A 71405-nucleotide genomic window follows, 5' to 3' on the forward strand; every position below is an offset into this window, starting at 1 on the left:
GCCCATGAAAAAAATGAGCAACTACAAATGAAATGATACTCAACTCAAAAACCAAAAAAAGAAGAGAAAAGAAATGCAAAGCAAATTTAATCTCATAATAATAGATTACATAACCTTATTAACAACTTATTAAAAGAATCAAAATCATTGCTAAATTATATCTTTTCTCTTCATTAAAATTGTCAATAGCAACAATTTTTAGAAATCTATTTAGTTTTGTCATCCTTTGATTTCTCATATTGTTTAGTTGACATGAACTTAGTAAATGACAAACTTTTTTTTTTTTTGAAAAGGTGGATAAACCACTAATAATTAAAAGAAAGGAACCAAGAACAACATCTCACTACACGGTAGTGAGAACAAAGGTACAGACGAAAAAGAGGGAAATAGACCACAAGAAGTGGTTACAAAATGATTGAAGACCAAACAGAATGAAACAAAACATGAATAACTAGCGGGAGGACCACAAGAGCCTTCACAATCTCCCAGGCCGAGAAACGCAAACTAGCCCGTAGTAGACTCCGGAGTCCCCTCAGAAGGCAAAGCACCTCCTGGCTCTTCCACCCGTGGTCCTAAGAACTCCAGGCTGTGTCGAATGGTAGAAGCGGCCTCCTCCATCTTCCCTCTAGATCTTTCCTCCACTTAAGGGAACCAGGATAAAAGCAGGTGATCAATTTTAATCATAAGAGCGTAAGCAGACATGCAATTCGCATTAAAAATGCAATCATTCCTAGCAAGCCAAATGCACCACACAATTGCTTTCACAGCTATATCCCCTACAATTCTCCACGACGGTCTCACTGCCCTTCTCCAACCATCCCAAATAGCATGAATCGTACTAGGAGCGTCTGGGAGGTTAAGAAGGTGGACATATTAACTCCACACATATCTCGCAATCGAGCATTGAAAGAAAAGGTGATCAATCGTTTCAATAGCCGAGTGGCACAAGACACAAGTAGCTGTAGGGAGATGGTTACATCTTCTCCTTTCCAGGTTATCCAAAGTCAGGATCTTATTTTGCCAAGCAAGCCAATTAAAAATACTGATCTTCTTCGGGCACCCTTTGTGCCAAAAGAACTTAGCCATAGGGCAGCGCAAACCGCCATCATTAAGGAAGTCATAAAAAGATTTGACAGTAAAGAACCCATTCCAGTTAATCTCCACCCTTTAGAATCCCCATGTACCCTCCCAGTTGCCCTCGAACTATTTCTAAAAGAAATAACATCCACATTCTCCGCAAAAGGAGTCTCATATAACAGGAAACTTAGGTCGAAGATAGATCCATTAGGGCGCAAGGTTCTACTGAACTCCTCCTGCCAAATAAACATCGGTGCCCGCCTATTTAACCAGTTGTCTTTCCAAAAGAGTGTCTCCATTCCCGAGTTAATACCATGATTGACGCAATTTCTAAGAGCCGGTAGGCAGTTCAAAACCCCTTTCCAGAAGAAGGAGATTCTACTCGAATATCTAGGGTACAAGTTCCATCTAGACACCCCATAATTAAACTGCACGACATCCGCCCCACTCCAAGTTTGTTTATTCATTAATTTCCAGTACCATTTGCCCACCAACGGCTGGTTAAAAATGCCCAGGTCTAAAATACCCCAGCCCCCTTGGTCACGTGATCTACATAGGTTTTTCCACCTCACCAAACGACATTTGGGATTGTCGATGTCGGAACCTGACCAAAGAAAATCCCTTTTGAAACGATCGATCTCCTTGATGACCCAACAGGGTAGCCTAAATAAGGACATCCAGTATATAGGCAGCACAGAGAGAACCGAGTTGACCAACGTTAGTTTGCCTCCTAAAGATAAATGTTCCACCTTCCAAGAGGAAAGCTTCCTTCTAACTTTCAAGATGAGCCCCTCCCAATCTTGTCTTCTAGGCCTTCTTCCAGCAATAGGAATACTCAGGTAAGTAACTGGGAGCAACCCCCTCTCACAGTTAAGCGTCTCACTAGCAGCTGGGTCGGGTAAAATTCCCAAGGACGAAGAAAAAAGACGTGTTTTAGAGAAATTAGTCACGAGTCCCGTCAAGCCTTCGAACACATATAAGATGAGTTTCACGATACGCAAATCTTCAAGCCCACCTGTGGCCAACACTAACAAATCATCTGTATAGTGCAAATTACATCTGATACGATAATCCCATAGCAGCACCCCAACCAAGATTTTGGCGCACAACGCATTGGAAAACATCGAACAGAGCACATCAGTTACAAGCACAAATAATAAAAGGGATAACGGATCTCCTTGTCTTAATCCCCTTTGGTAGCGAACATAACTATCAGGCGAACCATTGATCAAAATAGAAGCTTTAGAGGAAGACAAAATACATATGATCCACCCAATCCAGCGCTCCCCAAAACCCCTGGCTTTTAGTAAATCAAAGAGAAACTCTCAATCCACAAGATCAAAAGCTTTTGAGAAATCAACTTTCAGAATGTGACCCAGTAACCTACGTTTGCGCATGCTGAAATGACGAACTATTTCATCTATAACAGTTTCAATCCATTTCCCATAAAATAATTAAATATCCATCATAGCATGAGATTGACAAACTCTGATTAAATAACTTTTTACAGTGCCAACTATTTGCATAAAAATAAATTTTTTTTTAATAGCTATAATTAGTTTTTAAAAGTGTAATGGAACACTTAATGTAAAAACAAATAAATACGCTTAAACCTTTTACATTATTAATACCACATTTAATGTAAAACAAAACTTAAATACAAATTTTAATCAAAAAAATTATTGGAAAATTTAAATTTGTTCCTTGAGCCTTTCTAAGAACATATTATACTACTACTTTAGTAATATATATATATATATATATATATTCTCAATAAACTGTAATAATATATACATAAAATTTTATCATAACATAACATAACTTCATAGACAAAATGAAGGGCAATCAAATTACTCCACAGACTTCCATGAATATCATACAAGTAAAAGACATTATTCACTGATCACAGGCAAGTTACTTTGATACAGACCATCCAAACACAGTTTGTGGACTAATGAGTGTTCATTTTTCAACATCATACAACGCCAAGAGCATTTGAAGTTTCCAATGATGGTGTATTGAAATGTTCTTCAAAATGCTGCTATTATAACCAGTGCCTGTTTCTTTCGCCAACTTGAATTCATCATCAGAGAGGAGAAATCCCCATTTGTCATTTCAAGTTTACAACTCTGCACGAGATTCATCATCCTTGTGTTGATGCTTATAAGAGGTAAAGGTTTTGACGATCGACTCAAAAACCTCAATGCCTTTCAAGTATTCATCTTGTTTCAAGAACTGTGTTGATGTAAAAATACGAAGCTCAGATATACAAAATTCTACCTCTGTTGTACAGAAAGGCAAACAGAGTAGAGAGCAGGTACCTCATTATGGTCATGGAGCAAAACAGGAGTGTTCGCCATTGGTGAGAATCCAAATGCCGGTAATCCGAGCTCTCGGAAAAAGCGGGCATCAGTAGAGGCAGGGAATATCTCCGGTTTACTGAGTTTGCCATTGGCTTTCTTCACAGCTTCCTCTAAAAGTGTCCACCATGGATTTGAACTATCAGCAACCGTAAGCATTGGCTTTCCATGCTTGTCTACAACAGAAGCCTTCTGCTTAAACTGCCCAGACTCGTGATATTAGAAATATAGGACAGAGAAAAGATTATCGCAAAAGTCGCCATACAATATGATTTGCTATTGAACCACTACGCACATATAGTTTCACATTTTTCCTTATGAGAAAAAAGATTGGCAAATTACTTTAATCTCTGTGCCTGTTTAGGGCTTGTTGATGAAGAATTAATATCCTCCAGTGAGGTCTTATTTCATCATAAATTAATTGGTGAAAGTGCACTTTTGATCTCTAAACTACACACCTTTATATTCACTTTGATCCCTAAATCCAAAACATGGCCAATTTGGTACTTCAACCAAGAATAAAATGCAGGAATAAACCCTTAACTATGAAAAAGGTGAGAGGCCTTGATCCTTAATCAAAAAAGTGGAATTATACATTTATACCTAGACTAATAATCTAATTTCGAGACCAAAAGCGCAATCATACCTAAACACATAATATTCCAAAAAGCTTCTTAATTAATCATAGATAACAGCTTGAGGCTCACTATAGAATTTTAGGTCAGGCCCATAAGTACTTTATTTCTTAGCCCTCATTCCCTGCAGTATTATATAATGATGCACATGAACAAAAGAAAGGCCAGGTATATAAAGATGCATAACTTTATTGATTTTTGAAACACAAGGTTATATAACCAGAACTATCCAACAGATAATCAAACAAAAGTAATGACCCCTTGCCTGAAAGTATTAGGAGTGTTGCTTGCATATCAAAGAAAGAATTAGTGATGTATCTAGCATACTATGAGCTAAACAGCAAGAATGTGCTGAAACTTTATTTGGTGTGAGCTGATGAAAACTATTTTCTTAGATGAAAAATTAAACAAAACTAAAATTGCAACAAAAAAAAAAAGGTTATACAGGAATGAAATTAGAATCAGACAGTGTTATTGGGAGATGGATACAGGTTTTGAGTAGCCAAACATTGGACAGCATCCAACACTTGAATTTAATGAAAACTAATGAAAACTAGAATATATATATATATATATATATATATATATATATACAACACTTGTCTGTAAATATGTAGGCTTGTGAATCACATTGGGTTTTAGTATAATAAAAAAAAATGTAATTTATAAAGAGAAGAAGATTCAAAAAAATATAGAAGATTTAGATTTAAAATTATAAGCAAAAAACTAAGATGGGAAGGAAATGGAAAGGAGACAAGAAAAACCAAAACTCTTTTTTCAAATAAATAATATATAATAAGATCAATTGAGGAACAAATGATTCAAACCTATCCCCAACTTATCACACTAATCTAAAGAAAAGATGCATATCCTAGTGTGGATACATAATTTTTTCTTGAATATGCAGTTTCCAGGTAACACTAGAACTAAAATGATTTCAAAATCTTGAAACTCAAGCATGCATATTATAAAGTAAGAAGAAGCATGGTGCTTGGAAGAGCAAATTCAATCAATAAATGCTAGCCCATACCATAAATGTCATGTTGCGAGAAGACGGTGCCCATTCTTCAGCAACACGTCTTTCCAATGCTTCAATATCAACATTGGGAGGAACCCGAATATCCAAACCTACTTCTGCTTCAGATGGTTGCAGATTCATAACAAAGCCCTGCAAGGAGAAAATTCTTGAAGCAGCCATGACAGGAAACCAAATTACAGACTTTTTGCCTCGCATGAAAATAAAATTTCAAAACAACACTGGTTTGAAATCTTCTATGTTCTGAACCACTTGAACTATATAACAGATTTATATATTCAGATAAATGATTTCACTCCATAGCAAACAGTTAAAAGCAACACAAAATAACTAAAAGAATCAGCAATATTTTTTTCCACCTACTAGATTACTATAGCAGTAATATTGTGCGAAACTTACAGTGGGCGTTGGCGTGCCAGCCTTCAGAAATGCAAAATTTACAGAGACCACCTCCCCCTCAGCCTTCTCCCCAGATTTTAGCATATCAAACTGCGCAGCTCTAAATCTCCTTATAGTCTCCACACTCTTCATCAAATTCTCCATTGCACTTCCATCATATAGCTTTGCCCCATGCCCCGGTGCCCCTTGTGCCTTTATCACAAGCCAGCGTGGCACCCTCTCCGCATAGAACACCCTACATTGTCTCAACTTTTATTATTCCTAAGTGAAGCGTAACACACACACACACACACACACACACAAGGAATATATATATATATATATATATAATAAAAATCCGAACTTTCCAACTGACCATAACTCATCATCAATGGCTTCACCATTGATCGTGGAAGTATGTATATTGTTGGCAAAGATTATGGCTAAGTACGAGATTGTTTTTATTGACATAAATGCAAATTCAGGAGCTCTCTTTGGAAAGATGAAAATTTTCAAACAATTACCTGTATTCTTCACCAGGAGAGGCGAGCCCCTCATCAAGAACAACGCCAACCCGCATCTCGCGGAACTTCTCCGACGCAGCGAGCGCCCCCGCACCGTCTTTCCCTCCAATCTCCTCATCCGGGGCGAAGACAAAGTAGACCGTGCGATCAGGGGTGAACCCCGCGGCGGAGAGGCGACGGGCAGCCTCGAGGTGCTGCATAGAGATGCACTTCATGTCCTGTGACCCACGGGCGAAGATCTCGCCGTCAGCGCCGATGGCGGCGGAGAAGGGATGGTGTGACCACTTGGAGGGTTCAGCGGGGACGACGTCGGTGTGGGAGTAGAGGAGGACGGCGGTGAGGGAAGGATCGCGCCCCGGCCATGTGAGCAGTAGTAAGGGTTTTCCGGGAACGAACTCAAGTGTCTCCGAGCGGATGCCGGCGATGGATGAGGCAACGGATTCGAGAAAGCGAACGGCAGAGGGATAATCCGGTGAAGGATGGGCGGTGTTGATCTGGAGGTATTGCTGGAACCTGGAGATAGCGCCGGCGTCGATGACCTCCGCCGCCGCTCCGGCGAGGAAGAGGGTAAAAAAGAGAACTTTGATTCCCTTCATTGTTTCCTCTTTTCGATGGAATCAGTGGAAGTGAATCAAGTGATGAAACTCGAGAATTCAGAGATGACTATCAAATCCAGTGCCTCGGGATCAGCGTCCAAGTCTTATCTCGAGGAATGAGTGGTGTTTTTCCATACGAGTCCCTCAAAAGTTGAGAATTCCACATCAATTACTAAATCCACCCAACTTAAATAAAAAATTTATACTCCCTCCCCCGTAATTTTTTACTTGTAATGTTTTGGAACTCTTCTTTGTTTTTTTATTTGCTCACATTAAAAATATTATGCAGAATTAAATAATATTTTTTAAAATTTATTTTAATTTAATATAATTGTGCAATTTTCAATAAATCACAATCAACTAAACTTTAATGGTAGTTTTGGAAACTAATGAATCTTTTTATAAAATATAGATAACTTCCATTAATATTTTTTGTGTGAATTAGATAAATATGACAAGTAAAAAAGAATGGAAGGAGTAAAAGCTTACATTTCTAACTAATTTAAAATATTTAAAATAATTTATATAAATAATGATTTTTTTTCCTGATTAGAATGTGATTTACTTTAACATATTAATAAATAATGTAAGGCGGTTCGTTAGATAGAAGTATAAAAAGATATAGACATGATAGATTTATATCATTGTATTTGGTGCACACCATTATCATTTTATAAGTTTCAATTATATAAATTTACAAAATTAACTTCTTTATGATATAGTTCATGTTTTATAAAAAAAATTTAACTCTCTCGTTATTGAGAGGCTTCTAATCCATCCAAGTCTAGAGTATGACTGGTAAAAAAAAAAAAACAAATGTAATGAAACCCTAGTTGAGAGGCTTTTCATACAAGCTTAGAGTGTGATATAAAAACCTTTGATGAGGGAGAGAAACTATAGTAAAATGATAAAAAAATAATAAATTAATTTTGTATATCTCTAGGTGATGGGCAAAATAATAAAGTGGGTCAATTGATAAGATTATTATATCTATTGGCGTATTAAATAAAAAAAATAAAAATAAGAGATTATCTTGTTCATCAAACAAACCGTATATTAGTTTATCCACCTTTTAAAAAAAACTGTATATTAAAAGAAATAAAGGCAAATATATCGGTAAATTGATAACAAGAAATAAATAAATTAATTAATTTAATTTTAAAGAGGTAAAAGTTGCATTTATTCACTTTTAAATTTAATTAATCAATAGAATTTCAATAATAATACATTTAAAATTTAAATTTTTGAAACACATCAAAGGACTCAATTAATGTTCAAAGTCAGGGCCACGGCAATAAATAAATTGTAACATCTTACAAGCATCACATCACATGAGAGTTTAGAATCTCTAGGGAACATTTGATGTTTAATAATTTGATCCTGCCATGATAGTCAGTGTTAATTGTTAAATAAATATATGTTGAATTAATGTTCACTAGTTCATCTCATCATGAGATTTGAAAAACTTTTTAACTGTTCACATATATATATATATATGTGTGTGTGTGTGTGTGTGTGTTTTGGAGTTATATGGTTTAGTAATTGGTACAATATTAAATTGCAATATTTATCAATTCAAAATAAATACCATAAAACTTTTTTTTTTTTACATATATGCTACTCTCAAATTTTGAAAATTTTTATATAACCAATATAATTTCTTCATACATGCATATAGCAATGAAAATTGATGAAATAATTTTTTTATAAACATGTTACAGAGTTGGGTTATAAATGTTTGTTTAGTTATATTTACTTATAATTTCAATAGAGATATTTACAAGGAAAAAAATAAAGATATCTAATTTCATGATGAAATCTTTTATTCTACCTATAATGTTTGTGTTTTTAATAATTAAACAGATTTTAATCTCACCTCAAGGTAAAGACACAGTGAGCTAAGGTATTAGCTCTTCATTTATACTCAAAGACATGTGTGGTCAATATTTAAAAAAAAAATCTATTTTTTTTTTGGAAAAAATCTTTATAAGATTTATGGTAAAACAAAAGTAATTTTCAACTTTTTTTTTATAGGTATATATACATAAAACTAAAACAAATAGAGACAATTATTAGCAAGGGGTATATATACACACACTTATTAAAACATGAAATTACACATATATCCTCATAAAATTTCCTCTTTAATACATAGAAAAAAAAAATCAAGATTTTACATATATATTGAAGATATAAATTTATTCTATAATTAATTACAGTTCAAAATATAATAAACATAATATAAAAAAAAACATGTAAATTAAGGAGAGAGAGACATTAAATTATAAAAGAGACATTTCACCATAAGAATCACAAAATTTAAAAATACAAGCAAAAATAAATAAACAAACAAATAAATAAATAAATAAATAAAAGGCCCAAAGATATCAAATCAACTTGTAAATTTCAAACCAAATTTGGAAACGTGAATGGCAGTGACCGTAAATTCTTGAAACTCAGAGCCTCAAATAATAACAAAGCGTAAGAAAGGCAACGAGGCTGAAACCCACTCATTCTTTCCCTCCCGAATGCCCCAAAAACCCAAAACCCCCAAAACTCCAAATCGAGGAAGAAGATCAACGAGAGAGAGATAGAGATCGCCGGAGAAGCGATCCGAGGGAGGCCGTGGCGACGATGGTGGCGGTGGAGGACCTTGCGCGTAAGCTCACACTATGGGACACTCGGAGGTTTCGGCCGATCATGACGCACGACGACCTGGAACCGATCATGGAGACTGCTGGATTTGTTCCGATCCCAGCGTCGCTGACGCCGACCAACGGGAAGGTTATTTGGAGAGAGTATGTGTATCGTGGTGGCGTCGTCACAAGGCCGGCTGGGCGGCAGCAGGCGGCGATGGACACGGTTGTGCCGAGGCCGAGGCTGCCGTTTCCGAGGCTGGATGGGCTTCATCTGTATGCGTACAAGGCGTTCTTCGTTGCGTTTGGTTTCTACGTCGGTGCCGATCGTGTTGCCGATTACTTCCACGTTAGGTGCGGCTTGCTTGGCGTCTTGCTCTTGCCCTTTTCTTTTTCGATCTTGCTAGGTTTACGTTTTTGTCCTCTTGGTTTGGGGTTTTTCCATGGAGGTGATTGGTCTTGGGATCGGTTTCGGAACCAGATCTCGAGATTCTCAATTCTTTGGTGATTTATTGAAAAAAAAAAATTCTTTCTTTTTTTTTTGGTAGTATCATTTTTGTGCTTTTTTTCCCTTTAATTTTGTTTTCCATTGATCGAATTAATCGCTTTTTTTTTCATATGTTTGAGTTTTTTCTTTGGTTTCTTGAAAGTGAGAGGTGGCTGATGATTGTTTCATACTTTTCAAAGGGAGTAATAAATAAAAACTATATATATATATATAAATATAAAGATGTTATTTTTCGTTTTATTTATCTATTTTTTAAATGGTAATTAAGGATAAATGCTGGTTTGTTTTATGGATTGGAAGAGAAGGGAAACGGCTGAAATGAATCGCCTTTTTCCCCGCTATTTGAGGCGGGTTTTACATTATCTTTTTTATTTCAATGCTGTCATGTGTCAGGGAATGCCCTTGATTGTTGAATTAATTAATTTAGTGCCACTGCTTTTTACCATTTTTTTCCCTGATTGTTTCCGGTTTATTTTCTTAATTTACAGGCTGTTCTCAGCTTAAATGAGCTAGCTTGAAGTTGTAAATTTTCATTTAATTTGTTTGTTATTTGAGGAAATTGTATGTGAATTGTTTTTATTCTGCAAAATTTGATTTTGAGACTTATAATTCACATAGATTATATATATGTGTGTTTTCTAGAAATTGTTTAGGACTTTGGGAGGGGAAATGGGACAAGTTATACTTTTGTTGTTACTCGGAAGTACACTTGCGTCGTCTGCTGGTGTTTGGAAAAGTCAGCCTCTAGTAGTTTTAAAAAAATTGTTTTTGTTGTCATTTATTAAAAGATTATTAATAATATTAGTAGTTCAGTTACCAATTTAGAGACTTGGATGATCATAGCTCTGACACCTGTGACTATAGAGGTGTTGTGGACTAGCCATTTCTGTTGACTTGTGAATTGGCTGGCATTTGGGAGACAGATGAAGCGTTTCTTGGACGTAGGACTACTGTAAGAATGGGCTAGAGTACCTTATGCTTTATATTTTATTAGTATTTAAGTCAAATCTAGTGAAGATGTATGCCTTCGGGTATAATCCAAGACAACTGGTCCTCAGTTTTCTTTATCACAGTTAAAGTCATATTATTTTCATAGTATATTCTTTAAGGATAAGCTGTGGACTTTGGGATTAGAAGAACTGGACTCTCTCTTAGAAAGGTGATGTTTTTAATACCAGAAGTGATGTCCAACCCTGGGGTGTTTAAAACAATAATTTATTTATTTGTTTTGAATTCTTTTGTGAATGACTAAGATAGGAAGTATTTTTTCTTGTTGACAAAGTCCCTTCGTTCTATAAAACTTTTTCACATTCAATGTACTTGTAGAAGTGAACTAGAGAACCTACTGTCTCTTACTGTTAGTTATGCTCCAAGGGAAATGGCCCTCCAATTGCTTAATTTACTTTTAGTGATATTTTCAGAAGTTATTTCAAGGACAAGATACAACTCTGCCCTGTGGAATTAAAACACTGGACTCTCTTAAACAGATGATTTGTTTACCACCACGACTGCCAAATTGGAACTAATGTCTCATCCAAATTGGAACTAATGTCTCATTCAATGAAACTCCTCCCTTTCCATTCTTTCACATTTCTTTCATTGAGAAGTAAATATTTTCGCCATGAATGATGAAACCAGTGAAGAGACTAAGATCACCCAAGAAATTTCAAGCGATTACTCTGGAAATGGCTTCAAGGAATTGAAGTGATGAGGGCTTTTACTGAATTTATTCACAGACTTTAATTCGACGGATTGCGCTATGTAGGATGTGTATAGGTTGTCCTAATTTGATATCTATTATTTTAGAAAGGACAAAGATGGACGTTAATTTTTCCATTTGCCTTCTGTTTTGTGGCTTGACCAATAATCTCATATTCCACTTTGAAGCTGAAAGTGTGGTCTTAGCTATCTTTGCAATTAGCCATTGCAGAATTGTTATTACTGATCACCATGTTTGCAGTAGATTCACATAAAGGTTGTCTCAAGTTAGATCTGGTTGGTTGTGTTCTCTTGAAAACCCTTGTTTTGTATCTGTTGAACCCTTTTGAGAATCAGATCAGATAGACTGATTTCATGGGCATTGTGTGACAATGTATGATATAATTGGCCATCTCAGAAATTCAGTTTTGTGGTATTGGGCATGTGGAGTGGAGTATACATTTTCGGATTTGATCTCCATACAGTTTATTGGGTTCTCAATTCTGCCTATGCCCTCAATTCTGTATATCTCTCATCAGAACTTATAATTTTAATTGGTTGCTTATCTGCACAAACACATACACAAACATATACTATAATTTTCAATTAATGGCATGCCACAGAATGAGAAGGGGACTGTTTCTCATTATACATCAAAATGTAACCTAGTGCACAAATATTGTTGGCTTGAGGATGGGTTAAGTACTTCAATGTTTCAAAGCATGACTCTTGCACCTAGAGAGGGTATTTCCTTAGTTTGAACTTAGATGCTTGTGTCACAAGCAAGCTAACTTGTGAATGTTTTAACCATTTCATTTATTACTTGGTTGTAATGTTTTAACCATTTCATTTATTACTTGGTTGTAACTTGGTGTGATTTATTTTACTCCAGGGCCATGTCACTCAGTCGGGCTAATGATCGGGCATTTGATAGAGACTATCGTCCAATGAAAGATTCAGAGATGGATGATGAAGGGATCATTTTATACCGAGAAAGCACCCGGGACCAAACCGCTGAGTCATTATCCAGCTATGACATCAACAATACCAGTGATACTGATTATGAGAATTGCAACAATGGCAACTCTGATGGCAACAAGCATAATGAAAGCATCATTAGCGACAAAAACTCGACCAACTCAATTTCCATAGTCCAATTGAAAGAAATCCTCCCTCAGAAATATGGCTAGCTGTTGATGATGAAGCTTAGATCGAGGGCAGCATTGTCACCATCAAGGAACAAACAGACACTGCTACTCAGCAATCACCCCCTGAAATTTTGATGTTAAACCATGATTGATTTTTTCATTTTTTTTTTTTTTGTTTTTTGTTTTTCTAGGAAGCTATTTTTCTGTTCTCATTATACAGAAAATCAATAGGACCAACCTAAAGGGATTTGTGAATATGCTTGTTTCTGAGTTAAATGACATTACTATCTTTCCTTGCCATTTATTCTATGAATATGCATTCAGTTATTCTATGAATATGCATTTGCTATGGCCATGGGCAGGGAAGCTGACGCCACTGTGCATCTCTGTTACATTCCAGTTTTCTCTCTTCTTGAGCTGATACTTGTTTTGTGTGTCTATTTTTTTTATAGATCCCTGAAGTTCAGATACAAAGTACAAGCTTTGAATGAAGAGCCAAGTGACAGAATAAGGACAAGAGGAGGACCCATTAAGGTATGTCTTTCTCATGCTTATGCTCATTAGAAGAATACCAAACTTGCATCTTGGTCTATTTGTTTCATGTTTCACCTCTCTTCTTTTCCTTTATCTCCTTTCCCTTTCCCTTTCTTTTATATAACCAGCTTGCTACCAGAATTCCAATCCCCTCCCAAAGATCCCAAAAGCTCTCTTGGACCCGTCAACCGGTGCTTCCTTTCCTCAGGGATATGGCCTTGAACTGTGAGCTCTATACCACCTCATCATCAACACCAACACTCTTCCTTGTATCTTGTTATCACTTCCTTTATGAAAGCAAGCAAAAGAAGATCATGCCCTCATTCTATTCCATACATCATAGACCCACTTTGTTTTTTTCTCTCTCTCTCTCTATATGTCATCCTTTCTCTTCTTTTTTGCCATTTGCTTCCTCTGCTTTTATATATACTTGCTGTATACCTTCTCATTCATTCTCTTCCAAGTCCTATGCTTTCTTCTTCTCCATGGAGGTATGCATTCATTTCTGTTATTTTAATATATAATGTTCATGAAGTTTTATCATCAAAACTTAATATTTCATGCAGAGTGTTGAGCTGAGGGTTGAAATGGTGGCAATACATGAGAAAAGACTAAGAAAATGCTTGTCCAAAATAAGAGGTATGAGTTTTAAAGTTCTTTTTATCTTTATTATTACCAAGTTTTTCTTCATTGAGTTCTTATGGTGTTGTTAAATATTATTAGGAATTGAGAAGGTTGAAGTGGAGGCTAGCATTCAAAAGGTGGTGGTCACTGGATATGCACACAAGAGCAAGATCTTAAAGGCATTGAGAAGGGTTGGACTTAGAGCTGAGTTTTGGTCTGCCCAAAATGAGATCCTCCATGCTTATGCCAGTGGAAGTTTCAGAATCAATAACTTCAGCTTCTTTTGACTAAATAAAACATCAACCAAAAAAAAAAAAATCTCCTATATATTGTTTTTATATGTTTGTTTCTTTGTTCTTTTGTTCCTTTTTCTTTTATGTGTTTAACTGTTTTTCTTTGTGTTTAAGAACAAGCATAAACCTGTAAGTGAATATGGAAGTCTTTTTCTTTTATTTTTGTGAGTGGGTTATTGTGAAAAATCAATTAAAATCAAAAGAAATCGGGCTTGGCCAATGAGAATGTGCCACGTTAATGGGTATATGTATCTAGTGTTGCTGTCCGACTGAATACAGCGGATTAGAAGTGGAACTCGATTCTGAGAGTTTTAAGACCAAGAACGACGCGAGAGAATCAGCAGCGGGAGTTGCTTTGAGCCGTTTGTCGCCCGTGAGAGCTGATCACGAGCAGAAGGAACGGTTGAGATCGAGAGAGATGCATCTCAGTGAGAACGAAGGGATCGATGGGAAGCGCTTCGTGGTGACGGGAGGGCTAGGGTTTGTGGGTTCTTCTCTGTGCCTCGAGCTCGTCCGGCGCGGCGCCGGCGAGGTTCGCTCTTTGGATCCCCGAATCTCTTCGCCTTGGTCCTCTGATCTCCTCAGTAGTGGCGTCGTTTGCATCCAAGGTCTCTCGATCTTTCCTCTTCTTTAGCCTAGTCTTGAGTTTTCCTCTTTTTGGGGGTGAAATCCATTCGGTTTTCACCGGTTGTAAGTATGGATTTTCTGTTTGATTGCATTGGATTTGTTTGGTAAATCAATTGGAAGATGAGAAATTTTGAATTTTTTTTTTTTTGGGAGCAATTTAGTATGATTGTGGCGTAAAAGTGGATGATTTTGGTGGTGTGGTTAATTTAAACTATTTTTTCTTCATGTTTGAGTAGTGATCTCAGGAAAAAAGGATGGTTTTTTTTTCCGTGGTGTAGAAAAATTTCATTTATACTTTGGAGACCAATTTTAGAGTGTAATGGATTTCACATCATGTGAGATGTCGGCCATGATTGTTACTAAAGATGGATAGATCCTCATTATTTGAAATGCTGCAGGGGATGTGACCAAGAAGAAGGATGTTGAGAAAGCTTTGCGAGGTGTGGATTGTGTTTTTCATCTTGCTTCCTATGGCATGTCAGGGAAGGAGATGCTCCAATCCGGCCGTGTTGATGAAGTTAACATTAATGGAACATGCAACATATTGGAAGTCTGCCATGAGTTTGGAGTCAGAAGACTTGTGTATGTGAGTACATACAATGTGGTATTTGGGGGAAAAGAGATTGTTAATGGGAATGAATCACTGAAGTATTTTCCGATTGATGACCACGTTGATGCATATGGGCGCAGCAAATCAATTGCAGAACAACTGGTTCTTAAGAATAATGGCCGCCCCTCGAAGTAAGCAGCCTTGCCATCTTAATTCTGAAGTATCAACCCGCACATTCTTATTTCTTTCAGGTTTTTTGGGTCTTTATTTTTTGTTGCATCAAAAAGAGAAATAGAATTAACTCATTATGCAAACGATTTGCCATTCAGAAGTCATCTGTAATTTGTTTTTCTTTTTATGATTGGTTCCATTTCTTTTAGGAAGTTCTTTATCAATAATAGAAAGATGCCTAATATTTCTAATTACTACAGAACATGACATGATTCTTTTGTTGTTGCTTTCTTTAAGGAAAAATAACGATGCTCATCTGTATACTTGTGCGATACGCCCAGCTGCTATTTATGGACCAGGAGAAGAGAGGCATCTCCCAAGAATACTCTCTCTTGCCAAGATGGGTCTGGTATTCTTCAAAGTTGGTGACCCAAGTGTGAAGACAGATTGGGTCCATGTAGACAACCTAGTGCTTGCTCTTATCTTAGCAAGTATGGGGCTTTTAGATGATATACCTGGTAGAGAAGGACATCCTGTTGCAGCTGGGCAACCATATTTCATATGTGATGGTACGATTACAATTGATATTTATCTCTGTTATCAATTAAAATACTTTTTTCTAGATTGTGTGCACCTCTTTCTCTCTTATTTGTTTCATTTGCATGTAAATTTTATAACTAATGCAGTCTGCTTAAAACTTTAATTTTAGATAAAGTTTCGAAACATGCTTTAGATTGCTTTGCCTTGATGTTAGAAAAGGATAGTATACCTTTTGGTCTGCTTGTTCTATTCAAGGTTTGCATCCCGTCTGGTCCAAAAACTTTGTGGACCATCAAAAACAGTGAAACAAAGCATCTTTATTTAGGTAGCTTTGATACAGAAAATGTTTTTCGGTCAATCACAGAAACTATAATAACATATAAGTAATTGGAGATGATCATTCACTAAAACCCTTGGGGTTTCCTGCAAGCATGTTATCACTATAAATAGAGGTTCTCCTTGTTTAACTGGCAACTATTTCTATTATGCATATTATTGGAGTTAGCAGCCTGTTAATATGTTAAATTTTTATTTTATTTTATTTTATCAAAAAAATTTAGTTAAGGGAGGAAGATTTAAGGATGATGAAACTGATACAATTGTAGAAAATTTTTTACCGTGAGTACTAATTACCAACAAATATTGAAATGACACTCCATTACGAATGAGCTCATGTATCTTATATTTTGTGAGTTCTCTTTCTTACCAAATAAATTCTTTAGCCTGAACTTTGCAAAAGAAGACTATGAACCTAAATGTATATTTCATATGAACAGTATTCTCTTATGCCCTTGAAATATTAAATTCACTTGTTTGGCCCAAAGGGGAGAAAACATCATAATTACATAAAGCTTCCTGTCATCTATCTTGCATTGCATCAGCTTTTGCTCCCTATCATGTTCTATACTAATTTCTCAAATTACAGCAATGTGTTATCTGTATACTCATTTGCTGAAAAGGTACGGATTCTTTTGCTTGCAGGAGCTCCTGTCAATAGTTTTGAATCCATTGTTAGCCCTATTCTGCAGAGCTTAGGATACAAGGTGCCAAAGATAACAATTGACGTAAAACACGCATTGTTTATGTCCAGAATTTTCTTGGTCATATATACTATGTTGTATCCATGGCTTAATCGCTGGTGGCTTCCCCAGCCTCTTCTTCTTCCTGCTGAAGTTTACAAGGTTAGTTTACTCATGCCATCATCTTACATTCAAACTTTGTTCAACAGTCAGTCCACTTTTACACTCAAGGGCAAATAAATTAACTTTCACCGGGTTGAACTTTATATGTTTATTACACATCAACCCTCATGTCATATGATACACTTCTGAGTAATCCAGTTGTAATTATATCAATTATATTTCTGTTAAGTTCTTAATCTTAATAGGCTCTTTGTGCAGATTGGTGTGACACATTACTTCTCCATTCTAAAAGCGAGGGAGGAACTTGGCTTTGTACCTATGGTGAGTCCTCGAGATGGTCTGGCTGCAACGATTGCATACTGGCAAGAGAGAAAGAGGAGGGAGTTAGATGGGCCAACCATCTTCGCATGGCTGTTTGTGATCATTGGAATGTCTGCTGTGTTCTGTGCAGCTTATTTGCCCCCTATTGGACCATTGAAGTGGGTACACGCCCTCAATCTTTTTGTGTTCCGTTCCTATTCAGTTATCAGATTCGTCTTCCTTGTGTCGGTAGTCTTTCATTTCGGAGAGGGTGCGTATGCATGGTATCTATCAAGAAGAGTTGATCCGAAAAACTCGAAAGGGTGGTTTTGGCAGACTTTTGCCCTAGGAATCTTCTCTCTCAGGTATCTCCTCAAAAGGGCTAGAGATTGAGATGAGCTTGCTGCTAAACTGGTAACTCTTGTGTTCTTATGTGTACCTTTTGTATTTGGTGGGTGAGAATAATATTATACTATTTACCATCATAAGTGCAATGACATTTGAAAAATGAGCTTAGTCTCATCATCTGAAAGTGGTGTTACAATGAATGATTTGCTCTTTATCTGCCATGAGTCACCTCCCTGAAATCTTCAGGTTTTCATAGTTACTGCAAAAATCTGTCTAATTAGATTTATAACTCATGGTTAATCATTTGTTTGGTTTAACTGAAAGTGTGAAATATTTATTCTTAAATAAAGAGTTAAAAAATAAAGGGAAAAGAAGAAAGAAACAGTTTTATGATATGAAGGCTTCACAATATATGTTCTATGTGTTATGTTCTATGGATGGTAGATAAATTGTTGGATTTTTACTCTTAAACAAAGAGAGTAGTTGAAGTAAAATAACAACCTTTTGTTTTATTGGCATATAAATGTTGACTCTTAAATCAAGAAAGAAGTAAAATGGAAAAAGAATAAACAATGAGGGAATTTTTGAAAAAGAATTCTAAGTACATGACAAACATTTCAGGGAATTATATAATTGTAAATGAGTCAAGGAATTTTCTGTGAATCATCTAAAATTCTCAAAGAGGTAAATTTGAAACATCCCTTTTGTTTTTCCATGTTCTTTTTTTTTTTTAAAATTTATTTTTAAACTAAAATAGCAATGGCATTAAGACTAAACTAAAGTTAGATCATGAACATAGTTTGATAGGAACTGAAGAGCCTCCCTTCCAATTAGGACTAGCATAGGACCTTGCCATTCTTGCCAAGCAATGAGAAGCAACGTTGGCTTGTTTTTTAACAAACACAATTGAAGCACTAGTAAGTTGACAAAGAAGAACTTTGCAGGCAAAGTCTTCAATAAGCAAACCAAATTCATTGACATTTGTAGTGGGATTCTGGAGAGCGTTCACAACATCTTTAGCATCCAATTCAAAAATTAACACCGAGAGAGTCCAAGAAGAATAGATAGTTTAACAACTTACCTTAAACCAATAGCTCCAGCTTCTTTGGAGCAAAAAATCCAAGGCATAGTACTGGTAGCATAGACCACAACACTACCATTAGCATCCCTAATAATCATTCCAAAACCTGTGATTTTGGAATTAGTATAACACGCAACATCCATATTACACTTTACAAAATCAGTGGAGGTGTTGTCCACATCAAATCTTTATTCTTCACAGTAATCTTTAGTTGTAAACACTTATATTATTACTATTTCATAGCTTTGAATTTCTTTCCCGCCAAATATATGAGAATTATACGCACCTTCCTCCTAAGGCCTTGATCTTTACTGTTTAGAATGGTAAACAACCAATCCTTTAAATCTTCTCTGCCATCAACAGGAACATCTATGCCCTCTCTAGACCAACAACATCTAACAAAGCTACAGTTCAAGAATACATGATTAGTAATCTGTCTTGTCTATCTTCGCTGCACCGAAGAGACTTCAAGAATCTTAACATCTCATTTACATAAGTTATCTTTTGTTGGAAGGCAATTTTTACAGGCTCTCCAACCGTAGGTAGACCTTGTGCTTTGAGGATACTAAAAAAACCATAATTTGCTCCAATCTCCATCAATCTGAAACTGCTGCAAAGAACAAAAGATGATCGATAGCCACACGGTATCCTAACTTAACCGTATACAGCCCATTTTTACAATGATGCCAAACATATTGATCTTGATCTCCCATCCTACTCAAAGCTATGTCACAAATAGCTTTTGCATCTGTCCCCAAACATCTCATTAATGAGCTCCACATCCAGGAATAAACAAATCTTGTCCAACCAAATTCTCTAGTTGTTTTTACATGTTCGTTAGTTGTTGCAAATTACAAGAAAACAGAAATAATTTAGATGATTTGCAGATAAACCGGTGTCATTTTTCCTTGTTGAATGCCAGAATAAAATCCAGAAACACAAGGGAAAACCAACGCATTCTGATGATATCTCTAATACATCGAACATCAGCATACAATATCTTCCAGAAATAACGACACATTACACTGATAACTAATACAAGCTCGACATCAGCATACACCACCTCACCAACATAACATCCTCACAATCTAAAGGAAAAGAAAAAAGACCAAATGAAAAACTACATGCTTCTACCTCTAATCTCACACATGATGATGGTACAACACTGGTGTGCTTCGATACATCAGTAGATGGGGATGGTCAGAAACTCAAACTTGTCCCAAATGCGCTTCAGAGCTAAGCTACATCTAGTTTTACAGAGGGATGACTAAATGGTTATCATTTCCATGGCATGCTCGGCAAGCCTTGTTGATTGTTGTTATTGCACGTTCCCGTGCTCTGGTTCAGAGGGCTTCCAGGGCCACCGGAGGATTCACTCTGTGTGCCCCGGGAAAGGGGGCTACTTGGCCCTGCCATGCCAATAGGAGCAATCTTCCCTGGGGCTGACGCAGGATCAGAAAAATTGGTCGACTTGGGCTCTTTTCGCCTATCAGCAAGAAAACTTCCCACAACCACCTGCAAGAACCAATAACAGGATTTTAGAATTTGAAACTAATAATCTAACATCTAAGACAACATGGCGGAATATTCTAAGGTGTTGTGTGGCATATATTTAGCCCAATTAGGACTAACCTGCACAGGGGAAGCTGCAGTTAGAAGCCCTGCAACTCCACCACCTAGAACACGTCCATCTGGACCAGCAAGAGATACGCTAAGCCCACCAGTACGACTACGCTGACCACCACTCTCAGATAGAAGATATGAGCCAGATAGTGACAAAATCTCAAACCGGCCCTACATGTGGAATGCACGTTATTCTCAAGAACCATGAGTTCGAACAAGGGCAAAAATTCACAAAAACATTAAATCATAAATTTTCCATATTCATGATTCACAGACCATAGATCACACCGTTCAACAACTTAATAAAGGATGTGCCATTAGTTATGTGATTATACATACCTCATAAGTAACTGTTCCACCAGATGTAGCTGCCTGACGAAGAGTGACATTGGAAATAGCACCATTTGCAGAAAGAATGCAAACAGCACGAGGTCCATGCTGAGAAAATGACATGATCTTCGAAGATACATCCTGAAATATCAACAATATAGTAGTTATAAGTTGCATGCCTTTTGTAATACTATTTGGCAAGATCCTAAAAACATTGTTAATAGAATATTCAATATAATTTCATGTTAATCAGATGGATAAAAATATAGCAGAGATTATTGGATTTCAAAGGAATATAAAAAATTGCATGGTTGCTCTACCATGTACTGATACTTTGGCAACAATTTTACTTCACTACTAATCATGAAACTTACACAGTAATGTAAATCGGTAGTTCATAATTAATAATTGACAAGAAAATCATAGACATGGAAAAAAATAATTCATCATGAAGAATTAACGAAGGTAAGTAATACTTCATAAGGCAAACAATAGATAAAAAGTACAATATACACATATATATATATATATATATATCTGTATAAAAACAAATTTAAAGGCAAAAGATCAGGACAGAGATAAAGAGCACAGGTGAAAGATCATCAGAAATGGTCCCCATATCAAATGGTGATCATATATGCAGCAAGAATAAAAAGATACTCGCATGTTTATAAAGCAGTGATTAAGTTACGATAGAGGTGGCATCAAACATCCAACTTGTCGTTGCATTTTTTTCTCAATATAATAAAATGTGACAAATTCCAATTATTAGCTTTATTATGTCTAATCTCAGCAACAAAATGAACAAACACAGGGCATCCATAAAGAAAATCATTTTTCAAAAGGAGCATCGGCCAATAACTTGCCCACCTAAAAAAGGCCTTCAAAAGGTAGGCAAATTCCAAGTTTAGCATTAACTAAAATAAATATATATTGTGTACAAAAATGTTAGGTTCACAATACATTCCAAATAACTGAAAAAGAGAAAAGCACAGTTGTCCAAAAGACGGATACCTCTCCAGCTTTCACAGTAATAATATGTGGAGTAAATCCAATTCCGGCGGATCCTGCAAGTATTTATCACTGTTAGGATAAATTGGTTAAAAACTTGAGTCTAAATCCTATATCAATAATTAAAGAACTAATATGAACAGAACAACTAAAATAAAACACCGTTGCCAAATTTTACTGCACCATAAAACAGATTTTCTGTTTATCCCAGTTAAACTCTCCTTTATTTACTTCGACAATGTTGCATATATTTTTTTTTCTTTAAAACAAAATTTTAGAATATCATGTGTGATCTAGTCTAGAAAAAAAAAACCTATAATACTTTGCATTTATTGAAAACATTCGAATGATACTCACAACAAGAAGCGAAGGTTTAAAAAAAGCAAAATTGAAACTAAAACCAAGGTTCACAAAATTTCCCCCACATTTTCTTTATCTATTCCCGAATTAAAACTCAACAAACAAACAAAAAAAAAATTATTTCAGAATTTTCCAAAGACGAATAATCAACAAAAAATAATTCCAGGGCATAAAGGTAATATCTCCCACCCTACTCCAATCCCCTCATGTCAGATCTACCAAAACAAAAATTCAAGGCTTTCTCAGCAGAACCACACACCATTTCTTTACCATTTGACAGAGAAATCTCTCACCCTCAAGTCTCAACACTCCCTATCATTCCAGGACAACCCACAGTTTTCAATGAGAAGCCAAACAAGTAAAAAACCTACATAATAAAAAGCATTTAAAATACCCAACAAGACCATATCTATCAAACATTCCATGACAATTCAATAGCAACATATATAATATAACACCAAGACTACAACATCAACAAATGAGAGAATTGAGGTTTTACCAAGGGCAGCCATTTGCTGCTTCTTGCCCGAACCAGGTGGCCGGCCCCTCGACTTCTTCAAGGAGTCTCCGGGACTTCCAGACCGGATCGAAGATACCGAGAAGCCACCAGAACCAGCACCGGGGGACACAGGGGTCAAGGAAAGAGCCATGGTGCCATCAGGCCCATATTTCCTTGGCCGCCCACGCTTTCGCTTCATCGGTTCCCCCATGCTTATGTTAAGGCCATGAGTTGATGCCACCGGAGCTGGTGGTACTCCTTCACCACCTGCTGCTCCTCCTCCTCCACCTCCACCTCCACCTCCACCTCCACCACCGCCGCCGCCGCCGGCGGTAACTCCTTGATAAGGAGGAGAACTATTAATTGGCTTGTAAATGGCTGTGCCATCAGCAGTGAAAGCCAAGCGCATGTTTTGCATTGAGGGTGGTGACTGAACTGGACTTTTCTGCAAACCAACATTGAATGGCTCCCTACTGGAGATCATTCCAGTCTCGGATCTCACCTCCATGATTCCAAGCTTCAAACTTTTTTGCAGAGCTAAGACTCAACAGCGCTTGTGCAAATCTAAAACTAGAAAGAATACAAACTGCTACGCAACTAAGATCACAGTAGTTTCACAATCTAGCCTGATTTGGAGGGAAAAAGGTGCGGTTTTTGGAAGATTTAGACACTAAAAGAACACAACTTTGAGCTCAGTTTCCGCGAACACTGACAACAAACGCGAGGGAAAACCACCAAGATGTGATTTTTACACCATAAACTCACTCAAATCAACTTAGAAACCCTAGAAAGAAAAAGCAATTTGAAACGCTAATTTTTACGCAGAATTACAACAAAATAAATTACAGTAGAAGTACAACAGAAAAATAAAATGAAAAACCTAAAACTAAAACCCTAACTTAAAGACTAAAAATAAATATATTTTTTTAAAAAAAAGATAAAACAAAAAAAACCTAAATTCCAACCAAGATCAAGCGAAAAACTCAGAGAAATTAGAGATCCCAAACCCCGGACCACCTGAAAAATCTCCCATTTTTCTCAAAATTCCTCCACAAAAATTCACAAAATCAGCGGTAAATCAGGCGAAAACCGAGATAAAACCCAAAAAAAAAAAGCTGCGATTTTGAGAGGAAAAAAAAAACCCTAGCCACAGAAGATCAAGAGGCCTCGGACTGCGGTTGCTAATTTAGGGCTTCCTTTGGATTTATTTTTTTGGGGGCTTTTTAATTTCCCGTGCACTCCTCTTTCAATTAAATAAAATAAAATAAAATAAAATAAAAGCAGGTAATAAAGTAACCGAAATTGCTTTCGTACAAAATAATTAAAAATTATGGGCCTAATTGCATAAATCCCTCCTTCCCATATATCCCTCGCATCTATTAATTATTACAATCCAGTCCCTCTTTAAATTTTTTTACTAAAAATTATTTCTATTCAAAAAATAAATAAATAGCAATAAACAAATTTTCTTTTTGTCAAATCTATCCAGTACCTCCTTAAATTTATTACTAAAAATTAATTATATTAAAAAAAATAAATAACAATAAATAAAATTTCTTTTTTCAAATCTATCCAGTACCTCCTTAAATTTTTTACTAAAAATTATTTATATTAAAAAAAAACAAATTCTCTTTTTTCAAATCTATCCTGTACCTCCTTAAGTTCTTTTTACTAAAAATTATTTATATTCAAAAAAATAAAATAAAATAAACAAAATTTCTTTTTTCAAATCTATCCAATACCTCGTTAAATTTTTTTTACTAAAATTTATTTATATTAAAAAAAATAAATAATTAAATTAAATAAACAAATTTTCTTTTTTCAAATCTATCCAGGACCTCGTTAAGTTTATTTTACTAAAATTTATTTATATTAAAAAAATAAATAAATAAAATAAACAAACTTTCTGTTTTTTTTCCAAATCTATGGATTAAGACAACCAAGAAATCAAGTTGTAATTTTAAATAAAATTTTATCCAGTTCCCAAAGACCAAATTGAAATGTAAGACATTTAATATATTTAATATTTAAGCATTTAATATATTTATTATTTAAGTCAGTAATTCATAAGTTTTGTTTAATTTAAATCTGACTTTTTTGGCGTGGGATTATATTAATGTTTTCAAGCTTATCTTGTGAATATAAAAAATTACATAATTTTTCTTTTAAATATTAGCTTAGAAGGAAACATTTGAAAGCAATTTTGCAGATAAGGACCTCACTTGTTATAAATAAAAAAAAAATATAGCCTGGTTTTCAGAGAAAGGAATCTTTTTCAATGAATAAATGTAGAGATGAGACATTGAGACCTAATGGGCGGTGCCACAAAAATATTATAATATAAATTTTTATATATATTAATTTAATGTTAACAAGTAGGTGGCATTCAAATTTTAAATAAATGAGTTTTAATTATTTTTTGACTTATTTTTTGTCACAAGGTGCTCGGTTGGAGAATATTAACTGAATTAATTTTACAATGTAGATAATAAATAAAATTAATTATTTATTAAAAAAATAAAAAAGAGGAAATGACTCATCAAATATCAAATAAGTTTGAAAAAGGGATGTTACTTTATTTAATATGAAATAAATAAGTTTGTATATGGTTGGTGATTGGGAGTAAAAAGGGTCATATAAAGAGAAATAATTTTAGTTTAGTAGTAGTTATCACTATGTAATAAATTAATTTATTTTTTTTGGGAAACTTCCTTTTTTTCTGAATTAATTTATTTAAAATAATAAAATTTTTATGATGCAATATGAAAATGAATCATCATTTTATAAAAGAAAATAAAGTCATCATGTAAGAACAAGAGAAGAAAATAATTTATGAGAAACATTATAAATACAAACTCACCAATATGTATACTTTTCTTTGAAGGAAATAACAAAAAATAATTAATAGAAAAATCAAAGAATAACACATAGATTTCTGTGGGAACTTAAAATTGAAAAAAAAAACTATGGGTAGTAGAGAAGAAGATGATTCTCATTTTTTTTTTTTTGGGTCAATTTTTTTATATTATGATAAAATTTTAAAATATATTTAAATATGTTTTACTTCGATTACAAGTCAAATTGAGTTGAATTCAATCTGTTGTAAACTAATCACCTAAATATTGCCTGATTTTAATCCCACAATCCCAATAGTGGTGGGCTATTATAAGATCAAGTTCCTATCTCCATAAAATTTTGAAATTTTTATATAATTTAATAAACACATAAATCAGGAGTATTTACAAATGAGGTCAAACTAACAAATTCTAACAGTTTTTATTAGGAAGTTTATAGTTTATCCTCATTTTTTTTTCATAAATATCTCATAGTATTTTTATATTATTTTTTTAAAGTGTTTTTACTTGGAATAAATTGTTTTACTGTGATACCCACCCTCTTTCTCCAAAGGGTAGGTGTGAAAGGAAGAAAAATAGGGGCTTTTATGATATTTCCTTTTTTGTATTAAATGTAAGACTGAATAATACATTAATATTGTATTAAATTACATTTATTAATTAACTTATTTATTTTTGAGAAAAAGGTGAGCACCTGTGTTGTTAGGTATAAAGGAAAAAAAAAGAAATAGATTGAGTAGAAAAGCAAGGTGGATAGTTTCTTTATGTGAAGGGAAAAAGACAAAGCCCCATGTGACCCTCTCATCTTCTTCTCATCTTCAAAATTTTTTTATTTTATTAATATTAATATTAATATTATTATTGTTATTATTATTATTATTATTATTATTATTATTTTACATTGTTTCTCTCTCTTAACTCTTGTGGTTTGTGACCAAATGTATTAAAAAGTGAAGGCCACACCAATAACTCACCATCAATGCCAATTTGAAATAAAGAGGTTGGAACAAGTGTTATTGCTACTCTTTTGTTTGCTTAAAATGTATATTATATTATTTCTTTTTCTAGATGAAATTATGATTTTATTATTTTATTAAAAGATAGGAATTTTTTTGTTCACATACACACTCAAAAATGTATTGACACCAAACCAAAAACAATAAAGTTTGGCACAAGTGTTATTCCTACTATTTTATTTGTTTGAAAATTTATTATATTATTTCTTTTTTCTTAAATGTAATTATGATTTTTATTATTTTATTAAAAAGATAAGATTTTTGTTCACACGTATACACCAAACCAAGACCTACTCAAAATTGCTCTTTAACAAATGTCACATTAATTAATTTTAAAATTCTTGTCTTGTATTTCTAAGTATAATTGACTAGTTATCATTATTTAATAACTGATGAAAGTAAATAAAATATATTTAATATATTTTTTTTATATAAGTCCCTAAACATTTGATTTTCTTTATGTAAGCATGTCAGGTTTATATATTTATTTTTTTAAACATTCTTTTTCTTGAAATTTTGAGGTGTAGAAATTTATATTTATTTATATAATTATCATATTTATATGGCTAACATAAAAAACTTCAGAGGATGAAAAAAATACAAATATTAAATTTAATGGAGCTAAAAAAAATCTATTGATTTCATGCAATAAACTATAGTTAACTATATATATAATGGTTACAATTTTTCATGAATACATATAAAAAGGGAAAAAAAAAATTGGATAGATGTAAATTGTGGAGTTACTGTTACGATCATGATCGGATAATTCGTAGGAAACAGAGCCTCATACACACACATATATATATATATATATATATATATATATATATATATATATATATATATAATTTATGCACTCTTAAAAAAATATGCAAAGTTTTTATGGTGTAATTAAAACCTAGTGGTATAATAAATTTGAGAGCAAGTCCTCTTAGCTCTTGAAGAGCATTGAGAATCAGAGCATCAGGCCAGCTAAGCTTTTTCTACTAAATACTTCAAAGATTAAAAATTACAGCTATTTAATTGAGAGGGTAAACTTTTTTTTAAAAAAAAATAAAATAATGCAACAATATATGTTTAGTACAAACATCATAATTTCAATTTTCATGAGTACATATAAAAAGCAAAAAAATTTATAAAGATATATAAGTAATTTTTAAGTTTTGCAGGCGTGTATATATAAATATAAAATGTAAAGTGTAATTAAGAGATACAGGCAAAAAGCAAGACCTAGTGGTATTAGTTTGAGAGCCAAGTCTTCTTAGCTCTTAAAGAGCATTGAGAATAAGAGCATTAGCTCATCTTAGCTTTTTTATTTTTATTTTTTAATGGTTTGGTACAAGTCATTTCACAAGGATTTTTGATGACTTGGTCTCCCCATTTAGGGGCAAAAACACTTAATTGGCAATTTCTGGTGCTCTAAAAGTTAGCTCCAAGACATACATGCAATAAGTTTCCACAAGACCTTTTTAGTATTTTGAAAGAGACATCAAGGAATCCATTCTTTGAATCCAATCATTTCAATTGGTTTCATACATATTCATAATATTTTGTAATTGCATTCAAAGGACTTCAGAAAAAGTTTGATTGGGAGAGACATTGTCCACAAGTGAAAAAGAAATGTGTACTGTTGAATTCTTTTGGCTCAATAAGAAGTTCAAAGGATACAAACACAAAGACAACATAAAACACATTCACATATGATTCACAGAATAGGAAAAAACTACATGTTTTGTCTACTACTAAGAAGTAGCCGAAACTTATAACGTTTTTTTCATGAAGGTTGTAGACCCATAATATTATGTTTCTTGCAGGCGGTAAATGGTGATTTCTTGCTGTTTGAAATACCGGCGATCTTCTTCGTCCAAGAGAACAAGATTGAGGAAATACTTCACACTGAATTTGTTGTTGGTATTTCGGTATGTCGGTGTCAATTCATATGGGCTCAGAAAGAGTCTAATTGGAATTGATTCACCTGTAAAGAAAACACATAAATATTAAAAAAAAATGAAAATATACTTTCATTTGTGCCTTACAAACATAGGTGAGTGTTTCAAGTTTCAGCAAATACGCACTGTATCGATCTAAATCTATTTGTGGTATAAAAATATGAGATGTGAATGACCATCCAAACAAAAATGACATTGCGCGCCAAATAAAATACAATGCCTACCTCTGACAGGAGCACCGTCCATCAATTCAAATTTTGCGAGGGTCTCTGTCTCCACGTATGTATTAGGCCCCGATCCAGTGGATTCTCTACGTCTAATCTCAAGCTCCATATTTTTAATTTTGATTCTTACCAGAAGAAAGTATATTTTCCCCAAGATAACATCTTTCAGATGGTACCTGAATTAGATCAGTTCTTATTAGTGAAGGCGCAGGTGTTGTTAGTTTATCAAAATTTCAGCAAACCCTAAAGCCATTTATAATGGAAAAGTAAGACATAACACAGAGACAAAAACTCACTTGCTTTTGTTGTACTCAAACTCAATGTGTAAGCAATCTTCTATTCCAACTTCCATCTGCAAAGTTAATTACTGTCAGTAAGTTTTGCAGCAATGTAGTAAGCTAATAAGCAAACTCGTTCACATAGTGCAATACTTGAGTTTCTATAGTGGAGAATCAAACTTATTGGAATATGCAAGCCTAGGGAGAAAAAGAACTTGATTTACAGATTAATTTTATTGGCTCAGCCTTGAATTTTTTACTCTTTGATCTTAAAAAAATAACCAGCAAGGTTTTGAATACCAGAACAGCAGATTATAGCAGCTAAGGAGCAGGAACATTGAGTCATGTATACATATATCATGCATACATCAATGGGATTTTATTTTATTTTATTTTTTAAGAACCCACATTACAATATTCTTACTTTATCATATCACCCAAAATCTATTCTAGGCAGCAGGTCTATTCATTATCCCCAGGAAAAAAAAAATAAAAAATAAAATAAAATAAAAGAAGGGAGGAAGCATTATAGATGGTATCATACCATTAACAATATTATTTTGCTGTTAGACCATTATAATGATCAAACAATGGCAATCACAATGACAATGTTATGACTCCATGGCATAATTTTCCAGATAACAAATCCATGTAGATTAAGCATAAACACAATCTATATAATGGACGCACCTTGATGCTGTTGTTGATAGTTGGAGGTGGAGAATAGTTGCGAACCTAACACAGAAATCCAAGTCATGAAACAGAAAGCACATCAGACAGTAATCAATATTGTTTGGTAAGTCATGAGGTCCAGTCTAATACCCAATTTTCCCGGCGTAAATCAGACAAAATTAAGAATTCTGCATAATATGCTTACCAGGAAATCCTGATACTCCACAATGTTGCTGACATAGTTACGACTAATTGTTACTTTCAAGATGTACCTGAGAACTTGTAGAAATACCCATTTCAGAAACAAGTCATGATCTAACAATAAAGACAATCTAGAATTACTAATAATTAGATACTCCATTTCATGAAAGCACCAGAAAACTGATCCTCAGCTTATCTAGTACATATTTAGTGCCAATGCATCTTTAACACCCATGCTCTGATATGGCAGCCAAATACATTATGCCTAGCTAGATTCAACTAAAGCTTGCTAATAAAAAGAAGGCCTTCTCAGTTGTCTGCTAATCTCCAGCAGAACCAGATAACGAAAGGAATTAGGAAAAGATTAAAGATGTTAAATAACTACAAATGCACAAAGTATGAAGATCTTATTCAAACAAAAGCATGATAAGGTAAAACTATGATATGAGATTTCCTCAAATAGTCACAACAAATGGAACAATTTTACCAGGCAAAAATCCAAGATCAAATGACAACCTACCTCAATCTAACGTTCACCCCACTATATGACTCGTATGGCATCTCAACAGTAGAAAACTCAAATGGATATGTTTTCCTTTCATATAAGTCACCAGGAACATCTAATTCACGAACTGCAAAATATTACCATAATCAGGGACTTGAAGCTGTTCAGCCAAACAGAGGAAAAAAAACATGCTTGAAGCCCGCTATGATGCTAATAATATTCATAGTAACAACAATGACGATGATGACAACAACAACAACAATAAATGCAAATTACAGCAAATGGCAACACATTGTCACAATCTAGAAGAATCTGATACAGATTACATAGAACAAATCTTAATTGCCTTTAACTAAATGATACCCAATTCTGACAATTTATTGCTATGGTGTCTAGAGCATGAATGATTCAATTAACAGGTTTAGTTCAGCATAAACAATAACTTATTATTAAAGACAATATAGCCATTGGAATAATTCTCCGTAATGAATGAAAAAAAAATAATTAGATTGCCATTATGTCCACAGCACTGTGAGTTATTGAAAAGATAAATATAGGCATGAATATTGCAACAAGAAATATTTATCTTCATAATTTCCTTGTGTCAGCAACATTACAAAAGCATGAAAACAAATATTATTTTGATTGTGGGCCAGTGCTTAGTAAGGTTATGAGCCTGATCCTAACAAGGTTAGATTGTCTTAAGGAAAGTCTGAAAATAAAAAAAATTATGGTCAATGTCCAGACTCCAAACTTCATAACAAGAAGGTTTTCATTCTAATGGAGAACTTTTATCTCAAAATTCCCCAAGCTAACTTAGTTAATGCTAAAAAAAATAAATATTTTGCAATATATTTATATTTCTTGATTGTTTATTATCAGTAAAAAAGAAATATTAATTATTTATTATATATTAAACTAATTATATTATGTAAAAAAAAAAATTATTGCTATTCAAAGTTATTTTAGAGGAGTGTTTAGTTGGAGAGGTCAAAATAAATTAGAATCCATTAATTAATTCCAACTAATCCCAACCAAACAGACAAAAATCTATCATTGCAGTGACCATTTAGGTCATTCCTTCTTTTGGGTTCTTGATATTCCAACAAAATTTAGGATATGTTCTAGCTTGCATATTCACTCTAAATTCATCACGCATGGCTACATTTCAATGGTTTCAAATAATGCACAAATTATACACAAAGGAGACTTGTCTCAAAGTGAAGCAACTGAGGCAAACATGATCATTAAGCTCGTATGCACTACTCTAAAAGCATAAGTGAACCACACAACAAAGACTTTTGCATTTAGTGAAGCACATTGTAAGATTAGTGAAGTAACAAAAGCTACACAACACAGTAGAAAGTTCTTATCTCACCTAAAGAGGTGAAGTCGTAAAAATTCCCTCGGTCAAAATAAAGCTCTGCAAGATAACAAGAATGGCAAAAATCAAGAACTTTTGAAAAACCAAACATGTGTAAATTAAAATCACACACATATATCGACCACAGATATTCAATGTCAGATAGCAGATTAAAGTTAACAGTGTAAAAAGATCATTCAAAACACAACGCTACTATCATGAACATAACAACAAGAAAAATCTCAAAAAGAAATAGTCAACAATCTATCAAGACAATAATAAGTCGAGGTTCTTATCAGAGTTCAATAATGCAAGCTATTCTAATGAGTGGGTAAATTGTTAATATTCGTAAAAATTTTAATACTTGTTTTTGAGTAGTCAAGTACCTATCTGCCCAAGAAGCTCAATTTTGACACCATTGTGTTCAACCTTTTTCCCATGAAGGGGTTCTATAATCACCTGCGCAATACAAGTATAAGCATGACTAAAAAGTCTGCGGTCATGATCAAGCACATGAAATACTTAAAACCTGTTACCTCCCCAGCTATATTTTCCTGGCTTTGAAAAAGTGGGACCATCACAGTCTGACCATTCTCCTTCTTCATGGAAGCCTACACAAATAGTTGGAGAAGAAAGTTTCAGATAACAGTTCATAAATACACTCTAAATCTAAAAAAGAGAGAACTCCTTCATAGCTACAAACACTTCTCTGTTAACCAAATAGAATATAGTAATAACGAAATATTGATTCTGAATTTATCTGGCCTATATTAATACAGAAAATGCATGGATGATTTGTTTAGCATGCAAGAGGCACACACACACACACACAAATAAAATAAAAATAAAAAGCAAAATGGTTCCACTGACATCAGAACCTGATGCAGAAACTTCTGCAACAGATCTGAAATCAGGTCAGATTTCATCAAAGCTCTGATAATGATGAAAATAAGGGTCATACCAGGATGCCCTTGAATGATTGTAACAACCACTTACAATAGAAACTAGTTAAAAGCAGCTTCTGATGTGATCATTGAACATAAACAATACATTTATGGTGAGTAGATCTCTCAGAAATTGGCAAGAACAGAGGAAGCAAAAATTATCTTAGTTTTGAGAAATGAGAATAACCATAAGTAATATCACAACATAAAAAAAGTGTTAAACTACCGGATACGTCAAAAATTTTCAGTTCTAAGAAATGACAATCTTGTGCAATTTGAGCAAAGCCACACATAGAACATTTGATGCTTACCTTCTTTCGAGTTTTGCCATCAGAAAATATGATTGAAATGTCACAATGTCGCTTGAATGCACCAATCAGGTAGTTCTGAGAAACATATAGTAAGCATATAGATATAACAGGCGGTTACTAAATGTGCATACATACATAAAATCAAGGTCAAAGTCATTGATGCATGAACAAAGATAAGAAATTGAATGCCAGTTGAAGTAAGAAAGATTGGCATAGACATAGATCATAAAACTCCTAGAATTTCATCTAAAAAAAAAAACAAATTTCATCTAAAAAACCAATGAAACCTAACCAAGTTATGTAGGCATAATAGTTATCTACTCAATACAAATATAAAGGTTGAATTTCATGAGATCTCGCATCCATAGCCATGAAAATGGTTCAGAACTCGAAAATTAAAGGAATTTCAAGAAGAAAAACAACAATTTGGCATAAAATCGTTCAAAATCTCAAACCGAGAAAAATAATCTCTACATGCTGCTTCCACAATTAAAGATCACTAAAAGAACACAAAAAATACCATGATTCTGATCCACCAACTGAAACCGAGAAACCCTAAGCGAAGAAGACCCTGCACCAATTCAAGCAATCAAGAGAGCCAAAATACAACAAAATTTAGATCCTTTCAACGAGGATCAACTAATCAAACAATACAACAAGGGAAGACGAAGACCTCGTGATTCCAATCGACTCTTCGCAGGCGATCTCACCGGATTTCCTCGCAGCCACCGTCCCGGCGTTCGTCTTGGTTACCTCCGAGAGAGAGAGAGAGAGATTGTGAAGAACTATGACGAAGGCCCAATCAAATATGGGCTGGGCCACATTTTTTTTTTTGCGAATAAACCCAATTAAACCTTATTATCTCGTGTTAGTTCCTGAAAATTTTTGTATTAAATGAGCCATGTGCATGGCACGAGAAAAGGGAAAAAAAAACCAAAATGTCATATGCGAACAGCATTGACTCCACTACATAAAACATTGGTGAAATCCATAATTATAAGTATAGGTTTATGGTCAAAACTCTATATTAATATCTTAATATACATATGTTCTTATTTTACATGAGCTTTGATATTCGATTTCAAATTCTCATTGAAATAAACGGCTTATGCAAGAAATCTAGTGACAATAGACCAAAATGCAAACTATTAGTGATTATATAAGTTTACCCTAGACTAATTTATGATTTTTTTTTTCTTAATTTCAAAGCTTTTTCATTAGCCAATCCAATTAAGGTTTAAGACAATGAATGGTGATTTATATTTCATATTGGTTAATTTTTTAGTATTTGTGTTCGTGTACTTAATTGTGTACCAATGATCTCCTCAGAAAAAAAAAAATCATCACTATTTATGAGTTTTCCAAACAACAAATATTTTTTAAGTATTTTATTTGATTAGTGTTATTTTTTAAATTATTAAAATTTTCAATAAATATTTACTTTTATTTGGAAATAAAATCTTATGTCTATATAACCTGTGCAAAACCTTTGTTAGTTTTAGAGATACTAGAGTTACACCGGTGTGAGAGACATAATCTCAATAAATTATCTTGATAATAATGCTTGAGAGTTAAGTGTAATTAAATCAAGTATTAAAACAACAAATAAACAATGTTCTTCCATAATTTGTTATTCAAACTTTCAAAAACAACGAACCTAATGCAAATTAGGCATTCTCCCCTGCTTTGAATAAGAGTTTTTTATAAATAAATAAGTGTAATTAAAGTTTTTTTAATTATTAATATCATAAGTAATTTAAATAAAACTTAAATGTAATAAAAAAAACTAAAATTTGTTCTTTGAACATTTTTACAAAAATAATATAATTAAACAACTCATACAATGAAAACTGTTGTATCCTTTGGATTTTATGAAGATTTATTGCATAAATAAATAAGTGCAATTAAAGCTTTTCTATTATTAATATCATAAGTAATACAAATAAAAACTTAAATAAAACTAATAAAATAATGAAAAAATATAAAATTTGAATAAAAATATATTATAAACAAATTAATCATCTCTATCCTTGCAATTTAAAAACTTATAATTACAATATTGCTAATTTTACGGCATAGTTTTTTTTTTGTTTGGTTTTGTTTGGTTTTATTTTCTTATTATTATTATTTTTTAACAAATTAGCTTATCAAACTAAGTTTGAAGATAGGTATTGAGAAATGAATATATTTAAAGATAGGTATTGAGAAATGAATATATTTAAAGACTACAAATTAAAATATATAATACAAATAAATCAGAAGAAACTTTTAATAAACTTCTAATAATTTTATAATAAAAACATTAAATTAACCTTTAAAGTGTTCATTATTTTTAAAATATAATATTAAATAAGATAAAAAATAATTTATACATGAAATAGAAATAATTAAGAATTACAGTAAAATACAAAATATTTTTAATTTATTATTTTTAGTTTTACAAAGATAGTTGAGATAATTTATATTAAATTAAAGAAAATTAAATATCTTAATTGATTATAATTAATAAATAGCATAATATATATTTACTTTAATAGTATGTATAGATAATTTGAAAAAATATATTTAAAAACTTTTGGCAAAACACTTACTTGGCTTTCCACTTCCTGCAAATTAATCCAAATAAGAATATATCAGACAATTGTAATATCTGCAATGAAAATGACATAACCAAACAACAAATGATTGAACAATTGAATTAAAAAAAATAACAAAACTTTGATAAACTAAATAGTAACATTATTGGTAGTTCCGTTGGTAACAAATCAAACATAAAGGAGACACAAGAAATTGGTAGCTCAGTTCGGCATCAACTCGCCTACATCTGGGAGACCAAGCCCGCAGATAAACAACCCACTATAAGTACAAACACTTTGTCACTCACCTCACAAATAAAGATAACTACCCTCTCTAGATTGTCTAGTGCACACACTCTCTCTAGCTCCAGTTGCACATCATAATCATAGAGCAAGATAGCTTATATAGACACCTCAACGTCCCAAATATAGCCCATACCTCTTTTAGAATCTCTGTGGTTACTAACTTTAAAACCTTCCAAAATTAGTTGTTGTAACTTCTGTTGTAACTGAACTTGCAACATGGCCCTGATTGCTGACTTGACTGACTTCTGGTTCCGTTGCGAAGTGACCTCAAGACCCATCATCCTCCTGGTCATGCTTAGTCCAAGTTGATGCAACCAGATCTCCCTATCCCGACTACCAGCAACTAGTCTATCTCCTCAGTTCCTCACCATGTAGTCCACTTGCAAGGAGCGCACGACTTTGTGCGTCTTCACGAAACTTTCCAAACTTAATCTTCAATTCATCCAAGTTTGGTCTTCAAAGGTTTTCCAAACTTGATCTTCAATTCACCCAAGTTTGGTCTTCAAATCTTCTCAAAAATAGATCTTCAATCAATCATACCAATCATACCAACAATAGGTATCTCTCAAACTTAGTATGTCTTCAATTATACCTTTAATAGTCTTCAATCATAATATTAGGGTTCTTCAAATCATACATTCAATCGATGTTAAAATCATACCAACAATAGGTTTGTCTTCAATTAAGTAACTCTCCAATCATACCATTGATAGGTATTTCTTCAATTAGCTTCCTTCCATATTTAGTCTTCAATCAAATCTCCTAAATATGGTCTTGATAAGATCTTGCCTTCAAGTTTTAACACAAACCAAAAATAGCTCCACAAAGATCTTCTAAGATATTTCCCTCCAATCCAAGACTCCGTGCCATGTCACCATGCTTCCCATGTCATCATTTATGCCACGTTATAATGGTTGCCACGTCACCTTGACTTGGTGTCAAATCCAATGTTGTCAGACCCGGACCTGCCCGGCCGGTTCAATCGGAAAAACCGGGAACCGGCTATGTGACCAGCCCGGGTATACCCCATTGACTCGGGTATTAAAAAACCCGGTGTTAACCCGGTGACCCGGGCGGTTCAACCGGGAACCGGTTGACCCGTACGGTCAATCGGGTCATAATGTTTAATTTTTTACAATATTTAATAATTTATTATTATTTTCTCATTAAAAAAACCACAAAAATCGTGTATATTTATTAATATTAATTTATAATTTATAATCAATAAATAGAATTACAATATATATATATATACCAACAAAAATTAACATTTAAAAAAATAAAAATATATTAATGTATTATGTAAATACTTTCTAAAAAAATTTAATTTATTAAGAAAAATAAAAACAATAAATGAGTGTAATTTTTATTATAAAAAAATATAAAAATTACAAGATTCTAATTAAATAAAAAAATATAAGAAAATTTAAAAACAAAAATAAAAAAACTCAATTGAGATATAAGAATTAGTGAATTAAATTTCTTATTTATTTTAACAAAATCAACCAATAAACAAATAAATAAATAAATAACACCGAGAGAAGTTCGATAATTATATATTAATATATTAAATTTGTAAATATTTAAAAATTGTAAAAATAAATGATAAAATTAGAAAACTATACTGAATATAAGGTCATTTATCAATTTAAATATCAAATTCAAGTTGGTTTTTATAATATAATTATGGATTTAATATTATATTTGCTTATTATTAATTATTATAATATTTTTTTATATTTAATTATTGACCCCGGTTCAACCCCGGTTCGATCCGGTTGAACCCATTGACCCCTGACCCCTGGGCTTAGCCGGGTCATTGCCAGGGATGGGTCTAACAACCTTGGTCAAATCATGCTACTTAAAGTGTTTTTGCACTAACAATCTCCTCCTTTGGCATAATTTGACACAATTGCTTCTGCTCCCAGACTGACTCTTGTTACAACCTTTAGCTACAACATCAACTGGGACACAGACTAAACTGACACTATTACAATAACTAGTTGCTTACAGAGTACTAAATTTTTTTTTTACATATTACAACTAGTGAGATAAGTATGATTAAGTATAAATTACTGACGGAAATAAAATTTGTCCAAACTAATAAATGACTCAAACAGACATAGATAAAAAGTCAGTTTAGAGCTATGCAAGTTTCTCCCCCTTTGTGATAGATGATGCCAAAGTCTTCACAGGTTGTTGCAAGTCATGTAGTAACTGCTTCTGTAACTCCCCCTGTCTTCATAACTCTTGGACATCAGCTCTCCTTGTCATCTTCTTGAGAGTGTCGAGGCAAGATAGAATGTTCTACTTTTTTCTGGCAATGATGAATAATTGTGCAGAAAGTGATCGTTACCTCCTCCAAGTTTTGAGCTACTCCTTCAAGAACTTCTTATATTCTTCTTCAATGTTGAGGCTTTTTGTATACCATGTTGCAACAGGAACTAAGATATTACCACTATATTCTAAAATATGAATTTTTCTAGGTCGAATTTCTTTCCATCGAGTGCTTCAGAATCTTTGCCAAGTTTCTTCTTCTTTCCCTTACGTGGGGTAAATGCCTTTTCCTTTCCCTTCTTTACTGACTTCTTGCTCTTCTTCATTGGCCTTGGACTAGGTGATTATTCTTCATATCCAACTTTATGATCCGAGAATGATTTTCTTGTAGCCTTTTTCACTATCTTCTTCGTTTGGCTCCTGAATGTTGGTGCAATCTTCCTTTTCTTCAAAATTTGTTGGACTCTTGCTTGCAAAGGAATATTGTCTAAACTACGTGAATTCTCATGTGTTGCATCTAGTGTTACAACTAGTGTTGCAACATAGTCTGAATTTTTTTTTTTGTTTCTCTAGCATTCTTTAACTCTTCAATAGCTTTTCTGATAACTCCTCAAGATTCTCTTTACTTCTTGAACACCTACTTTCAGATGTCCCCTCAGACTCTTTCTTTTCTTTTTCAACCATTGGACTCTTCCCTTTACCATCCTTTTTCTCTCCAGACTGCATTTTCTTTTTTTCTTGAATATCTTCAGAAACTTGCTTCTGTTTGCATTGATTTGCTTCAGTTTCTATTTCGATTGCAGCTATTGATCCATCCTTCTTACTAGGTTCTGGGTTGATCTTGAAAGGTCCTTCTCTATGATATTCCATCTTCTTCTTCTTCTTCTTCTTCTTCTTCTTCTTCTTCTTCTTCTCTCCTTTCTTAAAGATTTTGGAAACGCATCAGAGATCCATGCATATGGAATACCTTGAATTATCTTTTCATTCAATTTGATTCTTTAGCCTTTCTTTCTTCTTTGAACAACTCCGGTAGATGTTTGGAAAGCCATACCATGGTATCTCTTCGCTCTTCTATAGTTGGTGTTAGAGCTTCTTCTCAGAAAGGTGTTAGAGCCACGGTTGAAACAATAGGCATGGATAAAACTTCTGATGCTTCAATAGGAGAAGAGCTTTTTTCAGCATTCATGATATGTGATGATTCGCCATCCTTTTCTTACTTCTTTAGAACTCTATAAGCTACCTTTTTCACATTCATCTTCATTTCCTTTCTTTCTTCTTTTCTTCTGAGGTTTGGGATTTGAAAAATAGATACAATTACGTCCTTGTAATTTACACTTGCCCATCTATACCGCGGACTAGAATGACCCAACTCAACTAAATATTATAATGACTAAAAGGGCAGAAAGTACACAATTATAGGGACTTGTACAACAATTAAACCTTTATTTTTGGGAAGTTGTAACCACACCGATGCCTCTTCACATGATTCTATAATTATCAAAAAGGAAACTTGCCTTCTTTTATTATTATTTTTTTATAATATTTCCTTTTATCTTTTTTTTTTATATATTTTCTTTTCCTTTTCCTTTTTGCTTCTTTTTTTTATATTTCCTTTTTCTTTTTCTTTGTCTCTTTTTTTTTAAATAATTATGATGGTTCAAAGCCTTTCACCCGTTGAGGTGTTTTACCTATTGATTTACCAGGTCCTCAGTCAACACATTGCTAGTTGTAACATGGTGTTGCAACCTTCTGATTTATCATCACTTCTGTCATCTTCTGATTTGAATTGGAGCACTCCGCATCTTTTCTTGGCACTTTATCTTTTCGGATCCACAGCTTCTTGATTACAATAGTCTTTCTTCTGACTTTCCTTTTGATGTTGCATATTCATGTCCAACCACTCTTCCACTCTTCAAGTCTTTTTTCAATTTGTTGCGCTTGGGTCTTATGTGGCCGGTCTCTCCACAAGGAAAGCATGTGGGTACTTCTCTTATGCATTTTTTCCCTTGTTTTGACTTGCTTCTCTTCATTGTTTTGTTGAGCAATTGACTTAACAAAAACAACTCTTGAATTTTTTATCTTGACACTTGAAGTTTCACCAACATACCCAATAACTTGTTGGGCTTTGCTTGGTCTCCCAATTGATAAGATCTCGTCAAGCGTGGCTTTACCTTTGTTCATGGAGTCTAAGGTCTTTTCAGCATGGCTTGACTTTCCTTTACATTGATCTAACTTTTCCTCAAAGCGTTTGTTTTGCAGGATTATCTCATTAAATTTAGTCAGCATAAATTTATAACCCATAAGATGATTTTTTTCACTTACCTCATCATATTCACTGTCAGTTTCATTAGATGTTGTAACTGAAGTTGTAACATATTCTACAATAGGCTTGGATCTGTTGAAGTCTACTACTCCATTCATCGTAGATGGGAAAGAGATATGATGGTTGCTCAGATTTTCTTCATCTTCTTCCTCCATACTACCATTTGAATCATCACTCCATCTAGCATTGAGTGACTTTTCTTTCTTCTTAAGAGTATTAGTGATGAGTGCATTTCATATCATATTTATTTACCCTCAATTCATTAATTTACTTATCCTTTAGCATAATTTTGTGTATATTCGGTGCTATTCTGGGTATTATTGCTCCTTGTGCAGGATTTTGGGATTCAAAAAAATTTGAAGTGAAATCAAGGATGAAACGAATGGAGAATGAAGATCTTTTACGAAGTGCTCAAGTTGAACACGGACAGAGTATGATCGTGCTCTATCCCACTAATTATCTCTGCCTGCAGGATTGCCCAATGAAAATTCAAGTTGAGGGATGCTTTCAGGCTGAACACGGTCGGAGCACGAGTGTGCTCCTCCCCCTGATTATCTCATTCTTGAGGTATTTTCTGCTCAACAGGAGAAGCACGATTTGCTTGCTTCTAGTACGGTCGCGCTCAAGTGAAGCACAGGCGGAGCACGATCGTGCTCCCTTCTACTAGAAAATTTAGGGGAGCATTAAGACGGTTCACTCAAAACCCTAATCGAGAAAACATGGTCTAAGCACGACTGTGCTTAGCCCGTGTAAAGCCCGAAATCAACCCTTTTAACTCGAGATTCTAATGTTTTACTCTCAACTTTTTTTTGGGGATTCTTCTCTCCACCAGGAGGACTTTGAGGAGAGTAAAGATCAAGCTTCACCACACCTCCTAAGGGGATCAAGGACGAGTTGGAGGCATAAGGGAAGTGGGGTTAACATATCGGAGCTCGACTAGGAAGATCATCTTGAGAATGAGGGAGTCATGTCTTCTTTCTTTAGCTTTTTCTCTTCCTCTTCCTTGTTGTACCGTCCATGAGGGCCTAACCATCCATGGTGCCCCGGGACATGAATTATGATACTTTGTATGCTTTGACTACTTGCTTTTAATATCTACGGAGTTCTTTCAAATTCATGTGTTTAATCTTGTGTTGCATAACTTAATGTGTTGGATTTGCATAATTGCCTTGGTAAAACTCAGTGTATGGATTACCACAGTTGTGATTGCTTTTGTAATTACAAAACTTGATGTGTTTGAAATGCATAGTTATCTTGGCAAAACATGGTGTACTTGAGAACCATAGATGCAACATTGCTTGTGAGCACACACTTGAACTATGGAATGTACCTGGTAGGCTTTAGAAGCAAGTCAGCGTGCTATAGCTCATAGGAATCATCCTGGGGCATTGTTCTCTTGTTGTTGAAAACCTCGTTCCTAATGCATCTTTTATTTTCACCTGTTCCTTCCTTTGTTTGTTAGTTTTTATTCTTAAAACCAACTCAATTCTTGTTCAACTAGACATCGGTAGAAGAGTGAGTACTTTAAGTCCAGTCCCTGTAGTTCGATACCCTACCCCTCACGGGGTACCACTGTATTACTTGTGTGCGACCCGTATACTTGCGGACAACGCATCAAGTTTTTGGTGCCACTACCGGGGATTGTCAACTTTTAGAAAAATTTTGGATTATGGTGATTTAGTTTGTTAATATTGTTCATATTTGTGAGTACTTGTTTTCTTTCCATTTTAGTCATTATTTTCGCCTTATTTTCATTCTCATTCTTTTTTACTTGCTTGAACTTACATTGACCCATCTTTTTGTGCGTAGGCACAATTGTATGACCCGTGGAAGCATACCTTCTCTATTGATGAACCCTGATCCGGAAGTTAGGAGGAATTTTCAAAGAAGAATTAGACAGATTAATTTGAGTGAGACAGGGTCAGTAGAGATCAGTGTGGATGTAGGTCAAGAGGAAAGAATGGCCAGGAATGAACAATGAAGTATTTCAGATTTTGCCAGACCAAACTTAAGGGAGTAGGGTCAAGTATTGTTCACCCTGCTTGGCTGCGAACAATTTTGAACTGAATCCTAATATCATTCAAATGGTATAGCAGATGTGTTAGTTTGATGGATTTTAGGATGAAGACCCTTACGAGCATTTAAGGAGTTTCTTGGAAACTTGTGATACCTTTAAGGCGAACAATGTGTCTGAGGATGTTGTTCGCCTCAGACTCTTTCTGTTCTCATTGCGAGGAAGGGCCAAATAGTGGCTAAATTCCTTCCCGCTAGGGTCTTTGACAACATTAAAGCAAGTTTCAAAAACTTTTATCGCAAGATACTTCCCTCCAGTAAAAATCACTAAGCTAAGGAGTGATATTTTGTCCTTTGTGCAATTAGAATCTGAATCCTTGTATGACACTTGGGAGAAGTACAAGGAAATGTTAAGAAAGTGCCCACAACATGGAATAGTGGAATGGATGCAGATCCAAATCTTCTACAATGGACTGAACAATGCTACTAAACAAATGCTTGATGCTACCTCAGGGGGATCATTGTGCAATAAGCAACCAAACATGGCATATACTTTGATTGAAGAGATGGCAAACAATGGTTATCAGTGGAGTTCTGAGAGGAGTAAGCCGGTAAAGGCAACTGGAATTTACCAAGTGGATGTCATCACCGCTTTGGCCGCAGTTACTGTTCACAGCCTGCAAAATCACCACTTTGGCCATAGTTACTGTAGCAAAATCACTACAGCAGTTACTGTTCACAGCGTGCAGGAAATGAAGACCTAAAAATCCACACGGCCGTATGAAAATTCCATATAACCGTGTGGATGCTCGATTTTTTGCCCTATAAGTATCGCTTTGAGAGTTTTATTTGGGGATTTTCCTCCTATCTTTTGCCTATTTTTGGGGTGAGCGTGTCTAGGATTTGGAGAAGCTTTTGCTGGGTTTTAGGAGCGGTTCTACAGTATTCAACATCGAGTTCCTTTGGAGGAGAACTATTGGGAAGCTTTCGTCGGCATCGATTCGGCGAGATGTGCCCTAGGTTTGACAAGGGAACCTTTAGAGAAGACGAGGCGGCTCGTCAAGACCATCGACACGGATGACAAGGGGGTCTTATTTATGAATTGCTTACATTTACTTTCGATCTCATTGTTGATTTTGTATTACTCTATGGAGAGCCAAACCCCTAGTGGGTGCTTGGACTTGTAAACCCTAGGATGATTTTGTTTCATTGATTCTTATCATGCTTTCTTTAATTGATGTTTTAATTGAGTTTCAATCTTGTGTACTCGTTGATTTGATTTTCCCTTAGAGTGACACTAGGGTTGAGAATCTATTTAGGTAATCTTACAAAGGGGTGACAACTTCATTAGGGTATAGGCAACATAGAAAAGATAAAGAAAACAATTAATTAAGAATCCATGGACTCCCTTTTGCTTCTTAAATCGCTCCGATTGTGCTCTAAGGACCTTCCCGGTAACTTAGCTCCACTCCAAATCATGTTTCCAAATCTCAGTTCTAGCCCCTCAATAGATGGTGGTAAAGATCATCCAAAAGCTGCCTCCAAAATCCCAAGCCCAACCCTTTTCAAACCCTAACTTTGTGGCTTAAAAAGTGATTATTGACACAAGCACGCCCATGCTTGGGCTGTGCTTAATACCCATTCTCTTCTCAGGCTAGTCTAGGGTTTTCATCAAAATAGAATTTATCCAGACAATAAAGTGCATGGCTGAAAAGCACGATCGTGCTCTGGGCTCTGTGACCATGCTTTGCTTCTTCTGATATTTTCTTCAAGTCCTGTAATCTGCTCAATGTATAAGCACGCCCCAAACATGCTCGTGTTGGTCATGAAGAGTTGTTCATTAATTCTTTTGATATGAAATTTGCTCTAACTCTCAATCTAATGTCCTAAGACCAATTAACCTGCATAGATAAACAATATATAATACACAAGTACTAGCAAAATGTATAAATAATTTTATCTAAAAGACAAGCAAAATACATATAAGAGATATGCAAATATAGATATAAAATGCACTCATTATGTTCTCATGGATTACACTTTACTAGCAAATTTTGGGGCTTGAATCTTAATGAAAATTCATCTCTATAGATTTGCATGTGCGAAGCACAGCTTGAAGCAAGGTCACACTTTCTAATGCATGGTCATGTAATGAGCTTGTTGCCTATCCTTCTACATGGTCATAGAAGAAGAAAAGATGTCACAGCCCATCCCATAGGTCTGGCACACAACCACTGGTGAGTATGGATACACTTGACACACCCCTTGCATGTGCGTACCGCAAGTACACAGGTTTTTTAAGTAATAAAGTACCCCGGTGAGTGGGTAGTCATAACCACAGCGAATAGTTGTTAAGAAGCAAGTAGTAATGCTATTTAGCTATAGAGTGAAGCAATTTGTGATTTGAGTGAACAATATCAATTCGAATAAAAATAAAGAAAAGAGAAAAGAGCACAATAGGAATAAGGAGAGGTAATCGATGGGAAGATGGGGTACCCAGACATTGCTCACCCTAGGACTAATGTTTCAAGTGCAAGACTAATCATTATGGCTTCTAATTGAAGTGTATTGAGTCGTGGAAATCCAAAGGCACATGGTCCCAAACCTAAGGTTAACTGTGATTAACCCTTACACTATGCTCCGGCGGAAAGGGATACTCTTGACGCCTCACACTGTGTAGGGTTGCTTGAAGCTCTAGGGATTCCAAGTGATAAACCATATTCCCTAATATAGATCTAACCCCATGGTCCAGGCGAAAGACCCCTAGTCACGATTAAGCCCCATCACTAAGGATTACTTCAACACATCACTCTGTTGCTCACGCAACTAAGCCCAAGTGGAGTTTGTCTCTTAGCATTTCACTCTATCATGACCACAAAGAACTCTTGGAATGTGGAGGTAGGATAAATCACATCAGAAGGAAAAAGGGACATTCCGCTATCTCTCGACTCACCCTCTCGACCCTTCAACCTTGCTTTGTCTAACCCTAATGAAATGTCATTCATTCACAAGGATTTCCAAGGTAGATTCTCAACCCTAGTGTCACTCTAAGGGAAAATAAATTCAACAAGCATTCAAGGTTGAAACTCAATTAAAACATCAATTAAAGAAGCATAATAAGAGTCAATGAAGCAAAATCATCCTAGGGTTTACAAGTCCAAGCACCCACTAGGGGTTTAGATCCCCATGGAGCAATACATAATCAATAATGAAATCGAAATTAAACACAAGAAATCCATAGATAAAACCCACTTGTAGTCCGTATCGATGGTCTTGCAGAGCCCCCTCGTCTTCTATAAAGGTTCCCTTGTCAAACCTAGGGCACACCTCACCGAATCGATGCCGATGAAAACTTCCCCAATTGTTCTCCTTCAAAGGAACTCGATGTCGAATGCCATAGAACCACTCTTAAAACAAAGCAAAAGCCTCTCCAAACCCTAGCCGCGCTCTCCCCAGAAGATGGGTGAAGATCGGAAAAAGATCCGCAAAAAGAACTCTCAAAGCGGTATTTATAGGGCTGGAATCGGGCATCCACATGGGCATGTGTAATTTCCACATGCCCGTGTGAATTTTCATGTTTTGTTTTCCTGCGCGCTATGAATAGTAACTGCTACAGTGATTTGCTACAGTACTTCGCAGGAATGCTCCCGAATTTACTCTTTTCATTGAGGCCACATGAATGGGCACACATCCATGTGGTAGATCACATAGCATCTTCAAGGAAACCACATTGGTGAAGCTCTTGATAATGTTGCACAAGTTAGAACACATGAGTGTGACTGCCTTTGTGCCCTTCCATTTTGTGTATTCACTTGAGCACAATGGAGGGTGGCACACACCCACATGTCTTTGAGTACAACTTGTGTCTTCACCTTTGTTCGATCCAAGAACATCATCAACAATCATGTCTGCGATCTACTTTTGCTTCCTTTCTTCCAAACTTGTCTCCACAACCCTTAATGCACAAAAAACACAAATATCCTTAATGCTCAATATAAGAAAAGTATACTTCGTACTACTCATACACAAGCACTTATCAACACTCCACCCAACCCTTCAGTTGGCGCAAGGCTTACAATTCCCCTAGATATTCATAAAAGGAATATATAAAATACAGTTCAACCAATTAACAAGGATTAAGTAAACACGTCATAAACAAGATCCTATACAATATGATAACAAGGTTTAATAAAGGAAAATGATTTAAATTATTACAAGGCAATAAGGAAATCAACAACAAGTACATCAAATATACTGGTAAATCCAAGTTCCTTAGATATGCAGCCATGAACACATTGAATGAACATACATAGAAAATGAAAGATACAAACACAAAGGTCTACCAAGCACCACGTTCTGCAACACCGCCACTTAGCACTAAAGCCTATAATATGATGAGAAGGGCGAGCAACAAAGTCACTGAGTGAGTGGAATGGCTTAGTGCCAAGAGAATCCTCACATGAATTCACATTAAGGAAGTAATCATAATAATAGTAGTTTCCAAAATTCATATGATAAAGTCTATTTATTAACATCTTAAAAAAAAAAAAGAACATAAGCTCTTTAAACACTCCAGAAATCCAATTACATTTCAAAAATATGCTCTCTTTAAAAATACCGAAAGAAAGGAGGAAAACACTCATTTTCAATTTAAATTGCCTAAAAACCCTCCAACCCTAGTCATGGTCGTGATTGGGTTCAGAGCCGCCAAGGCCCTCATTACCTTGATGTTAGCCTACTGAGACTCGTGTGGTGACCCCGTATCTCAGTACAATAGCACCCATTCAGGAAATTCTCTATACCTCTGAAAGGGAAATATGTCCTGAATCCACCATGCCACTTCTAAAAGTTGGACTGTGAGGACCCCTTATTACAATAGACAGGTTACAATCCCGTCACCAACAAAATAAAAACACAAAACATGGCCAAAACAGATATCATATTCATAGAAGGTTAACAACATCAAGTGTTACAATAATATTCAAAACTTTCATTTCGCCACATTGTCTAACATAAAACATGGAATTCAAGTTTCATAAAGCATTCCATGATTAATCTTGTGAAATCAATTCAATTAGTGTTCAACAATGCCAAGTTTGTAAACTATTTGAATCCGGAAATATATATATATATATATATATATATATATATATATATATACATACATATAGGCATATGCATATATTTATACATGTAATCCATTACGTGATAACACAATTATCGATATGATGATAATTCGGGAAAAACTTCACAAATATCATTTGGATACATACAAAGATAGCACAAAAACATAATCATACAAATTTGGGAAATTGAATTCATTTGGATACTAATAAAGTTATGCATCACAATATAATCCCACTCACAACTTAAGAAGTCGGGGGCCACGATGGGCCTACTCCTCTATTGGCTCCATGCCTTTAGTTGAAGCCCTACCGCCTAACATGATAGGGACGCAAGTGTACATGCCGATCATGTAATAAAGTGCTAAAGAGCATGATGTCTATTGATAAGTGCTTGATAAGTGCTTGTGTGATATGAATGCGAAGCATTCTTTCCTTATGTTAAGCATTACCTTTCTCGGGTTTTTACACTAATATGTGTGTTTTTATGTTACTTTTATGCAGGTAGGGTTGTGAGGCCGATTATGAAGGAAAGAAGCCAATGTGGATCATAATGCACCGATTTTGGAGGAAATCTTGCCAAGGTTCAAACGCGAAGACATAGGTCGGGTGTGAGATGCTAGAGTGTGTGCCAACCTCCTCGTATTTGACTTAGCATAACCATTTGGAGAGACACAAGGGCAGTCACACTCAAGCATTCCGACTTATGCACATAGAACAAGATCTCCATCAACTTATCCATCATTGAAGAAGCAAAGCGATCCACGACGTGAACATGTGCTCGTTTGCATTACCTCGATGAAAGTATGGATTCGTAAAATATTTCAAGCCGGATACTGTAGCAGAGCACAGCAGAAACACTGTAGCAAAGTACTGTAGAAGCACTGTTCACAGCAGGCTGAGAAAACTACAGAACATAGAATCCACACGGGCGTGTGGAAATTCCACACGTCCGTGTGAAAAATCCACAGGGGCATCCATAGGGGCTGTGGATTTCCGATTCCATCCCTAGTTAAAGCCGATTCAGCCCCGATTTCAGCATTCTTTTCTCGATCTTTTCTCTAACTTGAGAGAGGGCTTCGGCTAGGGTTTTGAGAGATATTGGCTAGGGTTTTGGAGAAGTTCTACGGCTTCGACATCGCGCATCATTTGGAAGAAGGTTATTGGGATAGCTTTCATCGGCACCGATCTGGCGAGGTGTATTCTAGGCCAGACGAAGGACCCTTTGCGACGAGTAGAGGACTCTCCACAAGACCATTGACACGACTATCGAGGGGGTTTTCTATGGATTCATTGCTTTTACATTCTATTTCTTTGATTGTAATTAGCTCCATGGAGAGCTAAACCCCTAGTGGGTACTTGGGTATTTGTGAACCCTAGGATGTATTCGTTTCATTGAATCTCTTTATTATGCTTCAATTAATTGATGTTTATTGTGAGTTCCAACCTTGAATGCTTGATTGTTTGAATACTCCCCTAGAGTGACACTAGGGTTGAGAGTTCTTGTTGGTAACCTTGTGAGTGAGTGACACACCACGAGTGTTAGACAAAGCTATGTTGGAGAGGGTTGAGAGGGTGAGTCGAGAGGTACAGGAGCGTCCCCTTTCCCCTCCGATGTGTTAGATTCTACCTCCATTCCTCGAGTTCTTTGCGTCCATAATAGAGTGAATAGTCTAAGGGATGACCTTCCGCTGGGGTTTAATTGCGGGTGCAATGGAGTGAAGCGTAGAAGTGATCTTAGTATCTAGGGCTTAATTGTGGTTAGGGACCTTTCACATGGACCAAAGGGTTAGGTCTATAATTAGGAAGTGATTTATCACTTGGAATCCCTAGAGCTCATTGCAATTCTATGCGAGTGTGAGGTTGAGAGGTTATCCAATCTCTCCTCCGAGACATGTATAGAGTTAGGCATGGTTGACCTTAGAGTTGGGACTATGTAATTAAGGATTTCCACGACTCACTGTTGCATTAATTAGGAAGCATAATAGAGGGTTCTTGCACTTGAAATGATTGTCCTAGGCGGAGCAATATCCGAGTACCCCATCTTTATCGATTGCCTTACCTTCTCCTTTACTTGTGCTCTCTTACATGTTGTTTTTACTTTTGAGAATTGAATCATTGTCACAGATATCACTATTTATCTTTCACATAGCTAAGAAGCGAATTAAGTGTTTTTATTCCCTACTCCCTGTGGATACGATACCTGCTCATCCGGTATTATTACTTTGACAAACCCGTGCACTTGCAGGATATACGCAAGGGGCCTTGTCAGTGCTTGTGTTTGCATATTATTGAGCATGTTTCACTTATAATGAGCATTGCTTTTATCAGGTTTTATGGCTCATTCGTGTGTTTTTGTGTTCTTTTATGCATTCAGGGTTGTGGAGGCAGTATAAGAAGAAATAAAGTGAAAATAGGTCATGAACGTAGGTTTTAAAGATTCTCTTGTGTGGAACAAGTGTTAAGACATGAGTCGTGATCAAACACATGAGGATGTGTGCCAACTTTCAAGAATGTACAAATCTATCTACAAATTGGAAGGGCACAAAGGCAGTTACAAATTCATGTTCCAGCTTGAGCAGAGTTTTCGAAAGTGTCATTCGACATGACCTACCGCACGGGTGTGTGCCCAACCTTGTGGCCTCAATGGAAGAAGAGGAATTTGGGATCATTGTAGCAATACTGTAGCAAAAGTACTATTCATAGAATACTGTATTTGTTTTTGTTCACAAAATGCAAAATTCCGAAAATCAGAGAATCCACACGCCAATGTGGAAAATACATATGGGTGTGTGAAATCCTGATTTAAGCATTTTAAAGGGCGGCCTCGAAGAGTTATTTGGGGAGTCTTTTTCCTATCTTTTAGAGAAAGCACAGCTAGGGTTTGGAGGAGGTTTTTGTGAGGTTTTGGAGCGTTTCTGGCCCATTCGACATCATTTTCTTTTGAAGGAGAGTTATTGGGGGAGTTTTCGATAGCAATGTTTCGGCGAAGTGTACCCTAGGCTCGATAGAGAAGTCATTGGAGAAGGATAAACAGCTCTTGGAGATCATCACAGAAAACAAGGGGGTTATTCTTATGGATAGTTTGCATTTATCTTTTATTTATTCTTTGATTTTGTATTGCTTCATGGAGTGCTAAACCCCTAATGGGTGCTTGGACTTGTAAACCCTAGGATGATTTTGTTTTATTGACTTTTATTATATTTCTTTCAATTGAGTTTTTAATTTAGTTTCAATCTTGTAGGCTTATGGTTTGATTTCCCCTTAGAATGACACTAGGGTTGAGAATACATTCAGGCACCCTTTTGACGAGTGACCATCACCATTAGGGTTAGACTTAGCAAGATTGATGAGGGTTGAGAGGGTGAGTCAAGAGGTAGCGGAGCGTCCTTTTTCCCTTTCGATGTGATTTATCCTACCTCCACATTCCAAGAGTTCTTTGCAATAACAATAGAGTGAAGTGTTGATAGATCTCCTCAACTGGGGTTTAATTGTGCAGGCATAATAGAGTGAAGTGTTGAGAGATCCCTTCCGCTGGGGCTTAGTTATAATTAGATATCTTTCGCCTGGACCAAAGGGTTAGATCTAGACTTGGGAATAGGATTTATCACTTGGAGTTTCTAGAACTCAAAGCAGTCCCATGCAATGTGAGGTGTTGAGAGTATTCCTTTCAGTCGGGGCATACGTAGAGGGTTAGTAACAGTTATCTTTAGATTTGGGACTATGTATTTGTTGATTTCCTCGACTCTTTAAATCTCAATGAGGGAAGCATAATATTAGTCTTTCACTTGAAACAATAGTCCTAGGGAGAGCACTTTCCAAGTACCCCGCTTTATCATTGAGTGTTTCTTCCTCTTTAACTTTTGCTTATTTTCTTGCTATTATTTCATTAACATCTTAAATACAATTACCAATTGGTCATTACCTTAGCTAATTAGCAATAATATTTGTTTCTAGAGTCTATTCGTTGTGGATGCAACTACCCACCCATTGGGTACTTTATTACATTGACACTTGTGCACTTATGGTACACACGCAAGGGTGTGTCATCTCTCCACAGGGAAGAATTAGATTATTAATACTTACACTAAATCAGAAAGTTATCCTAACAAAAAGTAGTGATGTGTGTGAACAAAAGAACTAGAAAATAGAAGCAAGAAATACCAAACAAGGAGTAGAGAAATCAGAAGAAGAAATGATGTCCGGGTATAGCATCCCTCTAGGGTCTTGTTCAGTACTGGACAAAGGTTGTCAAAACATGTAATCTTATTTGAACCGAGAGATTCTATAAATTATACTAAACCCCTCTTTCAAGGGTAAATAGTAACTAAATCAGTATAGTGTTGATACAGTCACAACATAATCGCATTAACATTTAGTTAAATCTCGATGTGAGTTAACAAGAATTTCTTAATTAGGTAATCCTTCTTGCAAATAGATTACACCTAATCCAAATACACAATAGAGATATGATTTATCCTCAAATCTATTCCACATGATTGCAAAGAACGCAGAAATACTCATTACCTCACTAGGGAGGATTTAGAGAAAAGATTTCTCCAAAGTACCCTATTATTATGCTTACTCACAATCACCTCTAATTGTGGTATGTCTATGCTTGGTGGGTATTTTTACTAATCACAAAACACATCGAGTATGATAACTTGGACTTTCTTCATGATAGCAACCAAGCAATAAAAACACACAATTAGATTAAAATAACTTAGATTGCAATTAAGAAACAAATAAATCCCAAAGATCTACAACCAATGTCAAAAGAGATAAAACCCTAAAGTTCTACTATAGCCAAACATCTAAAAAATTAGCGCTCCATTAAAGGAGGGCAAGCATTTAAATTATAAGACATGAAGAGAATGATCATAAAAATGAAAACCCCCTTCCTAATCATGGCAAAGTTTTATTACTAGAAAACTCCCAAGAACATTCTACAAAAGCCACCAAGGTGAGCTTGACGGCTATGATATTCCTACTCTTGATGATGGATACAAATCTCCTTCAAAAGTCACCTATAAAGCCTTGGAGATTCGCCTTCCTTCTTCCTAAGCCTTGCCTCCAAGAAAAGAATTAAAGATTGCCCTAAAAATCCTCATTAGATCTATATAAACTATGCCGCTTATGGGCTGCTTATGAGTGTAATGCTATGGCCGTAAAGAGCTGGAGATGATGGATTGCGAGCCTTACAAGAACACTTATAGTCGTAAATCCCATCTGTAAGGTCTTTTGTCTTGTGTTACTATCCAGCTTACGACCATAAGCGCCGGACCATAAGCTTCTATGTGGTGTCCTTACGACCACCCTTATGGGCATAAGCACTCCTCTAGATGATCCTTATGGGCCTCCTTACGGGTGTAAGTCCTGCCCGTAAAGTCCTCTGACTTGACTTTATACTCCTCCTTATGGGCATAAGCTTGCATGCAAGGTTCTCCAGAAGAGGCTTACTGCCGTAAGTTTGGCCGTAAGCTGGCCACAAGCAATCCTGTTTACCTTGTCCTTATCCAATTGATGTTGAGAGAGTTCAAAATTCTTCTTTTATGATATATAATGCTTCTTTTGGCTCTCTATTGTCTTTAAGTACTGCCCGAAGCCTAAGAATAAAAAACACATTATATTTTGCATCGGATTTCACAATATACTTCTAATACATGGCTAATGAGTGTACAAAATGATATAAATTAATAGAACAATGTACACTCATCACAAGACCACACCAATACAATGCAATAACTCAATAAAAAAAATATTGAACATAAAAAGAATGCATGAATTGCCTTAACCCTAGAAAGAAAATGTAAGACTCCTTGAGACTCGGGTACGGCTCAATCTTGAGCTCAAATGATCTCTAGGAGTTCCCTTGGGAGGGATCTCCATTCAAGGCTAGGAAATTAATGGAAAATAAGTGAGATCATATGAGTTATAGTAATGCTACAGTGACTCCCCGAACTTTTAAGTATGAAGGCCACTCAAGATTTCAACAAAAATTGGGAAGCAAACAAAGGAATCATGCTTCAACAACATTCTACACGTCAACAAGAAGATATTGCAAGAATGAAGGTTAATGGGATCATTATCTAACAAAATCCTAGACCTAATCTACCAAAGATGATGAAATGGAGGAAAGAAGAAGGAATCATACCTTGATGGTTTGAACAAGAATAAAATGGAGGAGAAGTGGAGGATGATTCTTCAATACACAAGTTGAGGAGTTTGAGAAGGTTTGGGAGTAGTCTCATCTAAGAAGAATGATGAAGAAATGGAAAAGTATGGTTAAAAGGAAAGAAAAATAAGTAAAAATACCATCATACAATTGCCTCAAAAACTTGTATAAAGGCTCACATTGGCGTGTGCATTGTTCACACGGCCGTGTGACACCTTATATGACTTTTTATCGATTTGCTATAGTATCACTGCTACAGTAATGATGCTATAGTAGCACCAAAAGCCAGAAAGTCCAAGGGCACCAACACAGGCATGTGTCATTCCACAAGGGCATGTGGATTATGCACATAGCCATGTGTCACCCCTTGTGCTTTTCTATAGTAGCACTACTACAATGCTTCTGCTATAGTGCTCCCCAAAACCAGAAAGACACATGGGCATTCACACGAAGGTGTGAATGCCTGTGTGGCTCTTGAAAATATCACACGTCCTCCCATATGACTGTGTACATGCCGTGGAGGACTTCTGGCAATGTCTTCTGCAAAAACAGGCAGAAATGACCATTCTACAATTATAAACTCTACAAAATACTCAAAATAAACTACTACACATACAAAAATAAATAGAAAAACAAAACCGAACAAAAGTCCTTAATATCATAAAAGGGGTCGTGATGGCTCAATTAACTCTGGATTCTTAGCTCCTATAATCTCCATGGCTCAAGTACGGCCTAAGCACTACTAATTGATCCTCCAAGTACGGCCTAAGCATGACTAATTGATTCTTAGCTCCTATAATATCCAAGCCAAGTAATACCCTATGTGTAACCCAAGTGTCGTATTTCATGGGCCAAGGAAGTACTATCACTCACTCTTCATCTACTATCTAGCCTACAATTCTGAGTAAGAAAGAACAAATAAGATAAATTAACTAATCCATGGCTGGGTTACTAGCACACATAAATAAATGAACAACGGAGTGTCAAGCATGAGAAGGGGGGTTTAGGACAAGGAATTCCTTACCGTTGATGTTAAGGTCCAAACTAGGATGGTTTTAAGATGTATTAATAGTAATTAAGACCTAGAGATCTCTTAGATAAGCTAACCCCAATCTCTTGGCGGCTAACCCCTAATCCCATACTAGTGGCGATCGGAATCTCTTCCGGATCAACCCTCCTATGATAGCAATGAGTTCAAGAAAATCTCTAAATAGGAATAAACCTACTCTTATTCGGCTTAAATTTTAGCAATAGAGGGCTACCAACACCCGATCTCTCAGTGTGTCAGCACAAGTGACACACTTCTTTACATGCGTGTACCACAAGTGCATGGGTGTCGAAGTAATAAAGTACCAAATGGGTCAGGTAGTCGAATCCACAAGGAACAGGGTTACTAGTACTAACTGCTTCTCTGCTATCTGGCCTAATGATAAATGGGATGATGTGATGATCTAATGTGCAAAGAAATGAATATCGAAGCCAAATATACAAGGGTAAAATAGACTGAGATCTCAATCAGTAAAAGTGAGGTATTCAGGCAATACTCCCCTAGGATTAAGGTATTAGGTGCCAGGTGTGCAAAGTGTTTCTAGAATAAGTAGGTTAAGTCATGAAAATCCAAAGATAATCGGATCTTACCTCTAGATCACCAATATTGGTCCCTTACGAGGTCCTGGTGGAGAAATCTCTTAGTCTCTACACCTCACACCACATATGACCATATAACACTCTAGGGATTCCAAAGGGGGTATCCAATTCCTAAGAATAGACCTTATCCTACTTCTCGGTGGAGAACTCTCTTAATCTCAACACCTCACATCATATATGGTTGCTTAAAGCTTAGGAAATACGGAGATAGAATACACCAATCGGAGGAGAAAGGGGACACTCTACTATCTCATGACTCACCCTCTCAACCCTTTTCAATCTTGAGGTTCTAACCCTAATGGAGACCTCTCTTTCTCACCAAGGCAACAAATCATGCAAACCAAATAACCATAAGATCAATAAGGCAAGCAAGCATTAGGAAAACAAGACTGAAACTCAACCAAACTTGGATTAAATAGAAACACAAAGAAAATCCACACAAGATTAGAATCTTAAGGTTCACAAGCCCAAATACTCTCTAAGGGTTTAGCTCTCCATGGAGCAATATACAAAATAAACCATCAATGAATGAAAGTATATAAAAGCCATAGAAATAAACTCCCTATATTTGAAGTGATGGCCTTGATGGAGAGTTTCAGCGTCTGATGGAATCTACTCCGAAGCTAGGTTCACTAGTGCTTTCCTTGATTCTATGACGGAGGAGGAATCGATCAAAGTTGGTGAAGAAACGTCTCCTAAGCCACAAAAAATTCCTCTCCAAACCCTAGCCGTATCACATCTCATGAGCCGCACAAAAGATATCAAAAGAATAGGGAAAATTAGTTATTTATAATCTGAAATCGGGCCTGTCACGTACCTCCACATGACCGTGTGGGCTGCAAAATTGCCCACAAGACCGGCTAGAAATTTCACCCTGTTACATAAACATTATTTTGCTACAGTACCGATACAGTGTTTTGCTAGAGTACTCTTCATAAACAAGGCTCAAATACTCTTCTCTTGAGGCCACATGGACGGGTACACATCCGCGTGGTAGGTTATAAGGCTTCTCGGCATCTAATCATCATTGGGAAGGCTCTTGAATTCTTCACACAAGTCAGGACATGGGAGTCTGACTGCCTTTGTGCACTTCCAACCCATAATCTGGGCTTAAATTCTCTTGGAAGTTGGCACACAAGGCAAATAGCACTCTATTAAGCATAAACTAGGCATCAATTCTAATAAAATACATGTTAAGTGTATAAAATACATATAAGATAATACATATATTTAGACACTTATTAATGGCCATGCTTGTTTCTAGAATGTTATTTTCCCTATTTAGCTTCTATTTGCACATAATCTCCTTCTTTTGTCCTAAAACCTCTTTTCCTACTCATTAATACACAAAATACCGAAAGTAGCACTAACATATAGAAAATCATCCAAGAAGATAAGGTAAGTGCATGTAAAATATAAGTAAATCATGTGTATAATATGCACTCATCACACTCACTCATCAACGCCTAGCTGTGTATAATTTCCAAAATAATTCTCCTAGTTTTCAAAGGTAGAGAGACACACCACCAACCACACGCTCATGTTTAAAGACATAACTACAGGCAAAAGACATTGTAGCAAAAGTACACAAACTGATCAATGCCCATGTGAGTAGTCCGTGTGTCCACCAGATATGTGACTATAAAAGCCCTATGCTAGGGTTTTGAAGGGAGCTTTTCTCTTGGACTTTCGGGCCTCCACTTTATTTCTTTACTAGGGCTCTTAGCCTCATTTTGGCTGTGATTTCAGGACTTTATTGAATCACTTCACCAAGATGGAGGCAAAAGATGAAGAACTTAGCCAAATGTCCAAGGCATAAAAAGAGTCATTTGTAAATAGATCTTGGCGGCATCATTGGTGAATCTTCAAAGACGTCATCCATCCAATGAGATCCTGAGTCTAAAGCAAGTTTTCATACTTTTTTTATGCATTTATATTCATTGGTGTCCTATAAGCATTCCTCACTTATGAGGAACTTATTTTGGTATTTGAACTTTGTTGAACCCTAGTACTATTTGTTTGTATCATTTAACTTTTGTCTTTTATTTTGAGATCGATTTCAAGTTTCAAACTTATGTTGCCATTGTTGTGTAATCCATTATAGTGAGAGCTTGATTGCATGTTCAATCACTATAGTGATGAGTTGACAAACCCACTTTAGTTAGATTTACCAATTTTGAGGGAAGTAGAAGGTTAGCTTTGAAGTAGAAGATTTGTCCTCTTTTTTCTCCAATTCAGTTAAACCTACCTCCAAATTCCATTGAGCATAATATAGTCATAGGTGGCTTTAGTGATGATATAGATCACCCCCAAAGCCTCGTATGGGACTAATTGTTAATTGCCTTGAGAAAGGGATTGACATGTCCTAGGATACATACGGGTCAAACCATTGCAGTAGAATTCATTAGGTACGTCTTGTGCCTTAGAAAAGTTCTAGGTCATTCCTTGTCTGAATATTCTTTTCTCATGTGTGATTCTTCCTTGTGTGCCAATTTGGTGTGTTCGCAAGTACACGGGTCATCTTATAATAAAGTCTACCCATAAAGTCAAGTAGTCAAATCCAAAGGGAACAAGAGTACTAGCAATAACTAAAAGCCTTGTTATCTAGCCTCAAACAAGAAGTGAGATGATCAATCTTGGAAGTAAGTAAATGAGAAAAAGCAAGTAAACAATAAGAGATATAATAAGAAAATCAATCAAGATGAATTGGTACACATACAATGCTTCCCCTAGAATCTTATGATAAGTGATGGATTAATTTAATGCTTCCTAAATGAGTATAGTTGAGTCATTGGAAACTCAAAGACACACTGGTCCCTATCTTTAGCCAACTGACAACTTGTCCCCTATAAGGTCCCATAGTAGAATTCTCTCGATGCCTCACATCAAATATGACTGCTTGGAGTTCTATGGATCCCAAATGGTTAATCTAATTCCTAAGAATAGTTCAAATCCTATCTCTAGGTGAAAGATCTCTAATCCTTGGAGGAGATTTCTCTCGATGCCTCACACCATATATGATTACAAAGAGCTCTTTGAATATGAATATAGGGTAAACTAAATCAGAAAGGAAAGGGGACACTGCACTATTGCATGGCTTACCCTCTTAATCCTCTTCAATCTCGATAAATCTAACTCTAGAGTGATATCTCTCATCACTAGTGTGATTAGAACATAAAACCAAGCTAGAAATAGCTAAGAATGAAAGCACAAGATTGAAACTCAACATAAAACTCAATTAAAGGAAGCATAATAAAAGCTGATATAAGATTAGATTTGAAGGTTCACATACCTAAGTACACTCTAGGGGTTTAGCTTTCCATGGAGCAATGCAAAATCCAATCAATGAATGAATAAATCAAGTAATATCCATAAAGAAAAACCCCTTTGAATCAATGATAATAGCCTTGATGAGTAGCTCCAATGTCTTTGAGAATCCCTCCAACGAAGCTAGGTACGCTACCTCTGAACAAGCCTTCGGCAACTACCTTGATAGCTAAAACGATAGAGGAATTGATGAAAGTTGATGATGGAATGCCTCCTTCAATGCAAAGACCTCTTCTCCAAACCCTAGCCACTTTGCCCTCTCAAACTTGTTGGAAAAGATCCCTAAAACTGGCACGAGCGGCCTTTTAAAAATAAAAATTGGGGATTCACACAACCTTGTGAAATGGTTGTGTTATGTTTTACCATTGCTATAGTAACTCTGTTATACATGGGCTACAGTACAAGGCATGTGATAGACCTTGTGAGGCCACACGGCCATGTGGTAGGATGTGTGGCTTCCTGGCTCTTCAAATTGCCAAAATCTCTTCTAAAAATCATACATATACTGGTACATGGGTGTGTAACTACCCTTCTATCCTTATAGCATGTGAAAATAGCTCTGAAACTCCCAAAATTTGGCACACACGCCCATGTAGATATCCCGGGCCCATGTGTTTGCCTCTGTGGCTCTAGAAGAGCTTTAAAAATGCTCCAAAACTCTGTCTTTGCTTCATTTCTTCTCAATATACATTCACATATCATGATTGCACTAAAGAACACAAATTACATGATTTGAGTAAAAATACCTGAATAAAATTTATGCTCAATATAAATAAATGGTGTGCCAAAATATGTATAAACAAGCACTTATCAGCGTGTAGTAGTAGTATAGGCCTTATTTGAGTTAGTTTATCTTCATTTCTTTTCACCACTTACTATTATTATTTGGCTAGATAGTAGAAGATCAACTAGTATTAGTACTCCCCAGGCTTCATGGGATAGAAAACCTTACTATTATAGCATACTTTATTACTTGTACAATGCGTGCACTTGCAAGAGTAGGCTCATGCCTCACATCAAGTTTTTGGAGCCATTGCCATGGACTACGGATATTAGGATTTTGCTACTCTGGCCATTAATTTTCTTTATTCTTTTCCCCTCTTTAGTTTGCTTTATTTTTCTTTTCTTATTTTATCTATTTCTTTTTCTTGCTAAAAACTTGAATGATTTTTGATCCGGTCACATCTTTATCCATTCAAATTGAAGCTCTCAATAGGAAGATAGATATAATTTCTAGTACTTAACAACAAAGCAATCCATATTGCGGCACATATCATCTAAGTCAAAGGAGCTACCCAAACCTCTCATGGAATATAGATAGATAACAATAGGAATCACCTAAAGTAAGATTTTAGATGAATGACCCGCTTGAAGAGGATATACTCATGTTGGAAAGAGTATTAACCAAATTCATCCAAGCATCTGATGCTTATTTCTAATATATTAAGGATGCACTAAGATGCCAATAAATCTCCATCAATAACCTTGAGCATCAAATGGGAGAGATATTTGACATACTTTGTAAGGAGCAGGAAGAATTTGAGCAAGCAATAGAAGTTCTTTACGGATATGATGAGGCAATGAATGTCAATGATGAAAAAGTGGGGCAAAATGAACATGATGCTATTGAGATTTAAAAGGTGGGAGAAGAACCCTGCTTCAAGAATGAGGATTGTTTGAATGGGTAGTGTGCCTATGAGCAGGACACTATATAGGTTTGTTGAATTCATATTTCTTCTAAGCTGATAAGATAAAAGAAGAAGCAAGCCTCAAAGTAATGGATGAAAAAGATTTCTTTGGAATTGATTAACCTATAAAATGTAAGAAAGAGATTTTAGGAATTGGAGAAGATGTGGGTAGGAGATCTATGCTAAGCTTGAACAATTCCCAACCCAAATTGTTCATTTGGAGACCAAAGGTAAGATGGTAAAGCCTCTAACAAACACTCAACACCAACAAGTAGATTATTGGTTTATGGGAGGTAGCTATGCAATTTGTAGTCAGGAGGAGCACATCCTTTCCAACCATCCATGAGGTAAGGAAGAGGGATTGCCAAGCTAGTGATGTAAAACAAGTGTTTTTTAGGATGTAACCTAAGTGTTTGTTTGTTTTACCTTTGCTATTATTATTTTTTATTGTTTGTTTCTAATTTTTTTTTATGAAGCTATAATGACCTCTCTAATTTCGCAAGTTTAAGACAGAATACCATGAAAATTCCTTAAGTTACAAGTTGAGCAAGATTGCCGTGAGATCCAAATACAAGGCCATGTGACTTTAAGATAGACGCCAAAAACTATTCCCATATGTTTCCAACATTTCATGTACCAAATGCCCCATGAATGAACCATGGAAGTATTAGTTCCATTGGTTGCACCACTTTCCATTTTTGATAATAACATTGGGGACAATTTACATCTTTAAGTGTGGGGGGATTGGCAGAATTAAAAAGATTGCCAGACGTTATTTATTCATGCTTGATGTATACATACTTAAATAACCAATGAAGATAAATTTTAGCATTTAAGTAGAAATTACTTGTCTAAGGTGGATTTAAACGCTAGGTGATCATTTTTACTCTCTTATTCTAATCAATTTCTCATTTTTAATCTATATGTAGTGGCTCATCCGACTAGCACCTTGGATTTTTAAAATTTTATTTTGTTACACAAGATATAGTTGAGTTCTAAAAAAAATCAAAATCAAAATAAAAATCAAAATAAATAAATAAATAAATAAATAAAGTTGTTCATGGGGAGACAAAAAGAGCTACCACTCATTAGTATGAAGCTACTCCGAACAAGTAGTGTACCTTATCTTACTTTTCTATCCTTTATACTTTTGTTTGTAGTTGAGTTGGGAAGGGATTAACCCTACCAAACTTTTATCTTGTTTATTTTTAGTATTTTCTATTTTTTCTTCTTTCTATTTGTTTTGATCCATTGAGATGATGGTCCTTTCTACCTTTGTAGTATAGAATAGGGTATTGGATGGTCTTCCCATAATCATATCTCGAGGAAACAAAGGAGACCACTTTACCTCTAAATTCGAAAGAGAGAAGATAATAGATCTTGGAGCTTCAATTGAGTAAGAAGAGGAAGGTCACCCAAGTCTTTCTTCTCCTCTAGAGAAAACCAAGAGAAAAAATAAAAAGAGAAAAGAAGGGCAATAGAGGTTAAGGTTCATAAAAGACCCTAAATACCCTCAAATCAAGATTAACAAAATTGAAGCATGGGCGTGCTTCACCCGTGTAATGCTATAGTACTTTTGCTATAGTAAAAGAACCCAGCTTTGCTATGAAAAGTACGGGAGTGCTTAGGAAAAGCATGGATGTGCTTTTGAGCAGTGCACTTTGCAAAAAATTGAAAATTTGCTCAAAACAAGAACTACGAGCAGTGGTCTAAGAGCACGGTCGTGCTTAGGCCGTGTTCTTAGGCAATGTACTTTATAGTTTATCTAATTTCACACCAATAAAAGTCTCCAAACTTTCCTGTAAAGTGCACAAGGTATAAGCACGGCCTAAGCACATGCCTGCTTGCATTTTTAGACTGAAAAATGACTGAAATGACTATTCTATAAACTCAAACTCCCCCAACTAAATCAAACACCTAATGATACACTCAAAAAAGATGACAAAACCAAAGAAAAGGGTCTCTATTACTATAGTTATGATTGTAAAAATTGATGTGCATGATTGCCATAGTGGTGATTGTCATTGTGTGATTACAAAGCTTAATGTGCATGATTGCTATAGTTGTGATTGCAAAACTTGATGTGTGTGATTACTGTATTTGTAACATCGCTTTTTAGAGCACATATACGAGTTTAGGATCGAGTACATACCTAGAGATAGGGCGCATGCTATCGAGCCTTCTAATCTAGGGTTTACCCTTCAACCCATGAAGATGTACCAAATAGTCATTGTAGAAGAGTTAATACATGTTCCTTTAGGGGATTAATCTGGGGCGCTGCTTCATATCAGTGCTTCTACTTAGTTTACTTTCCTACTTCTTTCCATCCTCTTTCCACCTTTCTTTTTCTTTTTAGATTGATATATTAGAACTTTCCCCAATCTTGATCTGGTTAGATATTAGAAGAGCAATTAGTACTAAGAGATTCCTAGTCCTTGTGATTTAACTACCCAATCCTTTTGGGTACACTTTACTGCTTCTTACCACCCGTGCACTTATGGATCTGCAAGAGGCGTATCAGGTTCAGTACATTGCTGATATGACACTCCACAAGAGCGTTGCACTCTATGAAATTTCAATGTGAATTTAAAAAAAATTCATAAGTAGACAATTCTTCTTTCAAAGCAATTGTCCTTAATCCCATACAAAATAGAAATGCAATTTTTCCAAAAATCTATTCCCTATGATTGCAAAGAGCATAGAATTACTTGTTAAATCACTCGGGAGGATTGAGGGAGGAGAACTCTCGACTCCAAAGTACCCCATTGCTAGGCTTACTCATAATCCCCTCTAATTGTGGTTTATCTATACTAGGTGGGTATTTCTAATCATCACAAAGCACATCATACAAGAAAAATAGGGCTTTTTCCACGGTAGCATTCAAGACATTGAAAACACACAATTTTAATAGAAATGGATTGCTATTAAGAAACAATTAAATTATAAAGATCTACAACCTTGTCAAAATAGAATAAACTCTAGAGTTCTTCTATGCCTAAACTTCTAAAAACTTAGCTCTCTACTAGAGGAGAGCAAGTATTCAAACAATAAGACGCAACAAGAAACAAAGTAAACATGAAAATCCGCTTTCTCAATTACGCCAAGAGGTGATTGTCATAGAAAGCCCAAGGACCTTCCACAAATGCCATCAAGATAATCCTTGATGGCTCCAATCCCTCTAATCTCTAATAGGTGTTGATTCTCCTCCAGAGCCCTAAAAATTCACCTTCTTTCTTTACCCAAGCCTTGCCGTCGAATCGAACAAAATACACCCTTAAACCCTTGTCAGAAATATTTATACTTCTCCACTTACTAGCTGCTTACGGGCATAAGAAATGGGCCATAAGGAGTTGGGGATGATGACTCGCAAGCCTTAAGGGTTCACTTATGGCCATCCATAAGGTCTTCTACATGGTGTTATGGTTCAGCTTACAGCCGTAAGCGTTAGACCATAAGCTTCTCTGGATAAGCCTAGCGACCACCCTTACAGGCCTATGTTGTGCCCATAAACTCCTCTGGACTGCCCTTACGGTCTAATTTATGAGTGTAAGTCCTACCCGTAAGTCTCTCTGATTGTTCTCATGCTCTGCCTTATGGGCATAAGCATGCTTCTTTTGGCTCTCTCTTGTCTTTAAGCAGGGCCTAAAGCTTGAGAATACAAAATACACTAAGTTTAACATCAAATTCAAAAATATTACTCTAATACAAGCCTATTGAGTGTACAAAATGATATTAAATGTTGTATAATTGTACACTCATCAAATAGAAAGCTACATTGAGAAGGTTCTTCAAAGATGCACTATTACTAAAGTGATGGATTGTTGTTTCCTTATAAGCCATTTTAAGCTTAGTTGAAGTAATATTGTACAAGTGACAATAAAAAGAAAGAAATGAGCAAAATTCCTTATGCATCTACAATTGATAGTTTGATATATGCCAGGGTGTGCACAAGGCCAGGCATAGCTCATGTTATTGAGGTTGTGAGTCGATTTCTCTAATCTTGGGAAAGAGCATTAGGAAACAATAAAGTCAATATCAAGATATTTATGAGATACTCCTAAGTATATCTATACTTTAGCAATGGTGAGCCTATCTTGGCAGGTGATGTTGATTTTAGAAAATCTATTTCAGGATTCATGACCTTTATTGAGAGAGTAATCTCTTGGCAATCAGATATAAAGAAAAAGTGTCACTTTATCAACCACAAACATTGAATATATTACGATTACTGAAGGTTACAATAAAGCTTGTGGCTAAAGAAACTTCTCAAAGAATTTGCCATGAAACAAAAGATGTGCATTATCTACGGTGCCAGTCAAAGTGGAATTTATCTTTTCAAAAATCATTCTATTTGAGATCCAAGCATATCAATGTCAGATATCATTAGAGAAGAAGCACACTAGTAAAAAATGATCAATTATGATAACAATGACTTTACCTAAAGAGAAGCTTGAAGCCTACAAGCAAAAAATAGCTAAGTTGAGCCCTTTAAATGATGTTGAGGAGGAGAATTGTTGGGTTAAACCCAATTAAGTGGGGTTGAGAATATCTGGGCTTCTAGTCTAAAAGCAAAACATAAAAACAAAAACAAAAACAAAAACAAAAAACAAAAAAAGCAACAAAATAACAAAACAAAAACAAACCAAAAAAACAAAAGAAGCAAGAAAAGAAAGAGAGAGAGAGAGAGAGAGAGAGAGAGAGAGAGAAGGGGAAAAAACAAATGGGATTATAAGATGAAGATAGTAGAAGACAACATATAAGAATAGAAGAATAAGAGGTGGTGGAATAAGTCGATTTTGAGCCTTGGCAGAACGATTGGGAAGCACAACAATCTAAGGTTTTGTTGAAATTTCAAGTGGTGAATGCTTACAAGTAGCTCTACAAATCTATTTGGTTTGATTTCTCATTTGACCTCTTTTTAATATTCTCTTGGGCATTCTTATTCGGTGTTGTTATTTGATATCCATCATTGATGATAATGATGCATATGTTAATGTAAATCTTTAGTTTATGTCTAGAAAGAAACCTTTGTAATCCCACTATTGATATAGTGAGATTTTAAGAGGCCTACAGGTCCCATGGCTTTTTTTAACTTTTAATCAAAGAGATTTTCCATGCAAAAAATCTTGTCTTGCATTTTTTTTGGTTGATTGATATTGTTAACATTTGCTTGAAATCTTGTTTTAGCACATAAATTAAAAAGGAAAACTTTGCATGTTTGTAATTCTAATATTCAAAATGATTCACAATACTTAAAGACACCCGTGCTTACTCTTTGTTGAGATTCTACTTGTCAGGATTATGCCCTCGAATGCCAAAGAGGATACTTGTATTAGGGCATTTCATTTGTATTATACATTTTTATTCTTAGTAAATAGACATTTATTTTGATGTTCATATACATCTTGTGATGGCATTATAATTAGTTTTGAATATTATAGTCCATGTGTATTAAGTTAAACCTTCTACTCTTTGTGGGATAAAGAGGAGATCACTAGAAAGGTTTGGTACTTATACACTTAAATAGTTTGTAAATCGGATAATCTTTAATTGGTCATTAAAGGTTTGTAATGATTTGTATGACATATACTTTGACAAAGAGTGCTAGTTGAACACTATGGAATAGAGGGAGCATATGTCATAAATGCATCACTGGGATTGGTGTATTCGAACATGACTCGCAACAATCCAATCACATGGGTTTTACTCTTTGACAGTCAATGATTGGGATTGTTGGTTATGATCATATGAGTGAACCTTAGACCTGAGGTATCATGATCATAATGTACTTGTGACGTATAGTCTGTTACTAGAGTTGTTAGGCTCAGTTTACCTTTTGTTAGGGCCGACCTCGAAGTGCGACTATATCGGGCAAATAGCGGTTATGAGTGATCACTAAGAAGGAATTCGTTTTTTTGGAAGTAAATGAGTTAGTATCCTATGCGATTATAAGTATGTGATATTAGAAGACCTTGGCCAAGGGATTCAAACGAATTGTGTGGGACACGAAGGGTAGTTTGCTAATCTCACCCCACTATAGTTATTTGCATATGATCGAGTTCAGTGAGTTTGACAATTATCATGGCTCTCACTCGGTTGGGATACAAGAACAAAAAGTTTGTACACATATGGTAATCATAATCGGAATGGTTCGTAATGATCTACTCATTCGTGTTTAATTGGGTTTTGACGTGGGGCCACGGGGCTGGCTAGGTGTCACCCACGTCCTTTGGTATCCTCCCATTGCCAATCGGAACAAACCTAGGGAGTCACGCTTAAAGTGATAAAAAATCAGTCTCGTTTTTAGTGTAGGGGTAAATTTGCCAATTTACAATTTTACTTCATGGAATGAATGAAATTGTAAATTGGTCTAGAGTTTTTGTCTTAAGTTTAAATTTGATTTAAATTCGATGGAGTTGAATAGATAATCAAAATTATTAGGACTCAAAGACAAAAGTTGTTTTAGTTAGATTAGGACTCATATTTCTAATAGAACTTCTATGGTAATGTTTATCATATTATGAAGGTTCATATTTTGAATATGACTTCATAATTTAATGATGTTTATCATATTATAAAGGTTCATATTTCGAATAGAACTCATAATTGAATAATGTTTATCATGTTTTATGAAGTCCCTATAAATATGACTCCTCTCTAACCATGAATCAATCAATTAATTCTCTACTGAGAAAAATCACCAAACTCTCTCTTCCTCTCTAACCCTAGCCGCTATTTGGAGAAGAAGATGAGGACATTGTCTCTTATTTCCGGCATGTGATCTAGAGTCGTGGAACTTTCGTTCGGCACTAGAAGATCTACGACAATCCGAGAGATAAATTCGGTGCATCAAAGAAAAGAAAATCATTAAGAGGTAATTTTGTAGGCCTTTTAATTAAATTACGGTGTTTATGAAAACAATTAGAATATATCGCAAATATATTGTTGCTTCCACATGCCTTTTTGATGTTATTTAATTTTTGCAATATTACCTAACAGTGGCATCAGAGTCAAGATAATTGGTTTAATGAACACTAGGTTTAAAAAATTATATAATTGCAGTGATGATCATTATTTGATTATTATATAAAATCAAAATATACATGATAAAATAAAATTAGATTTTATGAATAACTTATTATTTTATGAGTTAGGATTCCATAATTTATTTAAAATTTTATATAAATAATAATAATAATAATAATAATAATAATGAAATATATATATATATATATATATTAAATAAATCAAAATTTGTGTTGCACAGTGCTGGTGAGCGCTATAAGAGATTGATTTATTTGAAATATATATAATAATATATAAATAAATAATTAAAAAAAATAAGTGCGTGGGACCACTCAATTGCTGTGCAGTGTTGCGCGGGGCGAGCACTGCACAGGGCGTGGGCACATCAGTTTTTATTTATTTATTTATTATTTATTTATATTATTATGATATTATTTTATTTGTTATTATTATTATTTGTTTATTTGTTTATTTTAAATAAAGTGGGGTCCACACTAATGTAATTTATGATTGTTTTATTTTTATTTTTATTTGATGTGTTGAATGGAACGATGTCATACGACCATGAATTTTAGGGCTTTTATATTTATTTTATTTTGTGCTTATGTATTTGGGTCATGTTGTGTCCAATATTATTTTCTTTAATTTTTGCAAAAGTAGATTGTATTTAGGATACATATTTGTAGATTGTAGAAAAAATATAATCAAGTGACCCAGTCTGAGAATACGTGGAGGAAGAAGTCCCGTGTAAAGTCATTTTATATGGAGCGCAAAGCCATGTAATAGATTAGGATTTTATTTTAGATTAATCTATTAAATTAAGTTAATCATAGATGTTAAAGATCTTATGCATGTGATGGCTTGAATGTGTATGTATGTCTTATTTATACATGTATGATTAATGCAATGTGAGACCTAATTAATAATATGCAAAATAAATTCTCCCAAAATAAAACACTAAGTTGAAGGCTACGGGATGTCCTGGTTATCACCCAAGCTTTGGGTGATTAGAGTTATAAGGGTGCATGATATCTTCCGTGTATGAGGGGGTCTTGTATTCGCTTATAATTTTAAGAACCTTCAGTGCATTGGATGCCGTTAGTCGAAACAAATTCCTCCCCAATTATACTGTATGGGTTGAGGGGGTGGAATTCAATTGTTAGATTGACAAAAGTTGGTGGGCTTGACTTAGATAGTTTACGGGCCCATTAAATTGTATGGGTTGAGGCTTGGTAAACTATGGGTCAAAATTGATTGGACGATTACCTATGGAATAGGTTGGCATGGGACACTACTTTATTAACTCTAGTGGTGCAATTATACTGCATGAGTTGAGCTCCATCGGATTTAATAGAGAACAGAATCACTCACTACGAAATCCTACCAACGAGGATTTCCGATTTCTATAGTGGGAGTGTAGATTTGCGAAAAATGTAGTGGGAGCCAAGTTTTATTTAAAGACCTAAATATAACTTGGATATAATATAAGTGAACTAATAATCTGGTTTTTATTTTCTTACAGTTTATTTTTCGATATGACTAATAACCCACTTAATATTTTGCTTGAGAAAAATTTTCTTACTGGGCCCAATTATGTAGATTGGCTCAGGAATTTGAGGATAATCCTCAATTTAGAGCGAATCGGGTACATTCTTGAGGCCTATATTCCTGCCAAACCTCCACCCGAGGCATGCAAGGAAGAACAAGGTATTTATTTAAAATGGCTCGACGATGACTTGCGATTAAGGAGCTATATGTTAGCTTCTATGAGCAGTGATCTACAAAGCTCTCATGAAAAGATGAGTGATGCGAAATCAGTACTGTTGGACTTGCAGGAGCTCTATGGAGAGCATAGTTAGACTGTTCGGTATGAAATATTGAGAGAGCTATTAGGGCAAAGATGAGTGAGGGTGGTGAAGTTGGAGAGCATGTCCTCAAGATGATCTCGATGATTGAGAGGTTGGAAGCTCTTGACTTTTCCATGGACTATAACCTTCAGGTTAATCTCATCTTGCAGTCTCTTCCTGATTCCTTCTCTTAGTTTATGGTTAATTTTAACATGAATGATATTGAGTGTACACTGGCTAGTCTTCTTAACAAGATATTGAGTACTCAGTCTCAAATGAAGACTAAAGGGAAGGATGCTGTTGCTTTAACTATCTCTACTTCTAGGCCCTCAAATCCCAAGAAGAAAAGATGGCCAAGAAGCAGAATGCTTTGGCTCCCAAAGGTGTGGGAGGAGTGGGTAAGAATAAAGGTAAGGCTCCTGTGGTTTATGTGAGTGAGAGCTCCAAGCAAGCGGGCAAGTGTTTCCATTGTGGCAAGGCCGGTCATTAGAAGCGGGATTGTCCACAGCTTAGAGTAGATGGCACTACAAGTATGGAATAATTTGTTTTCAAAACAAATTGTTTAATTTCTGTATTTTCTACTTCTTGGATCTTTGATTCAGGAGCTAGTGCTCATGTTTGTATTATGAATCAGAATCTGGAAAGAAGACGGATGCTGGGTGAACAAGAGGTGATGATCAACGTGGGAAGTGGACAGAGTGTCGCAGTAACTCACATAGGATCTACTTATATTCTTTTATATTCTGGACATGTTTTAGTTTTAGAGGATTTTTTTGTATTACCAAGTGGGTTAAAGAACATTATTTCTGTTCCAGTTTTAGTTAGAAAAAGATGTGTTTAAATTTGGTGAAACTAATTGTAATATTTATTTTGGAAATAAATTAGTTGGAAATGCCTCTTTAGTAAATGGATTGCATTATCTAAATGTTCATAATAGATATGTTTTGTGAATGCTATCACTAAAAGGCATGGTAGGCATGAGATAAATCAAAACTTGTATGGCATTTGAGATTAGGTCATGCTGGAGAACAAAGGATTCATGAGTTGGAGAAAAATGACCTCATAGGTCCATTGGGATTGAATCCCATCCGACATGTGAGTCTTGTGTTTTTGGCAAGATGACCAAATCTCCTTTCATTAGACATCCTGAGAGGGCATCACAAGTTTTATATTTAGTGCACATTGATGTTTGTGGGGCGATTAATGAGATGACTCGCAGTGGTTTCCACTATTTCATAATTTTTACCGATGACCATTCTAGGTATGGTTATGTATACTTAATGAAGAACAAGTTAGAGGCACTTAACATGTTTAGAAAGTATAAGGCTTTAGTGGAAAATCAAATTGTTATCGTATAAAAACACTATGATCGGATCGTGGTGGTAAGTATATAAGTGCCAAGTTTGACTTGTTCTTCAAGGAACATAGGATAGTTTCATAATTAACACCACCAATGACTCCTCAACTAAATAGGGGTGGCTGAGCATAGGAATCAAACCTTGTTGGACATGATTTATTCTATACATAGTTACATAGATTTGCCTATTTCTTTGTGGGGTTATGCGCTTCTCATGGACGGAGCTTTAGATAGCAATGAAGTGTATGCTGAAGTATTTTAGGGCTAAAGATATGCTTCTAATCTATAGCAATGGAGAGTTAAGTGTGGATGGTTACATAGATTCGAACATTTAGTCTGATGTTGATGACCAAAAATCCACTTTAGGGTTTAATTATATTCACTCTTTATGGTGAAGTAGTGAAATTAAATACTTGTAAGCTACTACTACAGATTCCACCACTAAGACTGAATATGTGGTTGCATCAAAGGTTGTTTGGATTAAGAAGTTCTTGATAGAACATCTGGTGGTTCCAAATGTGGAAGCTCTCATTATCACTTTATTGTGACAACAATAGCGCCATAGCACAGGCGAAGGAACCAAGGTCTCACAGTATATCCAAACATATCGAGCGGCAGTACCACATCATTTGAGAGATCGTTAGAAGAGGCAACATTGCCATCTAGAAAATATCCTCAGTAGATAACTTAGCTGACCTACTCACCAAGCCATTATCACAAGCCGTGTTAGATTGACATCCTGAGAAGATGGGTGTAAGATACCATAGTGG

General features: G+C 35.3%; 6 protein-coding genes and 1 non-coding gene across 8 annotated transcripts; 3 read left to right on the plus strand and 4 right to left on the minus strand.

Annotated features, from left to right (window-relative positions):
• Positions 1–2905: 2905 nt before the first annotated feature.
• Positions 2906–6656, minus strand: LOC120267677 (aminoacylase-1). The gene is made up of 5 exons (XM_039275352.1): positions 6011–6656; positions 5508–5742; positions 5103–5240; positions 3399–3638; positions 2906–3312 (listed from the first exon to the last, which is right to left on the minus strand). The coding sequence occupies exons 1-5, from the start codon at positions 6604–6606 to the stop codon at positions 3199–3201; spliced, it is 1323 nt and encodes a 440-aa protein (XP_039131286.1). The 5' UTR covers positions 6607–6656; the 3' UTR covers positions 2906–3198.
• A 2348-nt stretch (positions 6657–9004) lies between these two features.
• On the plus strand, positions 9005–12851 carry LOC120267000. The gene is made up of 2 exons (XM_039274677.1): positions 9005–9596; positions 12341–12851. The coding sequence occupies exons 1-2, from the start codon at positions 9241–9243 to the stop codon at positions 12636–12638; spliced, it is 654 nt and encodes a 217-aa protein (XP_039130611.1). The 5' UTR covers positions 9005–9240; the 3' UTR covers positions 12639–12851.
• Positions 12852–12904: 53 nt separating this feature from the next.
• LOC120266999 (heavy metal-associated isoprenylated plant protein 28-like) lies at positions 12905–14226 on the plus strand. Of its 2 annotated transcripts, XM_039274675.1 has the most exons (4): positions 12905–13130; positions 13259–13621; positions 13697–13769; positions 13854–14226. In XM_039274675.1, exons 1-4 carry the CDS (start codon positions 12945–12947, stop codon positions 14039–14041), a joined length of 810 nt encoding a protein of 269 aa, XP_039130609.1. In that variant the 5' UTR covers positions 12905–12944; the 3' UTR covers positions 14042–14226. The 2 variants fall into 2 exon arrangements, with proteins under 2 accessions (XP_039130609.1, XP_039130610.1); XM_039274676.1 differs by lacking the exon at positions 13259–13621.
• A 207-nt stretch (positions 14227–14433) lies between these two features.
• LOC120266998 (short-chain dehydrogenase/reductase family 42E member 1) lies at positions 14434–17939 on the plus strand. Its single transcript, XM_039274674.1, has 5 exons — positions 14434–14655; positions 15073–15415; positions 15693–15964; positions 16917–17116; positions 17336–17939. Exons 1-5 carry the CDS (start codon positions 14466–14468, stop codon positions 17768–17770), a joined length of 1440 nt encoding a protein of 479 aa, XP_039130608.1. The 5' UTR covers positions 14434–14465; the 3' UTR covers positions 17771–17939.
• Positions 17940–19739: 1800 nt separating this feature from the next.
• LOC120267657 (AT-hook motif nuclear-localized protein 10) lies at positions 19740–23442 on the minus strand. The gene is made up of 5 exons (XM_039275330.1): positions 22630–23442; positions 21774–21826; positions 20769–20900; positions 20439–20600; positions 19740–20321 (listed from the first exon to the last, which is right to left on the minus strand). The coding sequence occupies exons 1-5, from the start codon at positions 23135–23137 to the stop codon at positions 20085–20087; spliced, it is 1092 nt and encodes a 363-aa protein (XP_039131264.1). The 5' UTR covers positions 23138–23442; the 3' UTR covers positions 19740–20084.
• A 4735-nt stretch (positions 23443–28177) lies between these two features.
• LOC120266335 (vacuolar protein sorting-associated protein 26A-like) lies at positions 28178–33751 on the minus strand. The gene is made up of 12 exons (XM_039273957.1): positions 33624–33751; positions 33471–33521; positions 32951–33025; positions 32232–32306; positions 32082–32154; positions 31711–31755; positions 30348–30459; positions 29832–29898; positions 29645–29689; positions 28973–29028; positions 28677–28852; positions 28178–28478 (listed from the first exon to the last, which is right to left on the minus strand). The coding sequence occupies exons 2-12, from the start codon at positions 33471–33473 to the stop codon at positions 28303–28305; spliced, it is 903 nt and encodes a 300-aa protein (XP_039129891.1). The 5' UTR covers positions 33474–33521; positions 33624–33751; the 3' UTR covers positions 28178–28302.
• Positions 33752–42774: 9023 nt separating this feature from the next.
• LOC120268139 lies at positions 42775–42881 on the minus strand. Its single transcript, XR_005538809.1, has one exon. It is a non-coding gene; the product is annotated as a small nucleolar RNA R71 (small nucleolar RNA).
• Between the last annotated feature and the right edge of the window lie 28524 nt (positions 42882–71405).

The sequence above is a fragment of the Dioscorea cayenensis genome, chromosome 8, assembly GCF_009730915.1.
Source record: "Dioscorea cayenensis subsp. rotundata cultivar TDr96_F1 chromosome 8, TDr96_F1_v2_PseudoChromosome.rev07_lg8_w22 25.fasta, whole genome shotgun sequence".
Taxonomy (NCBI): Eukaryota; Viridiplantae; Streptophyta; class Magnoliopsida; order Dioscoreales; family Dioscoreaceae; genus Dioscorea; species Dioscorea cayenensis.

Excerpts from the sequence above, each read along its gene's own strand:
- LOC120266999 (XM_039274675.1), top strand. The coding sequence starts at position 12,945 with ATGGCCATGGGCAGGGAAGCTGACGCCACTGTGCATCTCTGTTACATT. Across the intron at positions 13,131-13,258 it reads CAAGAGGAGGACCCATTAAG|CTTGCTACCAGAATTCCAAT; the intron begins GTATGTCTTTCT and ends TTATATAACCAG. Across the intron at positions 13,770-13,853 it reads ATGCTTGTCCAAAATAAGAG|GAATTGAGAAGGTTGAAGTG; the intron begins GTATGAGTTTTA and ends AAATATTATTAG.
- LOC120266998 (XM_039274674.1), top strand. The coding sequence starts at position 14,466 with ATGCATCTCAGTGAGAACGAAGGGATCGATGGGAAGCGCTTCGTGGTG. Across the intron at positions 15,965-16,916 it reads ACCATATTTCATATGTGATG|GAGCTCCTGTCAATAGTTTT; the intron begins GTACGATTACAA and ends TTTTGCTTGCAG. Across the intron at positions 17,117-17,335 it reads TTCCTGCTGAAGTTTACAAG|ATTGGTGTGACACATTACTT; the intron begins GTTAGTTTACTC and ends CTCTTTGTGCAG.
- LOC120267657 (XM_039275330.1), bottom strand. The coding sequence starts at position 23,137 with ATGGAGGTGAGATCCGAGACTGGAATGATCTCCAGTAGGGAGCCATTC. Across the intron at positions 21,827-22,629 it reads GCAGCAAATGGCTGCCCTTG|GATCCGCCGGAATTGGATTT; the intron begins GTAAAACCTCAA and ends AAATACTTGCAG. Across the intron at positions 20,901-21,773 it reads TTACTGTGAAAGCTGGAGAG|GATGTATCTTCGAAGATCAT; the intron begins GTATCCGTCTTT and ends TTGATATTTCAG.
- LOC120267677 (XM_039275352.1), bottom strand. The coding sequence starts at position 6,606 with ATGAAGGGAATCAAAGTTCTCTTTTTTACCCTCTTCCTCGCCGGAGCG. Across the intron at positions 5,743-6,010 it reads TCTCCTGGTGAAGAATACAG|GGTGTTCTATGCGGAGAGGG; the intron begins GTAATTGTTTGA and ends GAGACAATGTAG. Across the intron at positions 3,313-3,398 it reads TGCTCCATGACCATAATGAG|TTCTTGAAACAAGATGAATA; the intron begins GTACCTGCTCTC and ends ACATCAACACAG.
- LOC120267000 (XM_039274677.1), top strand. The coding sequence starts at position 9,241 with ATGGTGGCGGTGGAGGACCTTGCGCGTAAGCTCACACTATGGGACACT. Across the intron at positions 9,597-12,340 it reads GCCGATTACTTCCACGTTAG|GGCCATGTCACTCAGTCGGG; the intron begins GTGCGGCTTGCT and ends ATTTTACTCCAG.
- LOC120266335 (XM_039273957.1), bottom strand. Across the intron at positions 31,756-32,081 it reads TGAGCTTCTTGGGCAGATAG|AGCTTTATTTTGACCGAGGG; the intron begins GTACTTGACTAC and ends GTTATCTTGCAG. Across the intron at positions 29,690-29,831 it reads TGGAGTATCAGGATTTCCTG|GTTCGCAACTATTCTCCACC; the intron begins GTAAGCATATTA and ends TTTCTGTGTTAG.